Below are 71,807 nucleotides of genomic sequence, written 5' to 3' on the forward strand. Positions count from 1 at the left end.
ACAATGAAACAACTGATACTCAAATTCTAACTATTATTGCATGGACTTCTGAATGAGGTTCATAATATGTACAGGTGCTTCTACGTAGAGTGTGGCTTTGGCTAACAGTTTTTATTTTAATCCACAGTATTTATGACTCATTTCAGTTGTCTTTCTCTAAATAAAAGCCCTTAGACAATAATCTACTCTCCTAAGAAAAATATTCTGATCCTTTCTCTAATTCCTATTTCAACTGAAAAAGCCACAATTATTAATTTTTAATGGTTTCTTCTATATTTTATATTTTTAAAAATGCCAGCAATATTACTTTCCAAAAAACACAAAGCCGCATTAAAAATATTCAGCTAGTACTAGCATTCAGATTTTGAAGATAGACCTTTATGATGAAATGATAGTCATGAAGCAAAATGTTCAGACCTGTCAGAGCAGCCAACCATTTAAAAATCAGATTTATGACCCTTTTTTTTGTTTTGAAATCTATTCTGGTTTATATCAAAGTGCTCCTAGCGAGGAGGAATGATGCACTGTAATGAAAAACTGAGACCTATGAGGAATCTTCTTAAGCTGGCTCTGAACAATTTGAAAAGCCAACAGATCTTCATCATGTGTTGTTCTCAGGGTCAATACTATGGGATGCTTTGAAAAGATCACTAGGTATTATTGATAACTAAAGTACCTTGGATTGGATCCAAGATGGATATGTGTTATAGATGAATTGTTTTACAGTAAAATAAATTTACAGTAAAATTCAACATACTTACCATAAAGCACATATATGTGTAGGTACTCCTTTGAAGCCAAAAATCTGATGCTCCTTCTACTACAGCTTAATGTGGCTATTTTTATATCATTTCCTTAGTCCTGTGGAATCTTCTCGACATCTTAACATCTTACAATAGTGACCTGGTAGTAGTATAGGTCTATAAAAACATAATTGTTACAAGCCACCCCAAAACATGATAACTGCCACAAATGTCTGCACATCTTCAGAAAAGTTTTTGGATGGCAACTACAATGCATAATGCTCCAGGGGATTCCAAGAAGCACTTAAAATGACAGATGTTATTTAGCAATGGAAAGGAGAATTATTTTCTAAAAAGCTGTACCAATGTCAATTTTAGGTAGAACATGACATGAAATTATTTTATAAAATATAGTTTTGTTCTATGCTCTCCTGACAACACTCCCAACAGAAAGCATCCAGTCTGTTTGCTGTTTCTTGGCTGATCAGACATTCATCCTTTAATTCCCTGATTGTCTTCCTCAATGATTTTTGGAAACGTTGTTCTCGCTCTAAAACATTCCGTAGACTTTCCCTGGCATCCTCTAGCTCGTTGATCACATGATCTAATTTATGCTTCAGTTTCTTTGGACTGTCCATTACACTGTAGCTATGTTCCTAAAAACATAAACACCAAGTTATTAAATCAGACAAAACAGGCAGTTAAATAAAAGTTTATAACTGGGCCTCAGCTGTTTCCTCATTTATAATGCTTAGAGAAGATCTTTAAGTGGGTGATGTTTAGAGACCAGGAGTTCAAGGAAATATGGGAAGCAAAGAAGTGAGCCCTATGATTGCCTCAGCTTACTGCCTTGAGAGAGCGTCTAGGCCTCAGGGCAAAGAGAGCAGACCCATGCAGAGCTACGCAGACTGAGTTGAGGAGATAGTGCAAAACATCCAGGGAGACCAAGGCGGCCACAGTTCACAGGACAAGGTACTAGAGAAGAGAGAAGAGCTGCACAGAGGGAAAACTCTTGAGATCTTCAGAGGATCCCCCTAGAGTATTCCACTGAGTAAGATCAGCACATGCATGTGAGGAAACTACTCAAGGCTAAGGAAAACAATCAGGAAAGATTAGGAGTGACCTGCAGTCGTACGGCATAGGCACTATTCCTAAAAGCGAGACTACACATCCTCAAGATTCACGGTGCACTCAGTATACAAAAGGGTCTTGCCTCAGTAGTGGATAATAAATAGCCCTAGACTGAGCACTATCCTAGTCCTGCCAAAGAAAGCAAAATCTGAAAAGCTCAAACTGTTTCTGAATAATTATACACCAGAATAATGCTCAAGAAAGCAGGATACAAAAATATCTAGCATCCAGCAAATTAAAATCCACAATGTGTGGCATGCAAAAATTACCAGGAAGGTAAATAAGCAGGAAAATATTAACCATAATGAGAGAGAAATCAATCAATGGAAACCAAACCAGAACTGACACAAATGTTAGACTTAGCAGACAAAGGAATTAAGAAAGTTATTAAAACAACATTCCATATATTCGAAAGGTTAAGTAGAGGCACGGAATATATAAAAAAAGACTCTAGAGAATCTTTATCTAGAGATAAAAACTAGGGCTGGGCTTGGGGCTCACCTGTGTAAATCATAGTGCTTTGGGAGGCCGAAGTGAGAGAAATGCACATTCTTTGCAAATGTACATAGAACATTTACCAAGATAGGCCATATTCTGAGCTATCAAATAAATCTCAATAAATTTAAAAGGATTCAAGCTATACAATGTATATTCTCTGACCACAACAGACTTAAATCAGAAATTAATAGTAGATATTTAGAAAATCTCTCAATATTTAGAAACTATGTAACACACTTCTGAATTTGTCAGAGAACAAATCAAAATGACATTGGACGATACTTTAAACGGAATGAGGATGAAAACATAACATATTTAATTTGTGGAATGCTGCTAAAGCAACACTTATGAAGGAATTAATACCACTAAATGCCTATACTAGAAAGAAGCCTCAAATGATGACCTCAGCTTCCACCTCAAGAAACTCAAAAAAGATGAGCAAATTTTACCGAAATAAGTAGAAGAAAGGAATTAATAAAGATGAGTGGAAATCAGTGAAGTACAAAACATACAAAAAGTACAAGAAAATCAATGAAAACTAGTTCTTTGACAAAATCAATAAAACTGATAAGTCTCTAGGTAGACTGATCAGTAATAAGAGAGAGCAGAAACAAATTACTAATATCAGAAATGAGAGCTATACCTTGATAAATCTCTAGGTAGACTGATCAGTAATAAGAGAGAGCAGAAACAAATTACCAATATCAGAAATGAGAGCTATACCAATACAGATTCTACAGATATTGAAAGAATAAGGAAATGTTATGAACAACTTCAATAAATTTTGACAACAGCAATGAAATGGACAAATTCCTTGGAAGACACAAACTACCAAAAAACCTTCCCACAAAGAAAACTACAAGTCCAGATAGCTTCACTGGGGAATTCTACCAAATAGTTACAGAAGAAATAATACCATTTCTATACAAACTCTTCCAGAAAATTAAAAAAGTTGGCAATATTTTTCCAACTCATTATTTGAGGTCAGCATTATCCTAATATTGAAACCAGACTGAAAAAGACCCCACAGGCCAAATATTCCTCTTGAACAGAAAAGGAAAGATTGAACAAAAATTTAACAAATCTAATCTAACGACATATAAAAGGGATAATATATAATAAAGAAGTAAGATTTATTCTAGGAATACAAGTTGGTTTAACATTCGAAAATCAATCAATATAACTCATAATGTCAATAAACTAAAAAAGTCACAATCTCTCAAGAGAAACATAAAAATATTCGACAGAACTAACATCCATTTCTGATAAAAATTCTTTTTTTAAACTAGGAACAGAAGGCCACTTTCTAAACCTGATAACGAGCATTTATGAAAAATCTATAGCTAACATATTTAATAGTTAAAGACTGAATGCCTTCCTCCTAAAATCAGGAACAAGGCATGGATGTCAGCTCTCAGTACTTCCATTCAGCATAGCCCTGGGGGTTCAAGGCAGTATAATAAAGCAACAAAAAGAAATGAAGGGTATTCACACTGGAAAGGAAGAATTAAAACCGTTTCTAAAGAACATGATTATCTGCATAGAAAATCTGATAGCTTCTACAAAAAAACTGCTATAATGAATATGAGTTTATCAAGTTTGCCATACAAGGTTAATATACAAAATCAATTATATCTTCATATATTAGCAGCAAACAAAATAATACCATTTACAATAGCATCCAAACATTTGAAATACTAAGGGATAAATCTGACAAAGTGAAAGACCTGTATACTGGAAACTATAAAACAATGCTGAGAAAAGTTAAAGTCAATAATAAATGGAGATATATTGAGCTCATGTGTTGAAAGACTTACTATTATTAAGATGTCAATTTTTCCCAAATGGATCTGTACATTCAACACAAAACCAGCCAAAATTCTGGCAGGTTTTTTTGGGTGGAAATTTATAAAGTGATTCTCAAATTCCCATAAAAATGCAAAGAACCTAGAACAGCTAAAACACCCTTCAAAAAGAACAAAGTTGGAGGACTAACACTGCCTGATTTTAAGAATTATTATAAAACTATAGTAATCAAGATTCTAGGCCTGGCTCTAACATGAACAGGCAATCAGATGAATATTCAACACATTGTATGTATGTATTATATGATTGTTTTTCAAGAAAAACTAATGAAATAGCTATTCTTTAATTAGATATTTCCATATGGAAAATATAGTAAAGGGAAGAATTAATTATTTTCTTGGTAGAAATAAGCTTGCAAATGCATTCGTTGAACTAAATATGTAACCAAAGAATTAACTACCTCTATATTGCTACTGTAACATATAAATTACAATGATATGGGAAGCAATATTATTTGTGGATATTAAATATTAAGAAAAAAACCCTCAAACACCTAAACCCCTAGTTTTTTGCTAAGATTCTAAAAAGTTTGACCCTAACAGAGAGGACAAATTCATCTTAAAACATGAGCTCAGTAAGTAATTTTACTTACAAAAATGAACTGGGATTGGAATTCTTCAATACATGAGGAAGCTCCAACGAGCTGGTGATTGTGGTTTGTGACTGGAATGGTTTTGAGGGTGAAGTTTTTTCTACAGTGAAGCTTTTCTCTTTTCCCCTGTTAAGAATAGTTAACAACAATCACTGAAATACTTCTTAAGTTTTTATACCTTCTTAACTTTGTGTAGTAAAATATCACATTTCTTTTCATGAAAATTATTTTAAAAGACAGTAAATTCCACTCAGATTATTTTAAAAGAACTTCCTGACAACAACTCTAAATTTCACTTGGAAACACAAATTTTCCTAAAAAAGAGTGATAAAGAGGGAGGATATGCCTTACCAACTATTAAAAAATACAATACACAGTAACAATAGTTAAAATAGCATGCTAATTTTTTAGGACTAGACAGAAAAACGTAGGAATAGATCAAGTAGATAAATGCCTTTAGGATAAAAGTGACATTCTAAATAAGTGGAGAAAGGCTATAAATCACATAGTAAAAATCAACTAATTAAAAAAGTGTTATGTCCTTTATGTATAGTAAACCACAACTAAATTCTATAGACTGAAAATTTACATGAAAAAGAAAACCACGAGGAACTAGAAAAAATATAGGGACTATCTATATAATCTTAAGGTGGGTAAGGGTAACGTCATATAACACAAGAGAAAATATAGACAACTATATAAAAATATTTTCTGAATTTCAAAAAATGAAACCAATGCCCTAATTAGAACTACAGAAACAAAAACTGCAATACAGATTGCAGTTTAATGATTCATATTCTCAATATAGACACTCATTAGTATTCAAAGATAAATTATAACAATTAAGATGCCATTTTTGTCTATCAATTTTAGCAAAGATTAAAAACACAACTTATACCAAGGATTAGGGTACACAGATACTCTCATGCATAGCTAGTAGGAGAGTAGATTCGTACAAACTTTTTGGTGAGTCTTTGGGAGATCTGCATCAAATGCAAAGTTTTAAAAATGTATATAATTTTTGATCCAACAATTTTATTTCCAGGAATTTAGTTCAAAGAAATAAGAATTTGAAAGATGTTCAAAGGAACAATTATGGTCATTTTAGTGCTGTTTAAATACTTTAAGATGCTAAATCTAGACACAATAGTGAGGACTGCTTATGTAAACTACTGTTCACACATACGACCAACTACTATACGGTCATGAAAATGTTTTATGAAACTGACACCACAAGTACTGGCAAGGATGTGGAACCAAACAAACTTTTATACGCTGATGGTGCGGTGGGACTATAACTTTGCAAAACCACTTTGGAAAACCATAGCATATATCTACTCAGGCTGAACATACACAGCCCTAGGAGTCAGTAATTCCTAACAGACGCATATATACATTCTACAGAAATGTGTACATAAGTGCACCAAAAGACACTGACAAAAATGTTTATAGCTGCACCATTTATAATAGCCCAAAAGTGAAAACAACCCGAATGTTTGTCAACAGAATGAAAAATTAGTTTATTTATAACAATGGAACAGTATATAGCAAAGAAAAAAAATGGACTACTAGCCCATGTTACAATGTGGATGAACCACCCAACAAATGTTGAGCTAAAGAAGCCAGAGTACATACTCTAGATAAGAATCCATTTATATAATTAATAGTGATAGAAGTTAGTATGGTAGTTACCTTTGGTGGGGGTGTAATAGCTGGGAAAAAGAATAAGGGAGGCTTCTGGGGAACGGCAATGTGTTATATCTTGGTTTGGGGGAGTCACACGAGTGTATTCACTTTGTGAAAATTTATTGATTTGTACAGTTATGACGGGTGCACTTTTCCATATATGTGTTATACTTCAATATAAAGTTTAGCTAAAAAAATTGATAGCATACTTAGGTTTCTCTTAAAACATGTGATCCATAGATCTACAGCCCAATCATGTGAGGTGCTTGCTAAAAAGTACAGATGCCTGGACTACCACCGAAACTTACTGAATCAAATTCTCTGGGAGTGAGGTATAAGATTCTATAGTTTAAACAAACTCCTTGGATAATTTTTAAGTAGATTAAAGTTTGAAAGCAATTGTTGGTTGGGAAAATATTTAATGCCATGGAGAGTAGTAGTTAACAGTAGACTCTGGAGCCAAAATGCCTGGGTTTAAACCTAGCCTCTGCAATTTAATATACTAGCTCTGTGACTCTGGGGAAAGCATTCCGGCTCTCTGGGCCTCAGGTTCCTAGAGAGTACTATTGGTCCTAGAGAGTAAGAACAGTACTTACCTAATATGGTTGTTTCAAGGACTAAATGAGTTAATACGCATGTAAAGTGCTTAGACTAGTGCCTGGCACACAGTAAGCACTATATAAATATATGAAAACAAAAAAGCAAATGAAGGAAAAGATATACAATGTAATTCTATTTTCTTACCTATAAAAGTATATACAAATTTATACAAAACGCAAAAATGGCTGGAAAGATAAACATCAAAGTATTCACATGAGTATCTCTGGATTATGTATTATTAATTTTTATTTTTACTTCTATCATCTAATTTCATATAACAATAAATTTGTTATAAGGAAAAAAGTGTTTGAAAGTAACTTAGTTTGATTTATTATGTTCATACTTCTTAAGGTCTTTTTAACATTACAGTTAGATGATACCTTGCTGGTAGAGCAAAAAAAAACTTTTAGAGGAAATTGCTCATGATATTATACATTTCTTAATATGGAAGAAAGTGAGGCAGTCTCCATGTGCACTTTTGGCTACTTCTTGTTTCCAGATGTCAGGAAGGAGATACCTTTCAACTGAGGCTCTCCCTAAATTTTTCACATTAGAATCAATCAATCAGTCTATAATTTCTGGAAGCAAATTCACTTTCAAGCCAAAGCCAAGAAAGGCAATGAGGGTGAAGCAGCCAACTGATGGCACTATCACTAAGAAAAAACATAGAATTCAGGAAGAATTTATTCAATCCTTCTATTTCCTTTTTCTGACCTCTTCTCTCCTTTCCTTTTCCTGTTCTTATCTCCTTCTTTTGGTTTTCTTCTTTTGGATTCTCCCTAGACTTTAAGCTTTGCACGTATGTGGCTCTCAGAAATATACTTTAATCCTGTTAGTGGTTCTGCTCTTGACTTCTGCTCCAGTGTTGAGGACTGTCAACTTGGAACTTGAGTACAACCTTATGTTAATCTCTGTTTTTTTAGACAAAAATCTTGAGTCATGCCAATTCCTAAAGTCAGTCTACTTCACCAAACCTTACTAATGTACAAATATTTCTGAGTGGCTACTGGTAAAATACTCCCACTACACATTATAAAAGCTGAAGCTGCAGTCTACAAATTTAAAAATGGACTTCAAATAAACAGGCAAACAATAAAAATGTTAGGAAGAGTGGTAAATGTTCTTCAATAGTATCATAAAAAGTGAGTAATGATGGTAGGCAATATCTCATAAACAAACCTGTAAGTGATATGGGGAATCAAAGATAGAAGGTATGACTCCAGGTTTCAGTTTAATATTTGGAGCACTTCTATCAAAATCTGTCTTCTTAAAATGCCTCGAACACAATACATCTCCTTTTTTAGGCTCCCAAATACCTGCCGCATTCACATCAAGTCTTTTCATTGCTAACACCCATTCTCTTTTGATATTTTCATCTGTGGGGAATCTGGGAAAAAGAAAACATAAAACAAAACTTAAAAATTAAACACTATTGATATATACTTGAATTAAAGCTGTCTTATACAACTATGGCTAAATTGATTCCTTTAGTTTGTTATTACTCCTGGGAACTGCAATATTCAGGAAACCACAATTCATGCTTTTGTAACTTTCAGTTTTAATATCAGATTTTTCTGCCAATCATGCTGCAGACATAAGGCCCTCATTTCAATTTTTCTCATATTATAAGGAAGAAAGTTCCAATGGGTATTTAGCACCTTACAGTAAGATTCACAATTGAAAGTTTTCTTCATCTATACATGATAAAGAGTACCACTTGAGCCTGTTCCTATTTGAAGTGATATCCAGAATTTACCCCAATCAATAGGGCCCCTTGTACTTCATTCTTCTGTCAGCGTCAAAAAATTGCTTAGTACAGCGTTTAATACATAGCAGGTCTATAAATGCCTAGTGATTGAGTGCAGAAAACAGCTACAGAGTTTGGAGTTCTGGAGATCAGAACTATTTTGAGAGATTTGAAGGCCAAAAACCACATCTTTCCCAATTTTCAAAGTGGTTCAAATTCTTTCTGGAATAAGGTAGGGTATATTTACTCAGTTCTGACTTCCTTATATCTAACAAACTAGCTAGCAGATCTTTTTGTAACACATAGCACAGTGCCTGGCACAAAGGCAGTAAAATAAACCTTTAGCAAATGGGCAATAATGAAATCTTTTTACTCCTTCTCTCTTATGGCTGTCAGGAGAATGGCTAAAAGAGTAAATTAGGGTCATCCTGATTTACCTGCAACATAGCTAAAGAACCTTTGATCTGAACTTGTAGTTTATATTTTTTCTCTACAACCTATGCTTGACCTATTTCTAAATAGAAAAGACAATATATTTGAACAAAGAGCCTTCATTCAGATTGTAAACTACATTTAAACAACATTGAGTTTATTTGAAGGCATGTTAAATACAATGCAGTAATATTAGCAAAAGTGAGACTGATGGTATTTTTTTGTACCCAGTCCTTAGCAAGTCTCTTAAAACTTTTCAACTAAATTATAAACATGTAAAGGCATCACTGTCACTTCAAATTTAATAAAAAGGTTATTTAAAAAGGACTTGGGAACTAAAGTTCAGAACTGATTTAAGCAGAACTGTCTTTTGCTTTTTATAACACCTAAAAAGTACTTGGCTTAACTACAGCACAATCTTACACGTGAAATGTCAGTCCTTTTAACTTGGAATTTGGCAGACAGCGAGAAGCACATCCAATGGCCGAGCAGCATTTCACCATGATTTTAGCAACTCATAACAGAACTGAAAGAAAATTAAAATGGTAAGAGTTAGTAATTTCAAAGCTGAAGGAGAACGTACTTACCTTTTCCAGTATGTTTTAGGAAACAAGAAATCAGGTTAGAAAGCCAAAGGCAAATATTTTCTTCCAACACCTGCAGCTTTGCTCATAAAATTTTCCAAGGCTTTGGCTCTTTAATAAAGTGAGGCATATTTAGCTATGCAACCTAAGGCGTCTAATTTCAGTTTTGTAGGACTGTACATTTCCCTTCCACCTTTTCACAGGCACCACGGTCTCTCTGCCGCAGAGAGACCTTTTCACACCAACTGATTCTGGCACACTAAGTCTTACTCATCCTTCAGCTCTCAGCGGAAATGAAACTTCCCTAGGGAAACCTACCCTAACACCCAGGTTAACTCAGATCCTCTCTAATATTAGCTCTCATAGGACACACACTTCTCCAAGTTGTAACCTTACATTTATTGCAGTGATTGCGCTGATTAACGTCTTTCTCCTCCACCAGTCTGAGTTCCATGAGGGCACGGGGAGGCGTGTTTTTTTTTCCTCACGGCTTAGCTGGTAACTGGCACGTAGTCAATGTTAACACATACTTTGAATGAACGAAGAACAAGTACAAGGGCAAAGGACGTAAGCAACAAGCAGTTCAGAGAGCTAGCGCGCGCGCTGGGACCGACCCGGAGTCCCGAGGCCGGGCCCAGCTCCGCCCCAGTCTCTAGGCTCCCGCCGCCCGAGGGGGAGAGGGAGGGGCCGCCCTGTCACAGGTGCCGATGCGCCCGGTGAGCGTGTCTTCCTCCGGGGCCAACCAGCATCTCCGCGCCGCTGCAGTTTTCCTCGCTCCAAACCACGCCCCGGGATGTGGGCGGGTAGCGATGAGGGGAAAAGAAGAGGCAACCTAAGAGTTATTACCGTTAGCAACGAAGACGGCGACTAATGTCGACCACGAAAATTGAGCCTTCCTTCGCTTCCGCCCCGTAGCCCTGGAACCGGAAATCCGGCCGCCCCGGGTCACGTGCTCAACCGCCATATTGGCTCCGGTGGCATCCGCAGCTGGGAGAGGGTGTACTAAAGCGGTGTTGTTTCTCTGGGCGTGGTTTTCATCCTGGGGAAATGGTCTGTGGAGTGTGAGGGGAGGTGGAGGAGATGGCGGCGACGGCGCGGGAAGATGGCGACCGCGGCCAAGAGCGAGGGCAGCGGGGCTGCGAGCACTATGACAGAGGCTGTCTCCTGAAGGTGACGATTTCAATGGGCTCTTCTCCGACAAACTTACGTCGGGCAGGGCTGGGGGCGGGGTGGGCAGGTGGTTCGGCTTGGGTTTAAGATTGAGGCCAAGTTGTTTGTCAGGATACCTTCTCCACCTGGAACTGGGTTCCTCCTGTAGAGAACGTTTTTGGCGAGGCGACCGTGGGTCCCAGGATTTTTCCCTGCTTTATACCTCGCAAACAAAGCTGTTCTTGCTTGGGAATAGCTCAGGCTTGCACAACGGTCTCTTTGCCAATGAGTTTATCCGTCTTTTGCTGCTGGAAATAGACTGAGGCAGCCCCAGGCCTATGCAGGGCTTTCCCCCAGGACCACCTTCAGGTGTATGATGAAATAATGGAAGGAGGATAAGCAAATTGAGAACCGGAATAGGATTCAGCTCCTGTAGTAAATAAGTTTTGCAGCCTACCAGCTTCGTTTTAGAGTCCATACGTATGTCCAAACCCAAGAAAAACATGTATGTGTGAAATAGGAAGACAATCATGTAATTGCCATTGAATGGGAAATCACGAATAGGAAAGTACCTTGTTATGCATGTGTTGTTTTCTCTTTGCTTTGAGAAAACTTCCTAGTCAAGCTAGAATTCATAAAATTGGCACCCGTCCAATCGAAGTATCCTGATTTTTCTTGCAAGAAACAGTAGAGCGATTTTGCTTAGAAAAATTGAGCTTTGGATTCTGACAGCCCTATCTCCAAATCTTAGCTCTGCCCGTTAATAACACTGTGATTTTGAGCAAGGTTCTAAGTGTCTTGTATGTAAAATAGGGATGATAGAAGTTCCAGCTTCATAAAAAAGTATGAGGATTGTATACAAAAGTGCATGTATAGTGTTTAGCAGGGCACATTCCTAGGAGTTAGTGAGTAGGAAATGTAGACTAGCATTACCACCACCATCATCATCCTCATTGTTTTTTTTTTTGTCCCACTTCACCAGTCAGCTCTGTTGGTCACTGACTAGATTCATTGGAATCAGGTGGTAGTCTCAGGCTTGTAAGTACAACCTAAACTCTTTTCTGTAGGCTGTGGTTTGGTGAACGTTGCTCCACTGTACTGGATGAAGCTCTCTCAAAGTTGGTCATTCACTAGTGTTGTGTAATGAAATTGAATGCTATCGTTATGATTCCATTCCTACTGAGATATTCTATTATTCTTTCAAACTTGAGGTCTAAAATGTAATTTAACATTTAATCCTCAAAGAAACCATGCAACTAGATCTATGGGTCATAGCACTGAGATAGTTGGCCCTGAATGTCAAACGCTTTTTTGCCTCCCCTCTCCCTCTTTCTTAAATACCAGAGGCCAAGTGAAGAATTTCAAGGAGGAAGTGATCAGTTAGGTCAAATGAGTAAGAGAACTGAGAATGGACCTTTGAATTTGACAAGGTGGAGATTACTGGTGATCGTGACAAGAGGAGTTCCAGGAGATTCGAATAAAGCCTAATTGGAATGGATTCAAGAGAGTATGGGAGGAGTGGAAGTGGAAATGCACTTATACATAATTCTTGGAATTTTCCTGTAAAGGAGAGCAAAAAAATGAGGCATGGTTGCTGGGAGATGTGGAATCGTGAGATTTTTTTTTCCCTTCTAAGATAGGAGGTTTTGCAGCATGTTTGTATATTCTTGGAAATTATCCAAAAGAGAGAGCACATTTTATAATGCAGGAGGGAGGAGGAAAACTGTAGGGGCATTGTCCTTGAGTAGCCAAAGGGGATGAGATCCATTGCACAAGTGGAGAAATTGACGTTAGGTAGAAGCATTGACTGTAGATTCTTTGTAAAAGAAAGGAAAGTAGAGGATGAGGTATATTTGCAAGTAGGTTGTTATAGAGTTTGTAGGTGGATGTTCTCTTTTGATTACTTCTCTTTTTGTAGTGAAATAAGAAGGTCATAAGCAGAGTACAAAGGAGGAGGAAGAGGTGTTAGAGTTTTAAGAGAGGAGAAGACATGAAGTGATCATCTAGACCTTAGGTTTTAGATTCTAGAAGAATGAGAGAATTGACTAGGGAAACATGGTGGTAAAAGCCCACTTTTAATGAGTGGTTATTACTTAAAGGTGAGACCAGGCAGTATGACAGTACTTTTTATCTAGCCATATTCAGTTGCTTCTGATACAGGTTGAGTAGGAGAGAGTTGGATTTAAACACGGTTGGGATTTTGATAGGTGAGTATGTAGAGGAAGAGTGGAGGGAATTAGGGTATATGCAAGGGAAGACTTGTTTAGAGTGAGTTGAAAAGAGAGAAGGTAGTGGTTAGAGAATTTCATGCTTGAAATTGAGATATAAAGAAGGTGCAGTTCTTGTTCTGGAGCAGTGGTTCTCAATGTGTAGTGAATGGACTCCTGGGGATCCCTGAGGCCAAAACTATTTTCTACCAATACTAAGATATTGTTTGTCTTTTTCAGTCTGTTGACATTTGCACTGATACTGGAAAAGCACTATTTAAAACTGCTAACACCTTCAAGATAGCACTAAACTATACTATACCTATAATATTAAAAGTCAATTTTATTTAAAAATGTCATTGATAAAGCAGTAAAATCATTTTTATCAAATCTCAACCCTTGAATGTATACATGTCTTTTTAATACTCTGATGAAATAGTAAGTTTTCTTCAAGCACTTCTGCAAACTGATTAGATGGTTGTCTGAAGGAAAAGCTCTTGTGCAGTTGGATTCAAAGTTAAACCTTTTTCATGGAATGCTCTTTTACTTGAAAGAACGATGGTTATTCAGACTTGAGTATTTGGCAGACATTTTCTCAAAAAGGAGAAAAGCAAGACTCGTTACAGTGAAAACAATTGACAATGTTTGTTGCCAGTGATAAAATTCAAGCTTTCATGCAAAATTAGAATTTTGGAAAGTTTTTATTAGCTTTTGTGAGCATGGAAGCTTTTTCAAAGACTTTTTGGATGAGATTTTCTTCCTGTGATACCTAAAAACTTTAACAAATGTGATTTTTTGATATTACATGTCAAATGTGTGAACATTTGGAAGATCTACGTAACTTAGTAAACTGATATTTTCCGCATGACCAATGCATGGGTAAAAGATCCGTTTGGAGTACAAGATAGATCAGTGGATTTTTACGTAACAGAGGAAGAAAAGTTCATTGATATGATTTCAGATTCTGTGTTACAACCACCCTTGAAGAGTTGAGTTTTGGTGTAGTATCAGAGAATAACATCCATAGTTCTCTGAAAAAGCTGTTAAAATACTCCTCCTTTTTCTATTGTACATATTTGTATGAGGCCATTTTCTTCATGTACTTCAACCACAACTGATTGAATGCAGAAGCAAATGAGAACCTGGCTGTTTTGGGGGGAAAATATAGTTATTTTTCATTAAAATATGTTTATGTTAACATGTAATGAGTTTGTTACTTTTATTTTAAAAAGAAGTAATATTTGAAAAACCTATTGTTTTAGTGCTTGCTTTGGCAGCGTATATACTAAAATTGAAACAATACAGAGATTAGCATGGCCCCTGGGCAAGGATGACATGCAAATTCATGAAGCATTTGATATTTTGTTTTCATTTTCTAATGTTCATGATGGAGAAACTGAGGCTCCAATAAATGAAGTGACTTACCCAGTTGAGGGCTCTTCTGGCATCAAGCCTCGTCTCTAACTCCTCCTATAAAAAAATCCTATTAGTTTTAATTTGTGATGTGGTATATGTCAATAGATAAAATCCACACAAACATAAACTCTTTGGGATCCTCAGTAATTTTGCAGAGTGTAAATGGGTCTTGAGACCAAACTGTTTCAGAACCACTGTTCTGTGGTATGACTGAGTATGTGACTGAGGAAGATTGGAGGACAAGGCCATTGGAAGTGAGAAGATCAAGGAACTGAGAGTTCAGGTTGTTGGAAGGATTATCATTGTGGGTATACAGATCACTAAAATTTAGGATAAGAGTAGTGTTGGAGAGAAAGGAAGCCACTTAAGTGTTAAAATCTTTAAAGAATAAACTGTGTTACGGTAAGTCATGGCATAGAAAGCCTTCACAAATCAGTGGACCTGCAAGGTCACAGTGCACTGGAAAGTACTGGGTTAGGTCACTGGCCTGGAAATCTCTGATATACTAGTAAGGGTAAGGTAAAGTTGCTATGATGAAAAGACCCAACAGTAATGTGGTTTTAAGAAAACAGTGTTTATTTCTTCCTGTTTAAGAGTTCTAAGTTGAGTGATCCAGATTGGTGATGAAGCTTTGTTCCATGTGGTCACTCCAGGGACAAGTTTTTTCTGTTGTATTATTTTGTTACGTTTTTAGGGCATGTGACCATCTGCATGACCCAACTCTGGTGTAGCTGAGCAATCATGTGCCCAGGAAGGAAAGACTAGATTTGGGTGGTTAAGTGGCAGTCTTTGCCATTCTGGAAAACAAGGGCTGTTTCTTAGATTTGTTGCACCCTCTGTAATATTAGGTGTATAGTTGATCAATAAAGACTAGTGAAATAAAAATATAATCTTTATAATATTTGTTTAGGGATTGAAGTATGTAAATAAATTTATTTGGAAATGTCCAAGTAGAGGTTGCCTGTCTGCTGTTTAGAATGAGATTAGGGTGTCGTGGGATTAGTTTTCAGTTCAGGGATTTCCATCCTTCATAATTCTTTTGTATTAAGGTTGTGTTCAACTTCATACAGACATACAGATGCTGAAGGGAAGAGTTAACATAAAATATGCCAAGAAACACTGAAATGTTATGTTTAGGATAAGGTTAGCAACTGATCCATTGGTTGTAATCATTGAGTTCCGGGGGAGGAAGAAGAAATTTTCTTTTTGCATTGCAAACTTGTCTTCTCTTACTTCCTATCATATCTCTTTTTCTCTCCTGGGTGTTAGGCGCCTTGCTGTGACAAGCTTTATCCTTGCCGCTTGTGTCATGATAACAATGAAGATCATCAGCTAGATCGCTTTAAAGTAAAGGAAGTACAATGTATAAACTGTGAAAAAATTCAGCATGTAAGATTTTATGACATATTTCTATTTTCTTTCTTTTTAAAAGCTTTATTAAGGTGGTTTGAAAAAATTTAATTAAAAGTATTGCGAATAAGACTTAACTCTTACAGTAAGCAATATCTTTGATTTAGATGTTTTAAAACTTGTAAAAATAAAACTGCATATACTTTAACATAAATTCTAGATATTCAAATAGTAACTCAAAATGTTATGGTTAATTTATTCCAATTTTTAATTATGTATCTTTTTTAGGCCCAACAGTCTTGTGAAGAATGTAGCACATTGTTTGGAGAATATTATTGTAATATATGCCATCTGTTTGACAAGGATAAGAAGCAGTATCATTGTGAAAACTGTGGAATTTGTAGGTACTGTATGTAAAATGTTGTTTTCTAATTACTTCTGATGTATCTGGCAATAATAGTTTCAAAAATCAACTTTATTGGGATATATTTACATCTTATAAAATGCATTTATTTTAAGTGTCTCATTCAATGAGTTTTGATGAATATATGTATCTATGTTGTTAATACTATCAACACAGTCAAGATGTAGAACATGTCCATTATTCTAAAAAGTGTCTTCATGCCTCTTTTTTTTTTTTTTTTTTTTTTTTTTTTTGAGACAGAGTGTCACTTTGTTGCCCTGGCTAGAGTGAGTGCCGTGGTGTCAGCCTAGCTCACAGCAACCTCAAACTCCTGGGCTTAAGCAATCCTACTGCCTCAGCCTCCCAAGTAGCTGGGACTACAGGCATGCGCCACCATGCCTGGCTAATTTTTTCTATATATATTTTAGTTGGCCAGATAATTTCTTTCTATTTTTAGTAGAGACGGGGGTCTCGCTCTTGCTCAGGCTGGTCTCGAACTCCTGACCTTGAGCGATCCACCCGCCTCGGCCTCCCAGAGTGCTAGGATTACAGGCGTGAGCCACCGCGCCTGACCTCTTCATGCCTCTTTTTGCAATAATGGTTTAATCTGCCAATCAACTATTATGTGGCTATTTTAAATTTTACCTTTGGGATATAAAATATATTTTATATGAAGTGCTTTGTAGGCAGCTAAAGTAGAAATTTAGGGTAGATTTTTCCTTTTTAAAAATAAGTATTTAAAAAATTATCAAGAAATACTGGCAGATTTTATAAAAATTGAAAAGTACAGGAAAGTAGAAATAATAGAAATAAAATAACCTACAGTCTAACCATCCATTGACAAACTACTGTTGACATGTTGGTGGTCTAGGGGCCAAAATGTTCTCCTTGGCCCTTTGAAGATTTCCTGAAAAATCAACTTGCAAAGGGCAGATTAATTGGAGAACAGGCATACAAATTTATTTCGTGTATATACATGGGGGCCTTCAGAATGAAGACCCAACCCACCAGTGGGATGTAGAAGCTTATATGCCATCTTGAGGTTACAGAATGAGTGGGGGCTTGGATCCTGGCAAAACAGGATGGGAGAGGGGAGAAGAGGAGTTCTGTTGAGGGGCAATAAATGATTACGAGGGAGAATTCAGTGGGCTTGGATAACATACAGTGTGGTGTGGGGCGAAATCTGTTGGCCCTGCAGAGGAGGCAGTGGTTTGTGATAAAACTCTGTCCAGGTTTTTTGACAGAATTTAATCTTCCTTTCTGTGATACGGTTTCAGTTAAGGAAAACTTAGGGAAGGGGACCATAGGTAATTATTTTCTTCTTTGTTAGGTCCAGACTTTAGACAAAAAAGGGAATTCAGAGAGTAACTGTATCCCATGCTTTGGAAGAGATGCTGCAGGGTTGTAGCAGAGGGGTCAGAGAGACCTTGAGGTTCCTTTTTCATTTAGTGTGTACAGAGCATTGTATTTTGGGCATTGGTTTCTGAGCCTCAACAGTGTATAAGGAATTTTTTCCTTTCTAAAAATTCTGAAGTATTTGATATATACAAAAGCGTATATGTAATGTGTGTTACAAAGTATAATAATACATGCACAAGCCACCCAGTGTAAGAAATGAATATTACAATACTGTTAAAGCTCAAGGTGTCCCATGTTCAGTCCTTTCTTCTTGCCCCCGTTGGACATAATCACTGTCTTGAATATTTTAAATGACTTCCAGGCTTTGCTTTTATATGGTTTGTTTTTAAGGAAGGCTAACAAACATACCAAAAGATGCAGATATCATAACCAAATAACTTTATTAATTTTAACAAAGTGAACACACTTGTGACCTAGCATCTTTGTAGTCTCCCTTGTGCTCCCCCAAGTTAATACGTTCCCCCAGAGGTAACCACTGTGCTGACTTTCTGAAGTTTTTATAAATGGAATCATGCAATACATGCTTTTTTGTGTTTTATTTATTTTAAGGCCATGTATTAGCTGCTCACATACTTAGAGTTGGTATATTTTCCTCTATGATTGACCTATCTATTATTATTATATAATGTCTTTGTTTAGTAATGTCTCCTGCCTTAAGATCTATATCAACTTTCTTTTGATGAGTTTATATGTATATATATCCTTTTCTATTCTTTTGTTTCTGGATATTTTGTATATTATACTTAACATTTAAAGCATGTGTCTTGTGGGCAACATATAGGTGAGTTTTATTTTTTTATTCAGGTGGATAAAGACTGTCTTTTAATTGGAGTATTAAGTCCATTTATTGTTAACGTAGTTATGATATATTTGTGCTTCTTTTTTTTTTTAATTTTTATTTCTTTATTTTTTTCTTAGAGACCTGGTTTTGCTATGTTGCCCTGGCTGGCCTCAAACTCTACATTTCTTCCTTTTGATTGAAAGTGAGAGATGTGCAACTCTTTCTTTCACTTGAACACTTAGAAGCCATTGTAGGACTATTAATTGGCTTAATTTCAGTGTTTTTGTGTCTTAGGGAATAGTGAGGGCTGAGGAGAGGGAGAGAGAAGGATGTTGGGGAGATGGTGGTTTACCCCATATTCTTCAGTGTGGCTTGTATTTTTTTTTAAATTTTGCGATTAAACTTTATATAATGAGCAAATTATCACTGTAGTAAAAAATAATGCAATCTTTTGGCTTTCATATGTTTTGTTAGAATTGGTCCAAAGGAAGATTTTTTCCACTGTTTGAAATGTAACTTATGCCTAGCTATGAATCTTCAAGGAAGACACAAGGTATGTAATTCAGTTTGCATAATTTTTAAAATATTACAATGTTTTTGAAAACTGGCTTAAATTCTAACATATTTTGGAAGCATGCCAATTTTTAGATATTACCAAGTACAACTATATTGCTTTTTTAGTCAAATACTCTACCACTGAGCTATACTCCCATATATTGCTTTTTTGAAAAGCATTATTAAGAAGTAGATATTCCAAAATGTATGCCTCAGAATATCTGATCTATATAATTCCTTTTGTTCTCTATAGTGTAACAGTTATTAGCATAATGTTGACAACTTCTAAGTTGGTTTATGGATTCATATCACTGGTACTGCTTTTAACATATCTTTAAAACAGAAAAACTAAGCAGTGTAACCTTATTAGCACTGCATTCCAAGAAAATTCAGAAAATATTTTCATATCTTCTTTCATGATTGAGACAAATTATTTTTAATCTGAATGTAGGAATTACATCACAATCCCAGGCTCTTTTTTCATTATTTTAAAAAAATTTAATGAAGTATTACATTTATAGTACTGATTGTACTATAAGAATTTAGAGAATGGGGGATTGGTGTAGAGTGAAGTGTAAATGATATTTGTACAAGTATAGGAAATTCCAGATAAAGAGGAACAGTGTAAGTAGAAACATTGTGTGTGAGTGTTGAGAGAGAGAGGGACCAAGACAGACATTGATTGGAAAGAGATTGTTGGAAATAATTTGCTTAGCAGTATAGTGGGTTCAATAGAAGATAAGGATAAGTTATTAAAGAAATAAATTATTAGAGAGTACTTTGCCTAAATAGTAAGTGGTAAGGAAAATGAGATGAATAATGGACATATAGGATCTGGTAACAGGGTATTATGAAAAAAGAATGTGGCTACATAAGATGACTCTCAAGATTTTCAGCTCTAGCTTACGGTACTTGATTAGTAGTTTGTGAATTTGTTGGAGATAAAAGATTGAGTCTGGTTTTTAAACTTGAATTTGGGGTGATGACAAGACATACAGTAGAGATGGCCACGAGTCAATAGCCTCTTAAAGATTCCATTTCTATGGTATTTTCTAGTTTCCAAAAAACGCATAGTGTGCGCACCTGTGCACATGCACACCAGTTCATTGCGTCCTCACCTCAGCATTTGCAGTTCATCAGCTTGAAGATACCATTGATTATCAGATGTGTTATGATTGCAGAGATGTTAAAATGTGTGTGTGTGTGTGTGTGTGTGTGTGTGTGAAGAGCACGTTAGAATCAAATGAAATGTGTATTTTATTTTATAAATAAGGAAAATGAGACTAAAGAAATGGTGGCTTGCCCAGAATCTTAAGGGTTAATAAATGGAGCTGAGATTACAATCCAGATTTTTAAATTTATTATTAAACTTATTATTTTAGCGTTTTCCTTGCACTATATTCTGTTATCCTTAAACTATATGTATATTTTTTCTTGTGGTATTTTTGTTGTTTCTCAGTTATCTTTCATTGCCTATATTAGTAAATGGTCCTGCCATCTATTAAGTGCTTCCGTTAAAACCTAGGAGTCACCTATGGCATGATGTTTTCCCTTACCCCACCCCACATCGAGTCAGATACTAAATTTTGTCAAATTAAGAACTCAAACTCTGGAGTCAGCCTGCTGGAGCTCAAATTTAATTCTACCTCTTACTTTGTGTAACTTTGGAAATTATTTAGCTTGTCTAGGCCTCAAATACTTAAAATGGGGTAATAATCATAACCTATTTTATCTAGGGTTGTAAAAATTGATCTTAATCAGTACTGAACATGGCATGTAAATCTCAACAATATAAGCTATTATTATCATCAATATTATTAAGTAACTTAGTCTACTTAATTTAGGGAAGTGGCTTTGGAGTAAAACATTTAAGATAGAAAGGTTCAAAACCTTATTATGTTTGAATCATGGGTAAATGTCGTGACTCCCTAAGTCACTTTTCTTTTCTTTTTTTTTTTTTTTCCCTTTTTTATTTCAGCATATTATGGGGGTACAAATGTTTAGGTTATGTACATTGCCCTTGCCCCACCCAAGTCAAAGCTTCAAGCATTTCCATCCCCCAGACGGTGCGCACCGCACCCATTAGGTGTGTATATTCCCATCCCCTCCGCCCTCCTCCCATCTGCCCAACACCCAATGAATGTTATTAATTATATGTGCACTTAAGTGTTGATCAGTTAAAACAAATTTGATGGTGAATACATGTGGTGCTTGTTTTTCCATTCTTGTGATATTTCACTTAGTAGAATGGGTTCCAGCTCTATCCAGGATAATACAAGAGGTGCTAGATCACCATTGTTTTTTGTGGCTGAGTAGAACTCCATGGTATACATATGCCACATTTTATTAATCCACTCATGTATTGATGGGCACTTGGCTTGTTTCCACATCTTTGCAATTGTGAAGTGTGCTGCTGTAAACATTCAAGTGCATGTGTCTTTTTTATAGAATGTCTTTTGTTCCTGTGGGTGGATGCCCAGTAATGGGATTGCTGGATCAAATGGTAGTTCTACTTCTATCTCTTTGAAGTATCTCCATATTGCTTTCCACAGAGGTTGTACTAGTTTGCAGTTCCACCAGCGGTGTGTGAGTGTTCCTGTCTCTCTGCAACCATGCCAACATTTGTTGTTTTGGGACTTTTTGGTAAAGGCCATTCTCACTGGAGATAAGTGACATCTCATTGTGGTTTTGCTTTGCATTTCCCTGATGATTAGAGATGTTGAGCATTTTTTCATGTGTTTGTTAGCCATTAGTCTATCTTCTTTCAAAAAGTTTCTGTTCATATCCTTTGCCCACTTTTTGATAGGGTTGTTTGACTTTTTTCTTGTTGATTTTCCTGAGTTCTATATAGATTCTGATTATCAGCCCTTTATCGGATGTGTAACATTATTATTTTTTCTCATTCTGTAGGTTATCTGTTTGCTCTCGTGATAGTTTCCTTGGCTGTGCAGAAGGTTTTTATTTTTTTATTTTTATTTTTATTTTTTTTTTTTGAGACGGAGTCTCACTCTGTTGCCCAGGCTAGAGTGAGTGCCGTGGTGTCAGCCTAGCTCACAGCAACCTCAAACTCCTGGGCTCAAGCAATCCTCCTGCCTCAGCCTCCCGAGTAGCTGGGACTACAGGCATGCGCCACCATGCCCGGCTAATTTTTTCTACATATATTTTTAGCTGTCCATATAATTTCTTTCTATTTTTAGTAGAGGTGGGGTCTCGCTCTTGCTCAGGCTGGTCTCGAACTCCTGAGCTCAAAGGATCCGCCCACCTCGGCCTCCCAGAGTGCTAGGATTACAGGCGTGAGCCACCACGCCCGGCCAGAAGGTTTTTAAATTGATCAGGTCCCACTTACTTATTTTGTTGTTGCTGTGATTGCCTTTGGGATCTTCTTCATAAATTGTTTGCCTAGACCAATATCTATAAGAGTTTTTCCAACATTTTCTTCTAGAATTCTTATAGTTTCACGCCTTAGGTTTAAGTCTGTTATCTGCCGTAAGTTGATTTTTGTGAGAGGTGAAAGGTGTGGATCCTGTTTCAGTCTTCTACATGTGGCTATCCAGTTTTCCCAGCACCATTTATTGAATAAGGATTCTTTTCCTCAGTGTATGTTTTTGTCTGCTTTGTCAAAGATTAGATGGCTATATGAGGATGGTTTTATATCTGGGTTCTCAGTTCTGATCCATTGGTCTCTGTTCTTGTGCCAGTACCATGCTGTTTAGTTACTGTAGCCTTGTAGTATAGCTTGAAGCCTGGTAAATTGATGCCTCCCAATTTGTTCTTTTTGCTTAAGATTGCTTTTGCTATACAAGGTCTTCTCTGGTTCCACACGAAGTGTAGAATTCTTTTTTCTAGATCTGTGAAAAATATGTTGGTATTTTAACAGGAATTGCATTGAATCTGTAGAACCCTTTGGGCAGTATAGACATTTTAACAATGTCGATTTTGCCGACCCATGAGCATGGTATGGTTTTCCACCTGTTTACATCCTCTGCTATTTCCTTGCTCAGTGTTTCATAGTTCTCCCTATAGAGGTCTTTTACCTCCTTAGTTAAATATATTCCTAAGTACTTTATTTTCTTTGTTGCTATTGTGAAGGGAATTGAGTCTTTGATTTGGTTCTCAGTTCTACTGTTGTTGGCGTATGGGAAAACCTTCTGCTGAACGATTATTTCATTAAGGAGGAAATCAAGATGGAAATCAAAAGATTCTTTCAACTAAATGACAAAGGAGACACAAGTTATCAGAATCTGTGGGACACAGCTAAAGCAGTCCTGAGAGGAAAATTTATATCCATAAATGTCCACATCCAAAAGACAGAAAGATCACAAATAAGCAATCTAATGAATCGTCTCAAAGAACTGGAAAAGGATGAGCAAACCGACCCCAAACCCAGCAGAAGAAAAGAAATAACAAAGATCAGAGCTTCTTGTACCTGGATATCTAGATTTCTAGCAAGGCCTGGGAAATTTTCCTCAGTTACATCCTCACATAGCTTATCCAAACCCTTGTGTATTTTCTTCTTCACCCTCAGAGATGCCTGTGATTCTCACGTTAGGCTTCTTCACATAATCCCACATTTCTTGTAGGCTTTGTTCTTTTCTCTTTTTTCTCTGCTCTATCTCTGTGACTAATTTAATTGAAAGGTGTTATCTTCAATCCCCGAGATTCTTTCTTCTGTTTGTTCTACCCTGTTCTTAAGGCTTTCCACTGTGTTTTGTAACTCCTTGAATAAATTCTTCATTTCCAGGAGTTCGGTTTTTTCTTTAATATTTCAATTTCTTTAGTGAATTTTTCTTCCAAGTCCTGGATTTTTTTTCTGGTTTCTTTGTGTTGGTTATCCATTTTTTTCTTGCATATCATTGAGTTTTCTTACAATCCGTGTTTGAAATTCTTCTTCTGTCATTTTAGTGTTCTCAGTTTGGTTGATGTCCATTGCTAGAGAGCTGATGTTCCGCTTTGGGGGGTGTGCTTTCCGTTTGATTCTTCATACTTCCAGAGTTCTTTCACTGATTCCTTCCCATCTGGATCAGCTGTTGCTTCCTAATCTTTAGATTTTTGTTTGGATAATGACACCCCCTGTTTAGTCCCTGAGCCAGTAGGTGGTGTTTGTGGGTGACATTCGACCACACCCTGTATGCTGAGTCAGTAGATGCAGTAAAAAGGTGTGCAGAATGACCTCCCTGTCAGTAGGAGGCGCTTGCTGGGAGGAGCAGGCTGCAGTGTTGTTTTTGGGTCCTGTGACCAGCTCTTGTTCCTATGGAGAGGCTCTCTAGTGCCTCACGTGGTGGGTGGGGCCCTGGACTTCCAGTTGTGTCCTTATTCGCAGGTAGGGGAGTGTGGCAGAGCAGAGCTGGGCTCGGTGAGCCTGCCCTCAAGCTCCACAAATGCTGTTGGCAGGGTCAAAAGGTCTCTTCTCTGTTTCTGGACAAAGCTGCCAAGGAGGGACTGAAATGGCCCCACTTAGCCAAAAAGTCTACGTGTGGGGGGTGGGCCTGTCTGAGACCCGCAGTCTGGAGCAGGCCTCGCTCCTTTCTCCCCTCCTCTATTCCGAAGTTTCTCCCGGCCCTATGCCAGCAGGCAGGACCTCAAGCCAGTGGATCTCCCCTGGCTGTGATGCGGGCCGGGAGGTTCCCTACCCAGGATCGCAGCCTGAGCTGGGCACACGGCCTTCCCGTGGGAGGGGGTTGCCCCTCAACACTCTGATCTGCCCCTGAAGGCACACACACCTCAGTAGGCTCTCACAAATAGCCCTTCTGTGCCCCCCAGGCAATGCGATCAAGATCTGAGTGTACAGGATCTGATCTGCAGGCCTGTGCCCTGGGCCCTGGAGATCAATCCCTGACCCTGCCAGGGAGAGGAGTGCTGGTCTCAAGTCACCCACGGGTGCCCAAGCTGGATCAGTGTCTCTCCGCCTCGAGGTTTGCCTTGCTCTCCTGGAGTCCAGGCAAGCACTGCCTGGGAAGGCTGGTGGGTAGGGAGCTCACAGTCTGAGTACCCCTCAGTCCGCTGTAGGGTCCTGTTCCCAAAAGGAAAGGTCTTGTTCCCTGCAGATGCCTCTGGGTGGTGGCTAAATTGTCTCTTGGCACCTGCCGAGCAGCTCGGGTCTGTGGGCCGGGAGGTGTCCTGAGGGAGCTGGGAGCCTGGTGCCCTGTCCGCAAGAGGCTTATTGCTCACTTGTGGCAGCCGTCTCTGGGCTGGTGTGGGCAGGTCTTTCCAGCAGCTCAGGAGCCCACCTACAGTCCGAGATGCAAGGGAGGGGAAATTTAAGCGCTCCACCTACCCTTGTTGCTGGTCTCCAAGCCTCTCAGGGGCCTTTCTCCTTCCAGTTCTCCGCCGCAGCTTCTTTCTGTGGAGTCTCCTGTAGTTTCAGGCACGAATCCTTCTGACCCTCGTCTGATCTGTTTGTCTGCCTGTTTATTTTTTTTTTTTTCACTTTCTCCTAAAATCTGTCTTTCTTTCAGAAACACTCTGTCTGGCGGTTTTTCTCGTCTGCCATCTTGTCCCCGCTCCCAAGGCCCCCTAGGTCACTTTCCTTACCCGTAAAATGAAGGTAATCTGAATAATTAAAGTTTTTTGAGCATTTTCATTGTTTCAGGTAATGTGCCAAGCCTGAAATAGTTGTGCTAATTAAAAAACTGATAGACTCTTTTCTGATGTATAGGAAGCATGTATTAATGTTAACTATTATTTTTAGTAAGTTGGTTGTATTGTCTTTATTAATACTACTGTTACAGCTGACGTTTTCACCAAGTTAAACTTTTGTTAATGTGAGTTTCTCTTTTAACCAGTGTATTGAAAATGTTTCCCGGCAGAATTGCCCAATATGTTTGGAGGTGAGTTTAAAATATTTTTTACTTTGGAAATCTCTCTCTAATCTAAAATACTTGGATATTTTATTGTCTTCATGTAAGCACTAACATTTATTTTCTTTACAGGACATTCACACATCTCGTGTTGTTGCTCATGTCTTGCCATGCGGACATCTTCTACATAGGTAAAGTAACTTTTTTTTTTCCTCAAAGATGTTTAAAAATAGTAGAGATAGTTTTTGTTGTACTAAAATAATGTTGTACTTTCTTTCAGAACGTGTTATGAAGAAATGTTGAAAAAGTGAGTATTTGATGGTATTTTAAAATATTACAATTGTAAGATGGCTGGTTTTTTTGTGTGTAGGGGTGGGGAGGTGGGCAAGTATTGCTACTTACACTGTATTGGGCATGGCAGATACTCATACTGAAATGGGTAGGGTAGATGTAGTGTGAAATTGGCAAAGCATCGTAGATACAGAACTACACATTTGTCCCTATATTTCTATTAAGCCTTATCTCCTCCCACAATTAGATATCTCTTGTTTTCTGGCCATACTTACCAGGGAGCACAGTCTCGGCCAGAGGCAGTTACAGTGTTGTAAAAACGCACAGTAATGTTGCTCAAAATTTTGTTAGGTCGTCATATTAGCCTAATACAATGAACTGCAACGAAAGTTGGTAAAAAGATTGTCTGAAGTGGAGACTTTACCGTGGGAAAGGTTGTTAGAAATGAGATGAGAATAGTTAGGAAAGAGGAGATTGTATAAATGTATTGTTGGTTCTGCAAATTGATGAGCAGAAATTATAATTTCATATGAAAGCCAGATAGAGGGGAACTTTTTCAAATGTTTAGAAAGGAAATAATATGATCTGAATAATTTTTAAGGAATACAGTCTCTTCTTTTCATGAATGTATTAGATTAAGGTTGTTTAGATAAGGAGTAGCTTAATTGCTTTTTAAAAATATATGAAGTATATTCTGCAAAGAATATGAACTAATGTCTCTCCATTTTGGAGAACTGTGGAAGAAGACTTAGGTTTGAAAAATACCATAAGATACAGAATTCATTTTAAAACTTTTACCGTGTAAAGGTTCCCAGGTTCCTAAGAGATTGTCTTGAAATAAAGGATAATGCCCTGTCTTGGATGGTTTATGTGCCGTCTTCTTGTATACCTGGGTTGATTTACTCTCCATTTAATGTTTGGAAAATAACCTTTCTGTCTCTTCTAGAGGCTACAGATGTCCATTATGTATGCACTCTGCTTTAGATATGACTAGGTACTGGCGACAGCTGGATGATGAGGTAGCACAGACTCCTATGCCATCAGAATATCAGAACGTGACTGTGGATGTGAGTGGAATCAGTGCTTAAAACTTCTCAGGTTCCTTATTGACATTCTTATTTATTTTTGCTCTTTTGCTCAGATTTTGTCTTAAAAAATGCTACTTTGACATAGATGCCAATGTAATGATTAATGGGAAGGGCAATATGATGTTTAAATTTTAGTTGAGTTCAGACCAGGAAAAAATGGTCCTAAGGATACCTTAGCAGTTTTTCCCAACACTAGATGGCAGGCGAAAACTTGATTCTGAATTATTTACTCATTACTAGTAAGAGTTAGTCAGTAATAATAGTTAAACTGACTAGAGGTAGCTCACTAGTCTGATGTTTTATGTTTTATTTTTAATTATTTTAAATTTTATTTCAAGAGAACATGTTTGCTAGTTTTTGAAGATTACTTTGTGGTTTTTAATGTTTATTACCCTTTTTATTCTATCTTAGACTTTATTTGGTCGTAGTTAGCCTACAACCTAAGGTATATGCCTTTTGTTTTACAGGGAATGATTATCTTCTTTCCATTAATTGAGATACATTGCTGTCTCTTCTCAAAACAGTATTGAGTGATAGATCAGAATTGGGAAAGCTAGCTTTCTGGTGCTTTTTAATAATTTTGGGACATACTATAATTTTCTGAACATCTTCAAATACTTCTACATACAAGTATGAAAACTACATAACAAAGCCAAATAAAATTATTTTGCATTTTATTCACACTGGAGTGTTTCATAATTCATGTGGATAATTGTTAGGGCAATGAAAGATAACTTTTGTAATACTGATAATCGTGATGTTTTACTAGAAGCTGAGTTGTGCTGTGTTCCATGTAGATAATTTTTTGACAAAATAGCTTTATTAAGATAAAATTCACATGCAACTCATTCATTTAAACGTATGTAATTCAGTTCTTTTTAGTACATTCATGTAGTTATGCAAACATCAGCATAATTTTAGAATATGTTCATCACCCCAAAAGGAAACCCCATTCCCATTAGCAGTCACTAATCTTTCTGCATTTAGATCATATTTTGAAAGGAATAATTTCCCAAATAATAATTTAGAGCAAATTTGGAAATTTTCTGCTTATTATGCCGTGACTATTCTAAAGGTAATGCTTTTCTTGCATAGTAATGTATTGGTTTGTTTTCAGGTTAACACCTTTTCATTTTTCAGGATCTCCCTTAGCACTAGGAGAGATTAATTCTTAACTTGCATCTTACTGTCATTTTAGGGATGAGTCAAGCACCTCTCTTTCTCTTTACTCAATTTAAGGAACTGTTCTTTATGGACTTTCATTCATTCCTCAGGCATAGGAGACAGGGAACTTAGTATATATTAAACCTAAAAAATAAGTAAAAATATTATTTATATAAAAATTTAAGTTTTATTTAGTAAGGTAAATTTTTAAGTGTTAATGACAATGAAATCGTGTGTTATTTTGAATTTTAAGTGTTGGATGTTGATCTGATTATGCCTAGGTTAATTTTCTTGTTTGTACTATTTATACTATTTGAGAACTATTAATACCTTAAAATAAGCCTTTTTTACTCAAATCTGCATTTTAGTTTTCTAAATTCAAAACCAACATTAATAGCCTCTTTAGAGTTTTCAGTGAAAAAATAAAAAATATTTCTACTTATGGAAATGTTTAGACATACGTATTTTCACATCTTTAATATGATTTTGAAGGGATTTTTATGAGCAGATAATGCTGCTTATATCTATAAGGTTTAAAATACTTAATTTGAATTTATCACTTCATTTTTCAGATTCACTGCAATGACTGTAACAGACGGTCCACAGTTCAGTTCCATATATTAGGCATGAAGTGTAAGATTTGTGACTCCTACAATACTGCTCAAGCTGGAGGACGTAGAATTTCACCAGATCAGCAATGACCAACCTATATTACACTGGATGAAACAACATTTTCTGATTTAGAAAAAGGCTTTCTTTAGTATCATGTTGTTATAATGCGTTATAATCTATGCATTTGAATTGATATGTTTTGTACTGGTGTCATAGCATAAAATCATATTACAAGTACTTAGGGATTCAGGGTCTCTTATAGAATTATCATAGCTCTATATTGAATGAGAGCCGCTGCACTTGCATTTTGACTGAACATTCCTTTATTGTCAGTTGATTGGAAGCCAATGATGTTTGCCACTGATACTCACATTCATTAGGAGTATGTTACATTTTCATGGAACTTTGCTTTAAGTGACACTGTGCACGCAGAGTTCATTTTTAATTCTTGATAAAACTGCACTTAATTCTCGGTAGGGAATTAAGTATTAACTTTTTAAGGGCTGTGCTATGATGAGAATAGGTTCTATCTTACTGTTAAAATCTAATTACGTATGCTTTAGAATTTTCTGAGACAGTCCTTTGGATCCTCTAAATATGAATTTTGATGTAATAACTGCTAATAAAATTATATTGCAACAGGGTTTTGTAGAAAGTTTTTTCTAAGGTTGTCTACTTTTGGCTCAATTAGGGCATTATAGTTAATTTTATAATGTAAAAGAAATTTTTTTTTCTTTTGAGATATTCTCCCATAAGAGTAGCTGGGAAAAATGTTATTTAAAATAATAGGACACTTCCAAAACCTTAAGAAAAAGTTCAGTGTTGAAAATTATTTTGTTTAGGTTGCCCAAAATTATTTCTTCAAAGAATAATTCATTCATTCTTTCAGCAAGTATTTATTAAGCAACTACTGTGTGCCAGATGTGGTTCTAGATGCTGTAGACTAGAGACAGCAGTAAACAATAAAGACCAAAGTCCCTGCCCTCGTGGCGGTACATTCTAGTCTTCCTCATATTTAATCAGCATACTGTTTTCTTTATGCAAGTAGTTGTAAATGAATGGTTTATTTCTTCCCTAAATGCTTGAAAGTAAGGGATGGATGAGTGGGAGGGGCATGGGATATTCCTGGCAAGATTTCTGATTTCATAATACTCATATAATGGAATTAAACGTACCTCTTAATTCAGGAACAGAGTTAACAACCGTGTTTGATGATCCAGCCAACTTTTACAGTAGTATCTCAGTATTCAGCTTACCATTAGATTAGGAAGTAAAATGTAATACATATCAATTGATAAGTACTTCTTAAGCACCAGTTTGAACTAGTCGAATCTTCTGTGCATAAGGAAGATAGTCTTAACTAGAAATCCTAAGAGTTCTGATATATTTGTTTTTCCTCTTTTGTTGAAATTTCTTTACCTGAGTAATGGCACAGCAGTATTGATTTCCAGTTTGGGGCTCAGATGTTCATTCTATTCTGCCTTCTACTGTCTTCTGTGTTCTACTCTTCTTATGTTCTGTTTCTTTGGCCTGGGCAGAGCAGCAGTGCTGGTCTTGATTTGGGGAAGGAGCAGGACATGTTGCCAGGTATACCAGTCTGTATACAGATAATGAAAGACTAGTTTTCCAGATGTGATACTTATTATTTCTGTTATCTTCCTATACTAATTTAAATCATGTTATTACTTTTAATCATAGAATCGTTGGGTCTTCAAATAATAGTGAGTATATGATAATAACAAGGCCAGGTCATGCATTTGCATTAATCATTACAGTAATTCTGCAGGGTGGATGTTTACTTCATATTATAGATGAGAGAGCTGAGGTTTAGAGGTTAAAATCATATGCTTTGAGTAAATAACAGCTGCTACATGTTGGAGTTGGGAATCGGATCCAAGTCTATTAGTCCAAACCCACTTCACCACATTGCCTTTGACCCAACTTCCATTTTGCTAAAATACCCCTGATAGCTAGTCATCTATAATTGAAGAGCTCATGATTTGATAGATTGACCTTGCATTTCGAACATTGGTTAGAAATGTTGTATTTCAAAATCTGATTGTGTCTGCACTTAAGGATTCAAATTTGTCTAAAATAATGCAGAGTAAGTATGCAATCACTTGTTTATGCTATTCAGTCATGTACTTGAAGCAGTTTTCAAATGCCCTCAAGTTGTTTAGGCTATAAACTTTTGTACCCAGGTTGCTTCAAGGATTTGTCTATAACATGTCAATCCAGTGCTTCAAATTCTTCAACAATTTTCATTCACAATCAGAATAAAATCTAAGTCTCGTAGCATTCATTTAGTGTGTAATACTTAAATACATAGTCTTAGCCTTAATTTTTTTCTTTTTCTGATTTAAACGTATCTGTTACAGGAAAGAGGTAAGAAAAGGTAAAAAAACTCTCAACAATCCCATCTTCCAGAGTTAACCACAGTCAACATTTTAACAGATAACTTCACTCTTTTCCAGTTCATAGAGACTTTTTAAAAGGTTCCAGGAGTGTTAAATGCTTAGCCACATCTTAAGTACAGTAGCGTTGTCTGTCCCTGAAATCAGGTACGTTAGAATTGGCTGTCCCTAAAATAAGTCAGATTGCCCTGTCTGTCACAGGATTTGTTTCTATAGTTTACTTGTATTATTTTAAAGACCAGTAACTCCATGTGTTTATGAATTTTTGGTGCATAGCAGCTCATCAGCCTTCTTTTATCATTAAAGAAGTATGTATCAAGTTGTTTGTTTAAAAAAAATTTTTTTGTTTCTCATGTCTTCTGAACCAGTACATTGAGTTTCCTATGAATTAAACTTTAGCTTATGTTTGAAGTAGTAGTTTATGGTGTCATAGACTTTAAAATCAAATTCATTTTTTATTTCTTCACTAAAATCTGTTTTCATATTGTATACTGGTTTAATTTTCCTTTTATTCTGGTATGAGTCAAAACAAATTTACTAACTGTTAAGTAACCAACTTATAAGTGCCTGGCACTTAATAAGTGTTCAATAGTTGAATAGATTAGTTTGAAATTAATTAGTTTTAAATGGTAAATGTTCAAAATTATACCACTTTATGTTTTCCTTTTTTATTTTTAAAATTTTTAAATGACAATTGTATATATTATATATTTATGGGGTAGAGTGTGATGTTTTAAATATGTTTACATTATGGAATGATTAAATCAAGCTAATTAAGTCCTTCACATTTATTTTTTGGTGAAAACATTAAAAATCTCTTTTAGTAAATTTTGAAATACACAATGCATTATTTATTATAGTCACCATTCTGTGCAATAAATCACTAAAATTCTTCCTAACTGAAATTTTGTGCCGTTTGATCAACATCTTTCCTCATCCACCCCTCCTCCCCCATCTCTAGATTACTTATAATAACTAGTACAATGCCTACACATCACTCATATGGATTCAAAATAGTACTTGGCATGCAGAAAATTCAAGTTTTTCTTTCTGGAACTTTGTGGAATTTTTTTTTTTTTAATATTTTAAATCTGTGGTTGGTTGAATCTATGGATACGAAACCCATGGATACAGAGAACTAACTGTAGTCATCTCTGCTTAAGTTCTAAAATTTTTACTGTTTGCATTATATTCACCTGAATTTATTTCTTACTAAGCCAACTTTTTTCTTGTCATTTTCATGTGCATTTTTTCCTCGTGTTTGTTCAGTTAATTCTTCGGCAGATCTTTTTGACTTTTGTTTGTTTTACATCTCTTTTCGTTCTCACAGTAGTCTCATATCTACCTGGTCTTCTTACATTCAGTTTAACTTTCTGTCTCCCCTAACGTCCACCCTGTCAGCTTACTATTCCTAGGCTCAGACTTGTTGCAATTTTGGTCAAAATAATGTACAGCTGGGTGTAGTGGCTCACGCCTGTAATCCCAGCATTTTGGGAGGCCAAGGCAGAAAGATTGCTTGACGCTAGGAGTTTGAGACCAGCCTGGGCAACATAGCGAGACCCCATCTCTACAAAAAATTTAAAAATTAGCTGGGCTTGCGGGCACATGCCTGTAGTCTTAGCTACTCAGGAGGCAGAAGCGGGATGATTACTTAAGCCCAGGAGTTTGAGGCTGCAGTGAGCTCTGATTGTGCCCTTCATTGCACTCAAGCGTGTGCAACAGAGTGAGACTGTTTGCAAAAAAAAAGTACAGGTTCCCTACTGTGTATTCGATTAAGCCCCAATTTCTCATTTTGAAGTCTTTACAGTATTGTTCCAATTTTATCTTTTCAGTTTTATTTTTTGTTATTCCATTATGTATATTTCTTAAACAAGTCTCTTGGTTTTTGCTACTTGCCTTTGCAAGTATGGTTTCCTCACAGAGCAACCACCCTTAAAAAAAATGTAGTCAGAGACCTGCCTTTTCTTCATGGTCCAGCTCAAGGATTACCTTCTTTACTATTTACTGCTACTAACAATTATATGCCTACAAATTGGGTAACCTAGAAGAAATGGATAAATTCCTACAAACATTTAACTTACCGTGACTGAACTAAGAACAAGTAGAAAATCTGAACAGACCATTAACAAGTAAGGAGATTGAATCAATAATAAAAAATCTCCCATCAAAGAAAAAAGCCCAGGACCAGATGGCTTCACAGTAGAATTCTACAAAGTATTTAAAGTAGAACTAATACTAATTCTCCTCAAACTCTTCCAAAAAATCGAGGAAGAGGGAATACTTCCAGAGTTCATTTTATGAAGCCAGCATTGCCCTGATGGCAAAGCCAGATAAGGACACTGCAAGAAAAGAAAATTACAGGCCAATATCCCTGATTGTGAAAGGAGATTGTGGCTTGGAATGTTAATTAATGAATGTTAATTAATACCCAGATTCTTTTGTAACCTCCGCCTCTTCTAAACTCTGTAGCATTTTTTACCATTCTTAAAGGACTTAACTATTTCCTTTATTATGGTTCAAGTTTTGCCTTGCCTTTCCTCACTTCAACCAGGGTGGGGATAGAGATGCAAGTATGAACAAGATAAAGACACTGAATGCCCTCTGGCACTTGGCTTGTGGAAGACAAACATTGGAGATAACCGTGATGAGAGCTAAGGAAGGTGGGCTGTGGAAGGATCCTGGGTGTGAGAGAAAGAACCTGTTACTTTTTTAATTTTTTTTGAGACAGAGTCTCACTCTGTTGCCCAGGCTAGAGTGAGTGCCGTGGCATCAGCCTAGCTCACAGCAACCTCAAACTCCTGGGCTCAAGCAATCCTTCTGCCTCAGCCTCCCGAGTAGCTGGGACTACAGGCATGCACCACCATGCCCAGCTAATTTTTTCTATATATTGTTAGTTGTCCAGATAATTTCTTTGTATTTTTTTAGTGGAGACGGGAGTCTCACTCTTGCTCAGGCTGGTCTCAAACTCTTGAGTCAAACGATCCTCCCGCCTCGGCCTCCCAGAGTGCTAGGATTACAGGCATGAGCCACCACACTCGGCCGAACCTGTTACTTTTTGAGGACAATGAGGGAGCCTTCATTTCTTAGTACCTTGCTTTATATACTCATAGGAATTTGAATTTCCAGTGAGACGTAAAAACAATTTGTTCCCAAGTTTGCACCATATGTAAGAATGTGATTTGAAGGGTGCATGTATGTACAGGCATGTACAAACATTCCTTAAAAAGGTCCCCCAGGAATGTTTAATGCTAGAACATACTGATTGAAATGTGTATCACACTTTTCTCAAACTAGAAGACACGGGATCAGTTAAACCATGCTGCAATCTGGTTGACAGGTATCTAACATTTATTTGGCACCAGTTATGTACCAGACATGGTATTTTGAGCTGGGTTATAAAAAAATGAATAAAGCTTAGAAATTGCTTTTTCAGGGCAACTTTTGGCTTGGTTCTGTTACATAGGAACCCCAAAGGTGTAGTCTTTGGGAGGTGTGTAAACCTGTGACTTCTATGTTCTCTATTTTAGAATAAGCAGTCAAGCTTAAATTTCTGTAGATGTCAATTAACACAGAGGCCCAGTCTGTAATGTGGTGCGTGGGATCCCTGGTGTAACCCCTGCCATTTCCAGTTCCCTGTGGGTTGTTCTTGCCCAGATTTTGTCCTTTGGGCATGCGAAGCATTTAATCTTGTCAACCTCTGATCAGGATCATGGTGTCAGGCTGCTTGCTCATTTATTTTCCTGAGGCAACAGCATATGTTCAAACTGGAGTCAAAACTTCCTCTAATCACCCACCTGCGTCCAGCTATTCTGTCCCATTTTCACTCTTTGTCCTTTTCCTCATGTTGCATATTCTATTTTTTTTTTCTTCTTAAGACAGAGTCTCACTCTGTTGCCTCGGCTAAAGTGCAGTGGCATCCACATAGCTCAAACTTTTGGACTCCAGCCATCCTCCTTCCTCAGCCTCCTGCGTAGCTGGGACTATAGGCAAATGCCACCATGCCCAGCTAATTTTTTTCTATTTTTAGTAGAGATGGGGTCTTGCTCTTGATCAAGCTGTTCTTGAACGCCTAACCTCAAGCAATCTTCCTGCCTCGGTCTCCCAGAGTGCTAGGATTACAGGCATGAGCCACTGCACCCAGCCATATTCTGTTTTTCTAGACTCAGAGTTCAGAATGAACTAAAAATGGGAAACCATCCTTAAGCCTGTCTGGAGCTGTAATTCAACCATTGCCGGAAGCGTAGGCTGTGTGGGGCTGGCTATCGGCTCCATATCCTCTTGGGTGTGTGGGGACCCCGAGGAGCTGAGCCTACCTGAGCCTGGAGAACCTTGAAAGGAAGGAAATCATCTCCTTGGAGGCTGGAATAAACAGAGGTGTCCTCTTTGAGAAATCCCTACCCAAAACACTCAGATCAAGAGAGAGAGAGAGAGAGAGAGAGAGAGAGATCTGAGATTAGGGAAGGGAAACGAGGAACATGAGAGAATAGAACACTTAGAGGCTTGAATAGGAGGGGGGTCCTTTCTAAGCTGTGCCTCGCAGCGTCATGTTGGTTTCACAGTCTGGGTGTATTTTTATGTCCAAATACCTGGCTTCTAGGCTGGTCGAAAATTTCAGGGGAGGGTCCAGAAACAACTGTCAGAATTGCCCCATGTCACTAATCTTTTGTCATGTGGGCAGCTTGACATAGAAATGGCTTGGACTTGGCCGGGCGCGGTGGCTCACGCCTGTAATCCTAGCACTCTGGGAGGCCGAGGTGGGCGGATCGTTTGAGCTCAGGAGTTCGAGACCAGCCTGAGCAAGAGCGAGACCCCATCTCTACTAAAAATAGAAAGAAATTATATGGACAGCTAAAAATATATATAGAAAAAAAAATTAGCCGGGCATGGTGGTGCATGCCTGTAGTCCCAGCTACTCAGGAGGCTGAGACAGGAGGATCGCTTGAGCTCAGGAGTTTGAGGTTGCTGTGAGCTAGGCTAACTCCACGGCACTCACTCTAGCCTGGGCAACAGAGTGAGACTCTGTCTCAAAAAAAAAAAAAAAAAAAAAAAAAAAAAAGAAATGGCTTGGACTTTGGCAGCAGAGACAGAGGTTCAAATTCTGTCCATATAACACATACTAGTGTGTGACCTTAACTTAGACACTTTACTCTTTGTGAAATAGAGGAAACAGTCACAGCTTCATGGGGTTTGTGTTGTGAGGTCTAACTAAGAGAAAGTCTGAGGTACTAGCGACTATGCCCGGTGTGCACTGGGCCCTCCACAGTCATGAAGGCTTGTGGCCCTTCTGTTTGCAGCATCGAGACTTTCCACTGTGTGTTCCTAGCCAACTGTACCAATGTCCCCAAGTCTTCAGTGACCACAGTCTAGTCTCTACCGTCATTACCTGAGTTCTGAGCAAGGAGGACTTGGCAGTGTGCTCAGGGACGAATGGCCTTGCATGGATTGGGCCTTACTCCTTGCTGTGCCTACAGGGTCTCTGGGAACATGCGGTTCTTCTAGCACCACACCAGGAATTTTGTCCTATTTCATTCAGCCTGCAGCCCAGAGCTCTCCAGCCCCTTGGGCACCCCTCTTATCCTAGCCCGGACCTGTTTGACTCATTTTTCCACCGAGAGGGGCTGAGAACTGATTGCTCTGCCCTTCATGAGGGACAGCTCCACCCTGCCCCTGTGATAGGTTTCACCTGGCAAGTAACCAGTTTTGGGTTTGGAACTGCTCAGTTCACCGGTTGGCTGGTGAATGAATTAGGCGGTGTAAGCCGTAAGGCTGCTATTGGAGGAATCCCTTCTCTGTAAAAGCAGCCGACAGATTTTACTGAGATTGTGATGGGGACATTACTTTTGGAGTTAGTGTAATAAATTTTTATTTCTCAAAAGAACAAATTTGTTCCTAAATTTGGAAGGTAAAATAATCTTAAACTTCAGAATGGCTTCATTGTGGATGGGACACTTGGATTACTCCTTAATTTCTCTGCTTAGTATGAAACAAGAAACTTTCCTGGCAATCAATTTTCTTTTAGGTAAGAACAATAATACCTAATAACTCCTGATATATTTAAGGAAGTTCTCCCTCCAACCCCCCCAGTAGTCATAGCTATTTATGAGGCAGTAGAGCAGAGTGGTTAAAAATACAAGCTCCAGAGATAGATTTTGGGAGTGTATATTTTGGGTGTACCATTTGCATTTATTGCTGTGTGACCCTGGGCTATATTTAACCTTTCTGTGTTTCACAGGCTGTTGGTTAAGATTAACCTGACTTATGTAAAAGGGTTGGACAAGGATAGCTATATTATGTCTTTGACATCTGCTAGCTCTTGAGATCCTTGACGTAGCTCCCTTTTCCCTTCCTTACTGCCATTCAGCTATACTCACTGATTGGACTTTTATCCTTTACCTTTGCCCTTAATGTCTTGCTTTATTAAGCCCCATACCTTTCCTCCCCTCTCTGAATTATTCTTTTATATCTGGGTGAGATCACTGGCAGCCTGGGACAAGGATGCTGGAGAATCCTGCAGGGAACGTTTGTTTCCTGACAGCAGAGGGTGCCATACTGTTTCTGGTGATAGGAATCTTTTATGCAGAATGATTCTTTTTTTTTCCCTACCTGGTATTTAAAAGTAAGAGATTTTCCAGGACACTGACATTAAGGACTTTTATTGTCCCTTATATAATAATGACACAAACCAAACACTAAGAATTCACAGTCATTGAATAGTTTTAAAATTTAAGCATGTCTATTACCACCATGTTTTATATCTGCCTCTGTATGTCTTGGGTCAGGTTTGTAGTGGTAGAGTATTTTCAAGGGGTATATGGCCAATGTTACCTTCTTATGTTATATCCTTATACATTTTGAAATGGGCAAGAGAAGATAGAGGAGAAATAGAGAGGGTTAAGGGGTAAGGGCAAGGAGTCTGGGAGCAAGCAGTACTGGTGCTGGAATGACGTGAATCTTGGTGACGTGGGGAATCTGCAAGCTGAGCAGGATCAGATAGATGACAGTTCTAAGCAGAAAAAGTGCTGTTTGGCTTGCTAGTAATTAGAAACTAGTTAGAGCCAGAGAAGTAAATGTGCACACCAAAGGTGATCCAAGGTATGGCAGATTGAATTTCCTATGATGGCTGCGACAAGATCTCCATTCCACATGCTCATCTTCTAATGTGACATTGACACTCCTTCGCATCAAGAGGTGGGACCTGTGTTTTCTATCCTTAAATGTGGATGAGCTGGTGACTGTGGTTTAAGTGATGTTTCCAAGAGTAGGTCATAAAGGTGATAGACTTGCTACCTGGGATAGTATTGGGATGCTTTTGAGCCTAGCCACCATCCTGTGAGGAAGCCCAGGTCACATGGGAAGTCCATGTATGGGTGGTGTTCCAGCTGACAGCCTCAGCTGGTATCCCAACCACAGCCAGCACTGATTGCCAGACTTGAGTGAGGAAGTTTTCGGATGACTCTAGCCTCAATCAACCCTGATTGTAACCACATGGCAAACTCTGAGTGAGGACAGCCCAGCTCAACCTCGTCATTCCCCAGAACCATGAAAGATGATAACATGATTGTTAGTGTTTCAATCCACCAAGTTTTGGGGTGATTTGTGACCAGCAATAATAACTGATACAGTTAATGTTCATCAGCCAGAGGGTCTGGGGTAAGAAAATTAAGTCAAAGATGCATTTCCAAAGTAAAAGCTCAGTAACAGAAAGGAATTTAAGCACAGAAGGATTTGAGATTAAAGATGGGGTAGCCAACAAGGGAGTCTTCAGTGAAGCACGGCTGGAGAGAGTTCTGCTGACGTGGCAGACTGCTGGCTGTCTCGCTGTTTGTTCTCAAAGGTGCGTCCATAGTTGTAGCCTTACCCACTCCCTTCTAACTTTTTATCATGGAATGCGTCAAACATATGCAAAAGTGGAGAGACCAATAGAGTGAATCCCATATTCATTGCCCAGTTTTAACCTGATCAACTCATGGCCAACCTTATTTAACTATCAACCCTTACCCACCTTTCCCCATCACATTATTTTGAAGCAAATCCCAGTCATATCATTCCATCTCCATGTATTTCAAATGCAACTCTAAAAGGTAAGAACCATTCTGAGAAACATAATCACAATACCATCATCATACCTAAAGTAATAAGCTACTATATATATATAATTTGTGTGTTAAATCAGAATCCAAATAATATCAATAACAGTGCTGTCATAGAAATATAATGTAAGCCACACATGAATTTTTAATTTTAATTAAACAAGTAAAAGTGAAATTAATTTTAATTTGTTTTATTTAATCTAATATATCAAAATATTATCACTATTATGTCAACATTTATCAGTATAATATATTTTAATAAGATATTTTACACCCTTTTATTCATATAGGTCTGTGAAATCTGGTGTGTATTTTATACACCTCAATTTGGAATAGGCACAATTGGTTAGTAGCTACTGAATTGGACAGTGTAGGTCTATTTATTACAATTGATCTATGTGTCTCCTGTGTCTTTTAATCTATAGGGTGCCCCTGCTACCTCCCCACTCTTGTTTTTTTTTTTCCTTGTAATTTTTTGTTAAAGAAACTGGGCTGTTTGTCCTCTAGAGTTTTTCACAGTCTGGATTTTGCATCCTCATGGTATCATTTGTCATGTTCTTCTAGTCCCTGTGTGTATAGTTTGATCCGGAAGCTTGATCAGATTTAAGTTAAATTTTTGGTAGGACTACTTATAGGTTATGTGTGTTCTTCCACTAGGAGACACACAGTGACTGGCAGCCACTGAGGGTCATTGTCTTAGGTCCAGTATTTTATTAGGAGTTGAAAAAATAGTGGCATTCTATTATTCATTTTTTGTTTATTGACTGGAACATTATGAAAAAATTTTTCCTCATCATCTTGGCAACGTAAGTAAGAATTGTGGCTTGCTGTTTTCATTTTGTGAACTATTGTTTTAAAATTGAATAAAAATCAGTGAAAATGTCTATTTCTTTGTTATGGTGAGAGTACTAAGCAGTTGTAGATAGTTTGCCTTAAAATAAAGTCATTTTTGTTTCTTATGATAACAGTAAAACATGTTCATGATAGAAATTTAGAAAACGTGGAAAAGTAGGAAGAAGAAGAAGAAGAAAGAAAACCAGTGACTCTTCATTGTACCACCCAAAGACAACCCTGTCAACATTTTGGTTTATTTCCTCACAATCTCTTCTCTAAACATTTTAAAAATCCTGTTTGTGATTATAATGTAATACAGATTTGTATCCTGATTTTTTCATATACTAAACATATCCCTGTAATTCCACAATCTCTCTGTAAACATCATTTACATGCCTTGCACGATATTACAATTTATAGGTGCCGAGCATTTAGAGTGTCAGGGATGTTTTTTCATTTACAAAGATGCTGTGACGAAGAGTGATGTACATAATGCATGGCCCGCGTTTCAGATGCCGCCCTTAGGAAATGCAGCTTATTTTAAAGAGGTATGAAAAGTCAATGTGTAGTGTAGTGTGACAAAATCAAATAAGAACTCCACGATCTGAGAACTATTCTTTCAATCAGCAAGTGCTTATTGAGCTTCTGCTAGGACTCTGTTCTAGGCATTGGGAACACAGTGGCAAACAAATTGGCAAGGTCTCTCCTCTCATGTGGCTTACATTTTAGTGTGTGTTTGGGAAGACAGATAATGAACAAGTAAGAAAAATTATTTCAGACAGCGATAAATACTATAAAGAAAATAAAACATGGGAGCGTTACTTTTGAAAAAGTAGATCTTTATGGGGTCTCTGGCTAGACACTGTGTTTGGAATATTTGGAAGTATGGGGCAGAGAGATGAAGGAAGCAGGAAACGGGACCGAAGTAGACAAAGATTGTACTTGTAGAAAGGGAGAGAACAGACATTTTAGATTGAAAGAAGGCGTTCAAAGAGAATCCTACAGTGAGAAAGTCTGCTGGTTTAAATCTGGCCACATGAAAAGATTCCCAACATGATTAGCCATCAGAGAAATGAGAATCCAAACCACAAGGAGAGACCACTTCACACCCACTGCGATGGCTAGTACCCAAAAGACACAATAACAAGTGTGGGTGAGGATGTGAAGCAACTGCAAACCTCATACATTGATGGTGGGAATGTAAAATGGAGCTACTGCTCGGGAAAACAGTTGGACAATTCTTAAAAAGGTTAAACATGCAGTTACCACGTGATCCAGCAAATCCACCCCTAGGTATGTACCCAAGAGAAATAAAAATACATGTTCACACAAAAACTTATATATGAATGTTTGTAGCAGCATTACTCACAATAGTGAAAAAGTTGAAACAGCCTAAATATCCATTAACTGAGGAATGGATAAACAAAAGGTGGTATAGCCATACGATGGAATATTCTTCAGCAATAAAAAAAGAACGAAGAAAGAATGCCATACATGGTATGGCATGGATGAACCTTGAAAACATTAGGCTGCTGGAAGAAACCAGCCACTAAGGACCAGATATTACCATATGATTCCATTTATATGAAATGCTCAGAATAGGCAGATCCATAGAGACAAAAAGTAGATTAGTGGTTGCCAGGGGCTGGGAGGAGGAGGAGATGGGGAGAGACTGTTAAGGTTATGGGGTTTTTTATGGGGTGATAAAAATATTCTAAAATGGATTGTAGTAATAATTATGTAACTCTGTAAATACACAAAAATTGAATTATTCACTTAAAATGGGTAAATTTTATGGTATGTGAGTTATATCTCAATAAAGCTGTTATTAAAACAGCACTAGCATTGCACTCAAAAAATGTTTTTAGATAGAATGATATGATGCCTGGGATTTGCTTGAAAATAATCCATTACTGGGGCCAGTGTTCTAGATAAAACAACATTTGCCATGATTTGATAACTGTAGCTGAGATATGAGTACAAGGAGATCTATTACACTATTTTCTCTACTTTTCCATAATAAACGTTAACAATGTATTTGTTTATTTAAAGACTCTGATTCTGGGGTAGTTACGAGCAGAGCATAAGCATGAGAGTTGGAATGGCGCTGGTTAGTAGCCTGGCCTCCAAAATTAGTCTGCATATTTTGAATTGTGGCTGTTCTGTGGGACCCTGGGCAAGCTACATGAAGCTGTGTGCATTTTTTATGCCTCGCTTTCCTTGTCTGTAACGTGGAAGTTTACAGCACCTACATCATAGGGATGTTACAAGGGTCAGTGAGTTCGCATTCACAGAGTGCTTGGAACTTTTCTTTTAAAAAAGAAGGAAGGGAGGGAGGGAGGGAGAGAGGAGAGGAAGGGAGGAATTATTTTCTCCCTATTTTTAAGGAAAGAACTTTATCTTTGCTTTCCTCCCTTTGCTTTTAAATTGAGAGTATGCTCTTGCCTTTTAAACATCTGCACTCACTGCTCGTCTGCAGGGAGGTAAGTGCTGTTGACACGCCAGAGGAAAGTTGCTCGGTGCTGAAGCAGAGCGGGAACTCACGGGCAGCCTGTCCTCATCAGCCTCCTGTTCCCAGACGCTTGACGTTTGTTAGATGCTCCGGGGACACACCTCCATACACTATGTTGAAATAGGTAGGTTCCCTCTGGCTGCTGTTCACGGTCGCCTGACACTTACAGCTGACCCCGGCAGCCATTCTTCTGTTTGCAGGAGAGTGGGAGGACAGAAGAGGTAACTGCGCTTCTCAGCGGTCATTATGTTAAGTGTTTTGTGCACGAACATCGTCTGTCTGCCCTGAAAGCTGCAGCAGCTGCAGAAAGAGGGCCAGGTACAGGTTTCCTTTCCTCCCACACCAGTGGGTGCATTTGTAGGCTCATATCCGCTCTTGTCAGCAAATATTTTCCACTACGTTTTTTTCTGCTGCTGATGCGTAGTTCTTGGTTCTGACCCTGGCCTTGGGATGGATCCTTGGACTTCTTCCACCGAGATAGTCTTGACTTCTTAGAAGGAAGCACCTACTTTTCCTTGCTGCCCTCTACCCGTCTCTCACCCCCTTACTACCTCACGAACCTCAAGGCTCATCCATTCATTTATTTGCTCAGTAAGCATTTGTCGATTTTCCACTGCATGAGAAATGCTAAACTCAAGGCTTTGGGGATTCCACAAGAAGGAAGGAAGGAAAAAGGTAGGAAGGAAAGGTGGGAGAGAGGCAGATTCCTATCTTTGGGGAAAACCAATTATCTAGGTGAATAATTAAAATATGTATGTAAAAGTTCCATAGCAAATTACCAGTGTCTAATAACACTTTCCTTGCTTACGCTTATAACACTTATAACATCTTCTATCTTGTACTGTAACTTTCCATGTGCAATGGGAAGTTCTTTATTCTCATTCTTCCTTTTATTCGAATCCTCCTCTGTGAGAAGTAAGTGCTTTATTTTGAGACTCTGCATCCTTTACCCACCCTGACACACGTCTGGCATTTCCCTCTCTTCCTTCCTTCTTTTCTTATTAGCTGCATTGTGGTAAAGGCCAGAGCAGCAACCTAATGCCATGCAGGAACACAGACTGATGATGCAGAACAGTATTTGTAACTAAAAGAGAAGCTGCTGAGTTTCTGAGGCTGATTCTTATTTGATTTTACTGTTTCAATTCATAATCAGGCAGGATTCTGTGTCTCACATCACTGTTAAACACCGCATGGGATGGAAGAAGCAGAGGTTGGGTAACAGAGTTTGCTAAGTGTTCTGCTGTAAATCTTTTCTGAGCTGTCAAGTGAAACCATTAGGTTCACCACAGCTATCTAATCTTTAAAGAATAAATAATTCCATTGTTTTCTGAATGATTCCAGACTACATAAAAAGAAAGATATCTCTCCAAATGATTTTACATCATTTTTATAACTTTAACACTGAAACATGATAAAGATAAGGAAAAAATGTAGACAAATTTCACTTATGAATATTGATGCAAGAATTATCAGGTATTGGCAAAAATAATCTGGCAATGAATTAAAGAATAATGCATATATTTAATTAATCAAGTTTTTTTTTTCAGACAGTGTCTCATTCTGTCGCCTGGGCTAGAGTGCAGTAGCATCATCATAGCTCACTGCAGCCTCACATTTCTGGGCTCGCATGATCCTCCTCCCTCAGCCTCCTGAGTAGCTGGGACTGTAGGCATGGTCCACCACACCCAGCTAATTTTTCTATTTTTTGTGGAGATGGGGTCTTGCTCTTGCTCAGGCTGTTCTTGAACTCCTGGCCTCAAGCGATCTTCCCTCCCCAGACTCCCAAAGTGTTAGGATTACAGGCGTGAGCCACCGTACCTGGCCAAATTAAGTATTTTTTTTTTATTTACTTAATCCTCAATGTAACAGTATTTTTTTTTTTTTACCAAATCAAGTATTTTTATTTTAGAAATATAAGCATGAATGAATAGCAAGAAATCTAGCAACATACTTTATTATATCAGCAAATCATATGATTATTTTAATAGATATAGAAGAGTATATGATAAAAGTTAATGTTCATTGCCATTTAAACTGTAACTTAGAAACAGAATGAAATTCTTTGTGGTAGTTCATTTTAGCTGACAACCATTATTTGTCTTATTATTTTAAAAATTAAGTTCTCTTACTGCAATAGACCAAATGTTTTTGTTCCCCACCCCCCAATTCATATGTTGAAATCCTAACCCCCAAGGTGATAGTATTAGAAGGTGGGACCTTTGAGAGATGGTTAGGTTATTAGCGTGGCGTCCTCTTGAAAAAGTACCCCTATAAAAAAGACCCCAGAGAGATCTCTCATCCCTTCTACCTTATGAGGACACAGCAAAGAGACTGTTGTGTATGAACTAGGAAACTGGCCTTCACCAGACACAGAATCTGCCAGTGCCTTGATCTTGGACTTCCCATCCTCTAGAACTGTGAGAAATAAATTTCTGTTGTTAATAAGCCACTCAGTTTATGGTAGTTTGTTATAGCAGCCTGAATAGACCAAAACACTTACTTTTATGATAAAATATAAATATTCTTACAAATATTCTGAACTTGCTAACCAGCTGACTGCAAATAGCTAGCCAACTAACCACATAAATTCCCAGAATACTAGTTAGCCAAACAAATTCTCCTTTTTTAAAGTTAACCACCAAACTCCTTTGTGTTACGAAATGCTCATGAGATTTCCCTAATTCCTGTGATATGAGATATTATGAAACCTCAGTTTATCTGACAGCAGAAAACTGTGCATCGTCCAGACTTAAGGTTGAGGGCATGCATGCAGCTTAACTTGACTGACTCTCTCCTATAGTCCTACGTCTTTGTTTACACAGTAATTACCGGCATGGTTGGTTATTTACAGTTTCATTACACAATTAAATAACATAAATGCTGGGTACCAAAACTTGATGGCAAATACTTTCCTAAAATCAAATCATAAAAACTATTTCTATTAAAATTGGGAACTAATAAGGGATGTTCATTATCACCATTGTTATTTACCACTGATTAGGAGATCTTAGGCATGTAGTGAGACAATACAATACAATAATTGTTATAAATATTGGAAAAGAAGAGAAAAACTATCACTTTTTGCTCATGGTATGATTTTATATTTAGAAAACCCAAGACACCAGTAAAGAAAAGCACACAAAAATTAATGAGAAAATTTGGTTAGGTGACTGACACAAGATTCATATACAATAATCAGTTTTTTTCTTTATTTTAATAATAAGCACTGAATAAGAGAATGGAAAAAATAGCATTTACATGACAAAATGACTAAATGACAAAAACTAGAAGGTGCTTAAAAATAAGTTTTAAAAGAAAACCAAAAAAACTGTGAATAAAATTATAAAATCTTATTGTATGACATAAAGAAAGATCTGAACAAATGATAAGATAATTTTTCTTTTTAAGCAAGCTAAACAGCAAGATTTATTGAGCACAGAACGTCCCGGAGAGGGGACAGGTCTATCCCTGGAGTGGAGACGACTAAGGTAATGTTTTTAAATAAGAAGACAATACAATAAAAATGTCAATTTCTCCTAAATTAACATAAATTTGATGAAATTGAGATTAGAATACCAATCAGGTATTTAAAAAATTTCTTTGGGACTGGGTAAATTATCTTAAAGTTTAGGAGTAAGAATAGATGCCTAATAACCGACAGCCAAGAAAAATTTGAAAACATAGACTAGCAAGGGTGAGACTTTCTTATCAGATATTAGAACATACAGTAAGTCCATTCAAATCAAGTCAATATGGCAGCAACCTGGGAATAGACAAATAGACAAATGGATCAAGGTACCTAATACAGAAACAGATCTTAGCATTTAAGAGAATTTAAGATGAAAGAAACTGCCATTTTAATATGTTGGGAGATGTTAGAATTATTTAATGAATATTAAATCTATAAAACAATCTATAAGAAAGTAAAATTTGACCCTTATACTATATACAAATATAATCTCAAGATTGCTTAATAAGGTAAATATAGAAAAGAAATCATAATGGAGATTCTGCAAGAGAATTGCAGGAAAATAATCTACAATCCAGGTATGGAAAATACCTCAAGCAGGACTGAACACCCTGAAATTGTATTGTGTATGTGTGTGTGTGTGTGTGCGCGCACGCGTGTGTGTATTTTATTTCCCAAATGGCAATGATCACATGAAAGATGGCTGAACTCACTAGTAGTCAAGAAATGCAAATGAAAGTAGCAGTGAGATATCACTTAATACCTATCAGACTGGAAGAAATGTAAAGTCAACAACACACTGCTGACAGGGATGCAGAGGAAAAAGCAGTTTTTTATATTGTGTCTTTCCAATAAACAAGGATATTCTCCTATATAATCACAATACAACCACTGAGTTCATGAAAATAACATTAATATATTACTACCATTCAATCTGTAGGCTCCATTTAAGTTTCATAAATTGTGCCAATAATGTCTTCTATAACAAAAGGCTCTGCTGTTACATTCATGAGCTGCACTTAATTGTCACATATCTTTAGTTTAGAACAGTTCCTTAGCTTTTCTTTGACTTTCACATCCTTGGTTACTTTTGAAGGTGACGGGCCAGATAGGGCCAAAAGTAGAATGTGCTTACGTTTGGATTTATCTGATGTTTCTTCATGATTAGAGTCAGGTTACACGCCTTGGGCAGGAGCACCACGGAAGTGGTGCTGTCTTCTTCTTGAGTCCTACCAGGTGACACAAGCATGACATTTGTCTCATTACTAATGATGTAAACTTTGATTGCTTGAGTAATGTGGTGTTCCAGCCTTCTTCACTGTGAAGTTATCCTTTCTCCTGTTGTATTTGATAAATATTTTGTGGGAGGTACTTCCAAACTATGTAAATAGTTCATTGCATATCAAACTTTCAATTTATTTATTTGTTTCTATCAGTATGGACTCATATTGCCTGTTTTATTCAATGGGTTATAATTTGTCTTTATTATTATTTATTTTGATGGTCAAATGACTAATTGGTCGGTGGAAGCCCTCTAGCTAACATAGGTGTTCTTTCACCACGCCCCATCATTCTTTGAGTGCTTCCTTGCTGTCTGGAGTAACAACATGATCTAGGGTCATCTTTGTGTTTACCTTGTCCTGAATCAGCCGTTTCTCCCAGAAGCTCTGGTTCCTTTAGTGGTAATGGCATTATCTGGCTATTAGATGTGCCCACTGATTTTAGGGTGACAGTGCTTCCAGTGTCAGTGGACAGTGTTAAGGAATTTTTGTCTCTCTCTCTCTCTCTCTCTCTCTCTCTCTCAATTTCTCTCGCCCACACATATACCCATATCTATTAATTTCTGCATTTATGAATTGAAAAACCATGATTTTGCACCAATATTTCCAACCCAACATCATAGGTATAATCTAGTTTTCTTCCTTTGCAGAAAAGGAAGAAAACTAGATTTGAAAGTTTATTTAAATTTCCTTCACATTTATTAATTTTTTGTGAATTTCAAATAATACATTTTTTATTTTATCTTTTTGTTTTAGTCAGCATTTGTCATCTTCAGAGAGGCTGAAACAAAAATTTAAAACTAAACATTTATCATTCTAAGCATACAAACCTATATAAATGTAGAAGATATTTAAATACTTAAACACATTTTTCGGTAAGTTTGTAGAATTTATGATTTCAAAGTTATTCAAGCTTAAAATTGCACCAAGACTTTTGGGACACCCTTTACTTACTTATTTGATCAATCCCCTCATATATAATGGATTGGATTTCTCATCCCTGCCACCGGCTCCCTGCTGTGTGGATGCCTCTTCCTCACCCTGCTCAGGCTCTGACTCTGAGGCACGGGGCAGAGGGGACCTTCCACCTCTTGCCCCACGTGGCTAAGCTTGGCCACTGCCCTGCATGTTTGCCCTTCTTACCCTCCACAGACTCTGACCGTATGCTCTGGGTCCCCACGGCTCACACTCTCCCCATTGCTATGGTGGGGATGCCTACTTCTCTTGGGCTCATCTAATACATTTAGGGCTGAATTGTTCGAGAAGGGAAGGAAGGAAGGAGAATGGAAGGGAGAGGAAGAGGAAAGAAGAGAAATAGCTAATTTTTTTTTAATCTTTCTTCAATATATTCGACGATATAAGTTTCCCTTAAAGTACTATTTAGGTGAATTCATAGATTTTAATATATAATACAATTATTGTCATTCAGTTCTAAGTAGCTTATAATTTTCCCCATGATTTTTTTCTCCAACCCAGACGTTATTTATTTAGTTAAATAACACAAGACTTTCCATCAAACTCTATATAAAATAGAAATCTAAAAGTCATTTTACTTGTTTTCATCAGGAATGCCAAGTGTCAATGATCTTTTCCTGGTTTAACAAAAGGAGTCAACAAGTATTTCTATCTTTAAGATGCCAATTTAAATATTATCACCAGGGCAACACATAATAAGACAACCAATCAGCATTATAAGCTTCTTAGACATGAGGAACTATCTCCCCAGGATATAACAACAGTCTCTGAAGTCTGGGTGTTTTGCAAATACTTCTTAGATTAACATTGTCAGGCCAGTTTTAGGATGCAAAATATGCTGTGCTCTTCTGGTAGCTTCAGGGGGAAATGGGAATATTTGCTCCTTATCTTGCAAAGACTTTTCACCAGAGTTAGAAGAGCAGCTAGTTTTTCAAGGCTAAATGTCAAAATGCCTGAAAAGAAAAAGAGGCAGCTCCGAGAAAGCCCAAAATTCACAGTTTGGAATGGGTTATATAATGTCAGCATTTATGTTTAGTAATATGTTTTTTAGTTTCAGACATTAAGTGTTTTGATTACTATCCATGTATAATCAGTGTGATAATATAAGAGTATTTATAATATCTAAATGCCCATCTATATCTTTGTATAGCTTTCCCTGATGGTCTATCATATGGGTAATTTTTGTGTATGTATTCTGAGTGTGAGGTAAGTGTTTATATATATCTCTTGGTTTGAGCTTATTAAATATTAATAGATAAGCTCAAACTGAGATATATATAGAATTTAATATATTAATAAAATTAAGCTAATTTTAAATCTTAATTTGAAATTAAAATATTCTGTGTCTTTTCTTCTTCTCCCCCACCCCCATTACTTGGGCTATGAGTCTCTTAAAGTGGTACTATGGCTTGAATGTTTGTGTACCCCCCAAAATTCATATGTCATAACCTAATCCCCAGTGTGATAGTATTAAGAGGTGGGGCCTTTGGGAGGTGATTGGGTCATGAGGGTGGAGCTCCTGAATGAGATAAGTGCCCTTCTAGAAGAGACGCCAGAGAGATCCCTCATCCCTTACATTATGAATGGGATTAGTGCTCTTGTAAAAGGGGCTTCTGAAAGTTGCCGTGTCCCTGCTACCAGGTGAGGAGGAAGTGAGAAGGTGCATTCTATGAGGAATGGGTCCTCACCAGACACCAAACTTGCTGAGCCACCTTGATCTTGGACTTCCCAGCCTCCAGAACTGGGGGAATAATAGCTATCCTGGATTTTGTATGTATCATTGCCTTGGTTTTAAAAATAGTTTTACACACAGGTATGCGAGTGTGCATATATTCATGCCAAAACAATACATTGTTTATTATTAACTATGTTTAAACTTTAAAAAGAGTATATGTAGTCTTTGAGGACTTGCTCTTAGCACTTAACATTTGTTACTCAGATTTACCCATACTGTGGTACCTGCAGTTCATTCATTTTTTCACTGCTATAAAATATTTCACCATTTGAATGTATCGTCTTATCAAAAGGTGTTAAGTTGTTAAGTTTTTTGCTATTAAAGACAGTGTTGCTGTGAACATTCCTGTGCATGTTTCCTAGTGTTCGTGGGCAAGACTACCTTTGGATAGCTGTCTTCTTGGTGTGACCTCAAGGTGACAGTGACAGAGAGAGCTCTGCTCTCTTCCTCCTCTTATGAGGATACCAATTCCATCATGAAGGCTTCATCCTCATGGCCTTATCCAAATGTAATTACCTCCCCAAGGCCCCATCTCCTAATACCGCCACATTGGGGATTAGGGCTTCAACATATGAATTTTGGGGGACACAAACATTCAGTCCATAACAAAGTCCTGGACATGCTTTGTTTGATTTATACCTATATATTTAATTTTTTGAGTGGTTGCAAGTGGTATTGTATTTTAAATGTTGGTGTTTGTTGCATGTTTGTTGCTTATATGTAGAAATATAATTGATTTTCTATGTTTAATCTGTGATCTTGCTGAAATAACTAATTCTGGGTTTTGGTTTTTGTTTTAGATTCCTTGGAACTTTCTATAATGCATAGATAAATCATCTGCAAGTAGGGACAGTTTTATTTCCTCTTTTCTAATGTATATGCCTTGGAGTTCTTTCTTTTTGCCTTATAGCACTGGTTAGAACTTCCATTGTTATGTTGAATATGAGTGACACTCTTGCTTTGTTACTGATCTTTGGTGAAGTGTTCAGTCTGTCATCATTAAGTATAATATTAACTGTAGGGTCTTTTGTAGATGCTCTTTATGAAGTTGAGGGGAATTTCCCCTCTATCGATATTTTTCAGAGAGTTTTTGTAATGAATAGGTGTTGAATTTTGTCAAATGATTTTTACGCATCAATTGATATGATCATGTGATTTTTCTTCTTTAGCTTGTGAATATGTTAGATTATATTGATTGATTTTTGAATATTGAATCACCCTTATATACCTGGAAGAAAATCCACTTTGCATGGCATACACATATTTTCATATATTCCTGAATTCGATTTGCTGGTGTTTTGTTAAGAATTACTGTGTCTATATTCATGAGGAATATGGGCATCTAATTTTCTTTTTTTTGTGCTGTCTTTGGCTGGCTTTGGTATCCGTATAATACTTGTTTTCTAAAATGAATTGGGAAGTATGTCCTCCTCTTCTATACACTGCAAGAGGTTAGATAGAAATGGTGTTAAGTTTTCTTTAAATTTTTGGTAGGATTCTCCTGTGAAGCCATCTGGGCCTAGAGATTTCTTTTTTGGAAATTTTAAAATTATGAATTCAATCCCAGTTTAACTTTTTTGGCCTGGGTGATTGTTGGGCCATCATATTTTTTGTGATGTTTGGCTGGAGAAAAGTAGTTCCTGTTTAGAAGTTTCCTGCCTTGCTAGGTCAGCCCTTTCCTGGTCCTTTGCCTGGGAGAGGAGGCTTTTGCTGCTGCTGCTCTTGTCTGTGCCCCTTGGTGATTGCAGGTTGCCGGCCTCTTTAGCTCCTAGTCTGGGGTGTTTGAGGCAAAAGGAAAACCCAGGAACTCATCACTGTGTTATCCCTTGAGTCCTCAGGTCCCTAGCGGGCCTGTCTTCTTCTCTCCACTTATCAGAGCTTTCTTACGTTAGCTTTAGGTATAATGGCCAGGATTTTTAGTTATACGGAGTGGGAGAAATAGGGAAATAGGGAAAATTAGGTCTATCCCATCTTCCCAGAAGTGGAAGTCCAGGGCAGGGTTTAAAAAAAAAAAAAAAGAGAATCCATTTCCTTTATTAAGTTTTAACAAAATGGTAGGCATTTCCTCCTAAGCTACGTCAGATCAGATATTATCATCTCCATTTAACAGTTTAAGAGCACACACTCTTGTGTGTATGAGTTGTGCTTTTTCTTTTTTGGTAACTTTTACTTTAATATAATTTCAAACTTACAGAAACGTTTCAAGAATAGTGAAAAGAACCCCTGAATACCCAAATTCAACAGTTGTTAACATTTCCCCACGTTTGATTTATCATTCTATCTGCCCCCCAATAGAGAGACTGATAGATAGATATACCAGAGCAGGTTTTTAATATTTTCACTTTACAAAAGAAAAATCTGATATCAAAAGCTATCAACTTGTCTAAGGTCATGCAGAGAGTGGGGATTAGGGGCGGCTCAAACTCAGGTTGTGAAGTCCTGGATGTCAGGGTTGAGAGGCAGTCCCTTCCAGCATCTTCTTTTCTGTTAACCCGAGTTCTCTTTCCAGTGTCCCCATCAAGTGATCACAATTGAGGTCAGGCCAGAAAGTTGTGCAACTCCTGATTTCCTGCTTCTTGCACCAAAACATGGGTCCCTTGCTGGGTAGCATAAGTCTCAGCTTATTGTCCGGAGCCAATGTGCCCAGTTGCTTGATGTTTCCACAAGTCCCACTCTCGTGCTAGGCACGTTGGCGGTGATCAGCAGCCGCCAGTTGATGCTGCTATTTAAAACCCAGATTGGATAAGTCCAGACAAACACTGTCTGAGATGCGTGAGAAGTACGGTACTGCCGACTTTTACATCCGTCTCTCCACGATTCTCTAGTTTTCTCCGATGTAGTGGATGATGGTGGTGCTCTGCTCAGATCCCCTCGGATATCATTTTACCATTTTGGTGTACCATCTGGCTCTGCTGTGCTTTCCAAAACCAATCCTTGTAGCCTTTCTCTGGAACTCTGGGCCTGATTTTCCAAAGAGGCAGAGGGCTGGAAGTACGTGGGAATAACATCCCTTAGGGGCAGCCCTTAGCTCATGACAGATGGGTACTGGCAATTCTGTGGTGTAACTTATACTTTGATTTCCCCCATGGGGTTAGGCTGAAGCTGTCCTCTGCAGGATTGTGCCCAGGTGGCTTTGCTGCCTGGCTTTCTCCTTTCCAGTCCCACTTTCCCCTTCCTCTCTGGTTTCCCTTGGGAGCCCTTCTTTCATAAATCCCTCACACACAAATCCTCATCTCAGGGTTTGCATCTGGGGAACCTGACCCAAGACATCCATCAAAGGAGTTCAGAGGTGGGCATTTGTCCAGCCGGGAAGCGAAGGGGCCTGGCATTGGCACTGTGGTCCCTGCTGAGGAGGAAGAGGGAAGAATCACAGCCAAGTTGCCACGATCCTGTCATTATGGAGACAGATCTGCTGGGCTCTGTCACAGGCTGCTTTTCTCCAGGTATGATGTTGCTGTGGAAACACAGAGCCCAAAGCCTCAAAAACACTCTGTTCTAATCCCAGCTGCTCTATCCATCTGTTTTGTGTCTCATTAGCAGACAGGGCCTAGTGAGATAGGAGCTGGATCTCTGTTCAGCCCGGCTCTCTAGAGAAGGTCCCCACCCCTGGACTTTTTCCTGGGTGAGTGGGAATCTTGCGCCATTTTTAGGTAGGGTTTGTAAATTAGGTGGGAAGAAAGTCTTCCTGTGCTGTGTGGTTTTTGTCAGCATGACTACTGGGAATTACACTTACCCATGTTCATTTCAATCTAGGATCAAGTACATGCAGCCTTATTTTGAACCTGTAGATTCTTTTAGCACTAGCCTCTCTGTTCCCAGAAATGGAAATGGTCATACTAACCCATGGCTAATGTCTTCACAGTCGAGAAGGAAAGGTTTTGAATAGGGTAGTTATGGGCTATGGCAGGCCTCCATGGTGATGGTGCTGATGCTAGCTCCCCAATGGGTCACAAACTTTCTCAACTGTGTGATAATGGGGCAGATGCAATCTCATGGTTAAGGACATGGACGTTTGTGTTACATGGCTTTAGGTTGACTCTGGAGGTATGGGGAGAGCCATGGAAAAGAGGTGTCCTATTATGGAGTTACTCACTTTGCTACTTAGAAATGCCAGTAACTTCTGCTTTTTATTGTTGTTATTGTATTGAAATTAAACTTTGTCAATGACTTAGAATTTCTAAAATCCATTTCTGACATTTTACTACCTGCATCTCTTAGAGGCATAGGTCAGATTAAGGGGTCCAGGTCAATTTTCAGGGAAAGCAGGAATATCAGAGTGCATCAGGAAAACAGAAATCAACCTAGGAATTTCAAACAGGACACGATTTAATAGGGGCTAAGGTGCCCACAGAAAGCATTGAGGGGTTGGAGGAGCAAAAGTGAGGAGGACAACCACAGCTATGGTTCATTAGGGAGCGAGAGAGAAAATGATACCACCCAGAGGTCAGGGACCAGAAGGAGACTCCTGCTGGCCTCAGCTACTCCGCAGTCCTAAGGGGGTGAATTTCAGGGGAGCTGTTATTAACGCCCCCCCCCATATCTGAAGCCCACATACCTGCTAAGAGTAGCAGAAGAAGAAGAGTAATTCTACCCCTTTTCTACCTTCTGAGTCTTGCATGAGTGTATCTCATTGTCATAAATAAAACCAGACCCAGTATCCAGCTGGCACCTGAGTATGTCAGTTCCCAGGATTCCAGCCCTTGCAATCTAAGGAAGAACGCAGAAGGGGATGGAAGAGTGTGGAGGGCCAGGAGACAGGATGTGGCCATTCATTTTATGTGCCCAGTCCCCAACACCCTAGTTCTATTTCTCAGTGTTTATAATTGTGAATCGGATTGCGATGTTGTGAATTGTATGTTTCTAACTAGTCTGCTGTAATTATGCGTTTGCCCTTGTGTAGCTGTATATTTTGAATAGCTGTATATTTTGAACAGAGACATTCATGATTATATTCAGAACAGATTGTTTGATTTTGGGTCAACTAAAAGTCAGCATGTATTTAGTGAAAGCTGAGAACACGAGACCCAATGATTACAATGCCATTAGCTGTCCATTAGCTGTCTGAGATGGCAGAGTAACAATCACGGTAGCAATAATGATGATGATGATAACGATGGTAATGATGATGACAGCTACAGCTCATCTTTACTGTTGGCCCTGTTCTAAGTGCTTTACATTTACAAACTCATTGGATCCTCACCTCAATCACACAAGGTAGATGCCATTACTCTTTTCATTTTACAGATGAAGGCACTGAAGTGTGAAATGGTTAAATAAATTTCCCAACTTTATACAGCCAGTCAGTGGCAGAATCAGGATTTGAATCTCAAACCAGCTCTTAACTAGTACAAACCACATAGCAATTCTAACAGTCATAATAGGATTTTTCTTCATTGGTTGCTTTATTCTAAATATATTTTTATTGAGTGCCACTGAAGCGTGAGCTGTCCCTGACTGCCCCTTCTGCTTAGCCCTTGTATTTTGTGATAAAATTAGTGGTTACTATTTATTGAGGCAGTATGCTGAAGGGTTTGCAGGTAATATACCATGTGGTACTCAAAACACCTTTTTGAAGCTGAGGGGTTAAGTAATCTATCCAGCATCACATAATGAGAATGTACACAGCAGAGCTTGGATTCAAACTCTCAAGCTACACTGGCTACTGAAATGTGGCTAGTCTGGATTACGATGTGCTGTAAGTGTAAAATACATACTGGATTTCTAAGACTTCTCACCCTGCAGTGCATCTGGGCGAAGCTGTAGTGAAGAATGAAAACCTCATCTGCAGCCTTGATCTCTTCCCAGGAGCTCATCTAGATGTTACTGAAGCCTGTTGGCTGCAGGGATTGGAGAAGATGTTACGGAGTGTAGGAAACTTGGGTTGGGGTAGGTTGAGCTGAGGGGTTGGGACTCTAAAAGGATACAATAACCTTGCATTTCTTAGAAATGCCAGTGGCATTTGGGGGTCAGTGAGCAGATCAGTCTCGCTGGAGGAAGGTGGTATAGTCAGGGATTTTTTATTACATAGCGTCCACCCTGGTTTAAGACAAAAGGGGGGAAATTACTGGATGGACGTCAGGCTGTCTCCAACCACACAGGTAGATAGTACAGTGGGGTCTCAGGTGGGACTAGAACCAGGGCTTTGAAACCTGCCAGGAACAAAGGAGGTCACTTTCTCCGTTTGGGGGCCTGCCTAGTCTGGCCATACAGTTTCTCTCTCTGGTTTACTGTTCTCTATGTTGCCTGGCTTATTTTGCTTCTCCAAGCACATGGTGGAAAGTGGCCCCGCAGTACAAACACTTGCTTAACTGTAATTGCTGGGTCCCCATTCAAAATTCCCTGGAGGCAGAACCTGACTAGGGGGTTAAAATATTCTTTCCCGGTCCAACTAATGAGTCAGAATATGCAAAATGACATAATATGGCAGCTATAGAAATAGCTGCTTTTAAATTTCTTACTTACTCTGGAATCACACATGGATATCTTGCTTGACCGTTTTTTTTTTTTTTTTTTTTTGAGACAGAGTCTCACTCTGTTGTCCAGGCTAGAGTGAGTGCCGTGGCGTCAGCCTAGCTCACAGCAACCTCAAACTCCTGAGCTCAAGCGATCCTCCTGTCTCAGCCTCCCAAGTAGCTGGGACTACAGGCATGCACCACCATGCCCGGCTAATTTTTTCTATATATATTTTTTAGCTGTCCATATAATTTCTTTCTATTTTTAGTAGAGATGGGGTCTCGCTCTTGCTCAGGCTGGTCTCGAACTCCTGAGCTCAAACGATCCGCCCACCTCGGCCTCCCAGAGTGCTAGGATTACCGGCGTGAGCCACCGCACCTGGCCTTGCTTGACCCTTTTGCTTCTCAAAATAATTAAAAAATGTTTTTACAACTCTATAATCATGCCACAGCTCTTAACCTAATAAAGCAATACAGTTTGAGATTTTATTCAAGGATATTAAGATTCAGGTGCTCCGAGAAGCCCTCTGGGGTTTGGCCAATGTATATACCTTTTATTCTTCCCATCTTTTATGTGTAAAAATCAGTTAGACTGACTATGTTCAATGAAAAAAGCCAGGCACAGAGGGACGAATACCACATGATCTTACTTGCATGTGAAATCTAAAAAAGTTGAAGAATAGAGTAGAATGGTGGTTACTAGGGGCTGGGGGTGAAGGGATGGGGGAGGGTATTGGTCAAAGGATACAAAATTTCAGTTAGACAGGAGGAATAACTTCAGATCTATTGTACATCATGGTGACTATAGTTAATAACAATATATTGTATACTTGAAAATTGCTAGAGTGGATTTTAAGTGTTCTTATCACAAAAATGATGTGTGTGAGGTAATGTATATGTTAATTAGCTTGCTTTAGCCATTCCACGATGTATACATATATCAAAGCATCAAGTTGTATACCATAAATATGTACAATTTTTCAATTAAAAAAACCAATTTGATTTGCCAGATTTCTCTTTCTTTCTTTCTCTCTCTCTCTTTCCCCCAATACTCTTGCATTCTGCTCACATATATAGGTAGTCTTATAATTTGTTTATCAGTTTGGTTTTAGATAGAGTTGGACTATGCGGTTCCAGAAGGTAAGGACTGCATCTTGTCTCTACATTGCTATTGCTGGGACATAATATACTTTCCGAGAATGTGCCGAATGAATGAATGAGCAAGTGAATGGCACTGTATTTGCCATACAAAAAAGAGAAAGGTTTTGTATTTTTATTATCACCTGTTGTGTCATCCTTTTTTAATCTACCAGTATTGCTTTTTAGATACCTTGTGCTTTGGACTTTCTTAGATGGGGAAAATATTCATTTAAGATGATTTTTAAATACTCAAAACTCATTCATGTAAGTGACAAGAAGACTTGTCTGTTGAATTGTACCTTTTCTCTGGGAGGACGTTTTCCCAGTAGGGATCAATCCCTACAGAAATGCTCTACAAATGGTTTCTCTGAGGGGAGCCTCTGAACTTGGGAAGACTGATGCAGTTCCCGGTAGATCTCTGTGTTGTGACAGATTTCTGAATGGCTTCATGCAGCTGCTGTAGAACCGATGGTTTTATGCAACCATCTCTCACAATCTGTATCTGGCTGCTCTAAGCTTTCTTTTCAGCCACGTTCCTGGGCATGACTAGTGTCCAGAAAAATGCAAGATGAATTGGCCAATTCAAAGTCTGCTGCCATAGGTTTACCTACAGAAGTGGATATTTTTGGCCTATTTAGCTGTCTATGGTATCAGATTTCCTGAACAGTAGCCAAATCTCTGCTTCACATTATGCTATGGAACTAAAACTTAAGAGTAAAATAATACCACTGCCAGTGTTGAAGCCTTGAAACCTTGACAGTAATTATTAAAAACTGGTAACAGTCTAAATTCTTCAGCAATTTAATGCCATAAAAATTAAGCCAAACCTTCAAAGGTTCCTAATATAATTTCTCTGTACGATCTTTGTTATTAGAGAATGAGTTTAATTGATTCATGTATTATATGTAAATAGACCAGTTGGAACTGCTGTATTACTACTACAATGAGAAATTGGCTTATTTTATCCTCAAAATATAGAAATTTCCATTGAGACCAAGTAAATTGAGTTATTTTCCTGATTTATACCAAACATATATAGTATTGATAATTGCCAATGCTCACTTCATTTTATGTTGAAAGACATGTCAGTTGTTTGCATGGTGAAAATAATAATAATAATAATGTTAATAGTAAAATAGATGCCATGTATTGGATGCTTCCTGTGCGCTAGGACCTTTACATGCTTTATGTCATTTAACTTCCTAACAACTGACAAGGGGACTATCCCCATTCTACTGATAAGGAAATGATATGCTCAAGGCCAAGTCAGTAAGTAGCATGGCTGGTATTTGAACCCTTAACTGTATGATCCTAAAATCCTTGCTCTTTCTAATATATCAAGTTACCCCTTTTTCCACTTCTTCTCCTTTTTGTTCTTTAAGTGTTTTAAAAATTAAAATATATGGATTGAATATTATATATGTAAAATGAAGCCTCAGGATATTTATTTGTGGATATGATGAAGATAATGATATATTTACTATCTATAACTCAAACTGTGATGAAAGGAGCCACCGCTGGCTTTATGGCCAAAGTCACCATGTTCCCAAGCTATTTCTAAGTGTTCTGGGGTGGCCTCCTGTGTCCCCATGAGGAGGGAGGGGGCCACAGATCCTTCTGCCCTGGCCTCCTGCCATGTCTGTGCGCTGGGCGTCTTCCGTGTCTCAGGGTGCCACGCCCTCCATGCCAGGGCTCTGACTTCGGCATAGGAGACCTGCTGAGGCTGTGCATTTAGTTTCCTTTATAGCTCTGCTACCCTCACAGTTAAATCCTGTACCTGTTTTTCAGCACAGATTTAAGGGATTTAAGGGTCGCTTTGAACTTTGCAAAGGAGGCATTCTGACTTTCACAGTTTGCCTTGAATTGCTAGTCAGCTAACCTGAGACTGTCATTTCTTTTATCAAAGTTTCTAAGTCTATTAAGTGAAACCAGACAGCTTCATAGTCATAATAGTTAGGATGGGCCAAATACTATTCCGATGTCCCTGCTAGCACAGATGCCAGGGCTTTGTCTTCCATCTGCTCCTCACCTCACTCCACCACAGGACCATCTGGGTAAGTGCGATGCTACTCGTGCAGGGGTCCTCACCTCCCTGCTTACCAGCAGCCGTGTGGCCCTTGTCTCTGACCGTGAGAGGTCTACCCCAGCATCCCAGCCTGAGGGGCTGCTTTGTGGGGCCACTTTTGCTAACAACTCTGTTGGCCTAGGTTCTCCCAGAAAGCAGCGCCTGAGACAAGTGCTTGCATTCAGGACATTTCTTATCGGGAATCATAAAAGTCGGAAGGGGAGGAAGTGGGTCCAAAGGTGCATTATGGTTTCCAGTGTGGGACACTGGGGCTTGACCCTTCTAGCACCTTTGAGGACCTATGCAATACGCACCTCAGAATCGATGGCCTCTCATTCCCCACTGGCCAAGGGTTACTTTCTGGTGCTAATTCCCTCCCACTTTGATCCATTTGTGTGGTCACAGTGGCTGGTCTGCAGATACCTCATGTGACCTGGCAGTGGCAGAGAAGCTCGGGGGCAGAGGTTAAGGAGCATCTGTCGGGGAGCTGACATAAAGTCCCTTTAGGTTATGTCTGAGCACAACTGAATGCTTTGGTAATGACTGAAGTCGTTACTATCGTTTGATTCTTACACGAGAGTCAAGCAATAGGCTATTTCCTAAAGACTAGGTGAGTGAGTGTCACACCACGTATGGGGCCCTAATGACCCAGACTTGGGTCCTTCTCATGAACACTCACAAATCTTGGGGTACAGTCTCAAGGTCACATTGTTATGCAAATATCTGGTGCTTTATCTAAACTGATGCCTAATTACATTCCCAGGGCCAGTACTCAGCATGACTATGGGTTTGATGTGATACCATGTGGTTGCTGATGCTTTTGAGGACTGTGGTGGTATAAAAGGTTCTCTTCTATGGTTCAGGGAAGGTAGAAGTGGGCTTACTTGGACTCCAGTTCAGAACACAGTCCAGAACAAAGACACATGGCTCCGATGATGAAGATAAATTCAGTCAGATCTATTTGGGGTGCTTTCTCCACTATGCTCTATTTTTAGCAAGGGGCAACAGGAGGCCACAGAAGAGGGGGTGCATGTGCTGTTTGGAGGTGCTCAACAGGTGACTCTGGAACACCTCCGCCCCTTCTCCTTTGAGGATACTGAAGTGAGTTACACTCCAGCCCAGTGGTCAGCTGGAGTTCCATGGTGGTGTTTGCATCTTTCTTATTGTACTCTGTCAGGTTCCTGCCGCAATATTCAAGGCCAGGAGAGGCCATGAGGAATGAGGGGAGCTGTAGACACAGCTCCTGAAACAAAGCAGTGATAGAATTTTGTTAAAAACAGGCAAACTACTTGCACAGACTTCTGTTTTATGTCAGCTTTTGGAAACCCACGGTTGCCCTGTTGGCCTGTCGGCCACATGTCCTAAAGGCGTCCTCTCTCCCTACCACTAAAGGGCCTGAAACCAACTCTGCTTTCCTGAACCTGCGTCTTGAGGCCACAGCAGGCTGTTTCCACACCGCAGGTCATCCGCATGCGCCGGGAGCCCTGCTGCCGCCAACCGGCCTGGGTGGCCTCCCGGGATGTTTCCCTTGGCAGGAGTATCTTACAGCTGGGCTGATTATTAGTGAGTTTCTGAATTATTTATGTCAATGCTTTCTTTCATTAGCGTGAATTGTCATGAGCTGGTGGTAATCAAAGTGATTTAGGTTTGAGAAACAAAAGAGTGAGATACATTTTTTAGTTTAATGTTACGATTTGTTGGGTTTTGTCCATTGCTCTTAAAGCTCCTAACAACCTTGTTAGGAGATGGCAGTCTGGTGTGTCAGAAAGGACCCTGGATGGGCAGTCAGGAGATCTGGGTTCCTGGCTCTGTTCTCCCATCCTGGACTCAGTCCTTCAGTAATCACCTTTTCTAACGTTCTGATACTTCCACTGAGCAGAGGCCAGGAGTGTAGCGGTAGAACCAGAATTAGAAGTCAGGTGGCTGCATTCCCTCTTTGCTCTGAGCCACATGATCTTATTGACCTGTTGTGCATTTATTTAATTTCTTGGGGCTTCATATTCTAAAATAATGAGTGCTATGGATGGAGTTACGTCCACCCAAAAATTCATATGTTGATGCCCTAACCCCCAATGTGACTGTATTTGGAAATAGGGCCTGTAGGAGGTACTTAAGGTTAAATCAGGTCATAAGCATGGGACCCTAATCCATTAGGACTCTGGCCTTATAATAAAAAAAGAGAATAGGGATCTATTGTGCGCTCTCTGCCACGTGAGGACAGAGGGAAGGCCGCCACCTGCAAGCCAGGCAGAGACCCACCCCCCCCCAGAGGCTGACCGTGCTGTATATTGATCTTGGACTTCCAGCCCCCAGAACTGTGAGAAAATACATTTCTGTTGTTTAACACATTAACTGCCATGTGAATTGTATTTAACTCATGCTAGTTTTGAGCCTGGGGCCTTGTGACGCAAAACCTGGGCAAAACCTTGCAGTTGGTTCATGAAAATCTTCCATGTTGATGTTCTTATTGTTACAATTAATATTGGCAAATTAATTCTAAAAGCCTGGCTTAAATGACTAGAAGTCAATACATTTCATTTTTCATTAAATTTTTCATTAAATCAGAAAGGATCAATTTCTTTCAAAGTCTTCATTCTATTTTCATAATAAAACACTGTGGCTCTAGGGCAAATTTTTTTCTCTAGTGTGGCAGTCAATGTGTTCAGCCACCCAATCTATGGTATCTGGTTTTTGTTAAGGCAGCTGAAGCAGACCAATGCAAGGGGCTGGAATAGAGCATAGATTCTCAGAAGTAGAAGGTAACTTGTCTTAGTTTGAGTTCTTCCAAAAGCAGATCCTGAGACCAGGATCAGAGTAAAGGCCGTTGATTTGGGAAGTGGTTCCTAGAAGCGATGCTGAGGCTGTGGGGAAGCGAGACAGAGGAAGATAGGAAAGCCCTGGTGGGTTGTCACCATGGGCAACTGGAGCCCCGTATCTCCGGGAACGCTTTGAAAGACCGTGTGGGATATGCCTCACAGTTTTCCTATTGAAAGCCAAGAAAACCATGATGTTCATACGACAACTCACTGTCCCAGTGAAAGTGTTAACTTCTCAGCAGTTCTGGCCTGCTTGGCATGTGCCAGCCTAGTGGGCATGTTTTCCCGCCATCAGGCAGAGTTGTGCAGCAAGGTGTGCGTGGGAACTGTCTCAAGTGAACCCTGGGGTGGATTTAGGGGGGACATGAACACAGCACAGCTCACATACTTTTGGGTGAACAGCAGGCATCTGGAGGTCTTGTGGAAAATACAGACTCTGATTGGGTAGGTCTAGGGTGGGGCAGAGCTTCTGCTTTTCTAACTAACTCCCAGTGATGCCAACATAGCTGGTGCATGGACTAGACTTTGAGTAGCAGGGAGTTACATATTCTCTCATGATTACAGCTCAGTTCAACAATATTTCTTGAACACCTGCTGAGCTGGAATTGGGGATATGCCATGCTTGACACAGGGAATAGTGAGACCAGAGCAAGGGGGTCAGATGTTACATTCACTTTACAGATGATCTAAGGGTTTATCTTGTTTCAATTGCCCGGGATTGGAAGTGCACATGACATACTTATTTTTTTAAGGAAAAGGAGAAGGCAGGATTTCTGAACTCTGACTATCTCTTGGACAGAATTTCAGCCTGTGAAAATGGTAGAAACCATCAGCACAGATCTACCTCTGGGTACGTGTCCCGATAACTTAGTAGCAGCTTTTCTGGGCCCAGGACAGGGTTTTCATAAAGCTCTTGCTTACTTTAACATTTTAAAATAAAAAAAAAATCTAAAGTCATAATAAAAATAGCAACATTTTTATAGTACTTCACAGCTTACAAAATGCTTTCCACCGCATTATCTCATTATGTCCTTCGCAGGGCTGAGAGAAATAGTCTACAAGCGGCATTTTAAAAGAAATGCATTGCACATTAGGACAGGTACATTACACAGTTGGGTACACGATATTCTAGAACCGATGATAATAAAAAATAACTATGAAGAAGGCTGCATATAAACATAGGCTGTGTTCTAGGGCATTCAGATAAACTCTACATTAGCTTGGAAAAGGCAGTTCAGACTCATTGTGGTTAGTTTCCCACTTAAAAATTTTCCAAGTTAAAAGTTGAGACATTCTACAAGGCTCTTGAGGGCCTTCCAAACAGCCTTTGTTCTCTGTGCAGACCTCCCAGCTTGACCACTTGGCTTTTTGGTCTGTGGAGAGGCTTTGGGTCATCTACATGCCCACTCTCAGGCCAAGAGCCAGGAGTGTGGCTCATGCATTACGGGCACGCCACACAGCTGTCAGTGTCTTTGGCTGGACAGTTAACGGGGTTAGCTAGTCAAATAAGAAAATGTAAATGAGACTGTAAAGGCCTTAGACATTGTAAAATGACCTGGCTGTGGTGACCTTTGTGAAAATTTAGCTTCATATTCCCATGAACTCTAATCGTGTCTATCAAATGTTATCAATTATGTTATGTCTAATTGATAATTATACCTAAAGAAAAGTGCAGATTTTATTTATAATAATATTCAATAATTTTATTTATAACAATTTCAATAACCTCGAAATATTGAATCAAAGGGAAGGAGTAGGTGCCATTCATGAAAGTTTTATCATTTAGGATGCTCTTTGCTCTAAGGAATATTTAGTAGAGCTTAAAAAACAAGAGCTCATTATTTACATAACGTCAATCTGGAAATAAGTGGTTCTGAGGTTTGTTAATTCGGCCGTACAGGTGACGTCTGGGGTCTGGCTCAGCTTTTCTGTGAGCGAATGCCCTTTCCCCTAGTGCCCCCTGACACAGCTGAAGCAGTCTGGAATTTACAAAAAACTCTAGAGAGCAAAGAGGCCCATGAGCCTTTACAGCTTATAAAGCAGCAGTTTCGGATCCTTCCCGTGCTTTGGTCACTGCCCTGCCGCTTCCCCTTCCTTGTCTAGCCGCGTGAATCTGAGTTTGCCCAGAAGGAGGCCCTAAAGCACGGCCCTGTGTTTGCTTTGATGTAGGAGGTTATCCCAGGGAGCAAAGCAGGGGTGGAGAAGTGGGCCAGGCAAGCAGGGAGCCGAGAGTGGCTTCCCACGGTGGGCAGGTGGGGCTTGATCCCACTGGGGCCTCTCCGAGATGGTGTGGAACACACCTCCGGATTGTCCCGCTGGAGGGAGGGGGAGATGGGGTATTTGTCCACTAACTCCCAGCCCTCACTGTGCAGAGCTGGTCCTGGGTGTTCACGCTCCAGCTCTCTGGGCCTGGCCTGCGTGAGTGCTGAGCGCATTCCCAGATGAAGCCTTCGGGCAGAGGGACGGAGGTGCTTGATGAAGAAAGCCATCAGGAGATGCATGTGAACTCTGCCCTGAAGCTGCAGGGGACCTCCAAGGTGGGCCCAGGGGCCCTGGGTGAGGCACCAACAGCATCGGCTACGTGGAGCCCTAGAGGGCTGGGGAAACCCTGGGCTTCTCAGCAAGGCTGTGTACCACCCTGCTCCTGGTCTGTCTCCCAGCCACCTGACTGCTGTATCCTGCAAGAACTGGTCTCTGGCAACTGTTCCCAACGAATGGTGTATACACACACACACACACACACACACTCTTTGCAGAGTTTATGTGACATTCAAGATTTACTTTCTCATAATTTCCCATTTCCCTTCCTGCTAGAAAGTGTCTTTGATATGCCATAATGATGAAGTTTACTTCTGCAAAAACTGCCACAACTGTTTATATTCTTAAGAATTCACTGCAAATGAAATGACATGCTAGAATGCTTGTAAGCACACAAGCGTTTTTGCTTGTAATGTGGTTGCAGATTTTCTCACAATACAGGCACGTGAGTAAAGTACACACATAGTATCTGTTTCCACAAGTCCCCTACCCTACTGGGTAGTGGAAAAAACCTAAATTTTTGGTCCATACGGTAGACTCACTCTGATCCTGTCATTTAAACAGTGTTTTTAGATTCGCTCAGTCTCTATGGCTGATTCAGGCTTTCAGATTTTCTTCACCTACCCTGATCCTCTCCAAGGTGGAGTCCAAGGTGACTTCATGGTGTTGGTGGCTCAGGGAAGTCCTTTGTGATGCTCTGGCTGTTGCCCACTGAGAGTTGGCCGGTCTGATCCTCTCTCTGGGCATCCTGCTAGTTTCTGCCTCTGATGTCATCCATTTTTTAATCTGCTTTTTTGGGACCCAGTACCCAGCCCAGACCACGTGCCCTGCAGCCCTCAGCTCAGGATCACATTGCCTGTGTCACAGTAACCTTGGAGGCTCGCCAGTTGACACCACCAGCACTGTCCTCCATGGAGCCTACGGGAACTATTGCGTACCTTCCATGCCACCCGAGAGCTGCAGGAGACTCTGAATTGCTGAACACAGGCCCTCCCTTTGTGTACCGCACCTTCCTGCCTGTTTTATACTCTCCAAATCCCACCCAAGATGTCACCACGGGGGATAGAGGACAAGGAAGAACAGAATCTGCAAGCAGGTAAAATCAGGGGCATGGAGGATAGCAGGCAAGAGAATTCCTTGCAAAGAGCAGCATCAGGGGCTGCTAGACTAGCTAACCAAGAAAATTACCCCACTGCCAGGGCAGGAAACCCTTTCAATCTTTCCCAGTTGGATACAACAATCATCATCGTCTTCTTCAACACTGTGCATTGGGTACGTTGGGGGCAGCTAACTCGTTCTTTAGTTTGGAGGTTGCCAGACCATAAAGAGCTACTTTTAGGTCTAGTAGAGAGAACTGCACAGCACCTAGGGACCCTGGAGTTTGAGCTGGCTGATAAGTTGATCAGATTTTGTGGTTATCTCCCTTGGGAACGCTCAGGTACTTAAGGATATTCAGGGGGCAGACTGGCAGTATTGCTGGATTACTCCATTGTTATGGTGACTATATAATTTATGGCCTAAATTGGAACACTTGTGGGGTGAAAGAGGGTTCTCAAAACAATTAAAATTATGCAATTATAATTAATTCAAAATAAAAAATCATTGCCAGACACTAAAATTAATAGTTATAGATTTGCCCCAAACATTAAGTGACAAAACCACTGCAGAGAGAGAGAGAGTTCAGGCCGCTCCTTTTGCCCTTCCCGCCAAGACTGCCCAGCCTCCACTTCTTGCATGTGTGACTCCACTGACTGGAGGTCTGGACGCTTCGTGTTTTTCACAGCCTGGGGCACAGGTCACAACACAACTGGCTGATCTACCAAAAAGCTGGCAGGGACAGCAGCATCAAATACTTTGTCCACCCCCCCCCAAAGAGGAAGAGTTGACCGTCAGAGCTGCTTTTGCCTAAGCGCGCCTTGTTCATCCATGAGCTCCATGCATGCTGGGCCCTTACAGGGAGGTAATTAGTGATGTTGAACATTTTTTCATACGTTTGTTGGCCATTTGTCTCTCTTCTTTTGAAAAACTTCTGTTCATGTCTTTTGCCCACTTTTTAAGAGTTTTTGACCCTGGGAAGTGAAAAACCCTGTGTTGGCTCTATCGTGGTGGTGGCAGAGGAGGAGAAGTGTGAAAAAGGGGAAGAATTCACAGGAAGAAGTCTGTCCTCGAGTAGCTGTTTTATCATAGAGGAAGCTGGAAGAGAGCACAGGTAAGTAGAGTGGAGGGTAGAGTGTTGGAAGGGCAGTAAAAGAAATGTAAACAATGTGTAGTCACAGCGATTGGAGAAGTCTTATCCATGGTGGGGACTGGGGGAGAGCACACAAAGGAAGTTCTGGAATGATTCAGCACTTGACTGAGTCTTAAGGTGGTGTTGGGATTTCTACCAGTGGAAGTCAAGAGGGAGAACACTGCCGGTGTTTGTGGAGTCTGGAGGAGAGGGCTGCGAGTTGGTTTAGCTGGAGTCCAGGGCGTGTGTGTGCAGGGAGGAGCTGAAGGAGAGATTCGACAGGCTGCTTGTTCCAGAGCAAAAGGGCTGTGAACGCCAGACTACAGCCCTTGCCCATAATTGTTAAGACAATGAGGAGCCACTGAAAGTTGAGCAGGGAGGGTGTGTTTGGAGTAGTTCTTTAGGAAGATGCATTTGGCAACCAGGGCAGGATGCGTGGTGAGAGCCTGGTGATGGGGAGGACAGTGAAGGGTGCGGGGACAGTGTGAAATCAGATCTTGGTTTAAAGGACAGTCCTTGTGGAACAACAAGCTGCCTAAACCCAACACTAACCACGTGACAGTACTTGCTGGCTGAAGTTGCCACCCTGTTATCGGGAGAGTAGCAAGGCCAGAAGAAAAGATGACAGCAGGTGCAAAGATAGGCAGTGTCCATTGTTGCCACACTCAAAACTAATCAGACATATTCGGTCACATGGGAGCTTAGCAATCAGTGCTGGGGCTTGGGAAGTGCCAGCTGGCAGAGCACGACAGGTGACGGAATACAAAATTGCGTGCAACTGGTCGTGCTGAAACAGACTCACCTCCCTGGAGGACCTTCCCTGGGAAATGGGGGTGAGGCTGGGCTGGAAGATGAAGGGGGAGAGGGAGGGCAGGCAAGGGGCCCTCCTGCCATCTGAACTGCCCCATCATCAAAGCTGTAGCAATGCCAACAACCTGGACCTTTGTGACAGGGCCACAGAGCAGAGCCTTAGCTTCATCACCTGTAAAATGGCAGGCATCTTGAGGTTTCGATTAAGCAATTCATGGGCAGCACTTGCCGGAGGGCCTGGAACATGGCAGACTGGTATGGTTCCCCATGGGTGCTTCTGGAACAGCATGTCCCTGGAGCTATGGAGGACCCTCCATTTTAGAGCCTTTTCTCTGTCCCTGAGAGGTGCGAGGACCCTGGTGGCTTTGCGTTTGAGGTGGTAGTGCGGGGGCCACCATGTGGATTGATTTGAGGCCACTCCTTCATGGTTCTGGCACAACACCATCAGGCAAATGGATTCACCATTGCGAGGCCTTCCCACTTCCTCCCCTCGCTGGCCTGACTCTCCCTACGTGCCTCCGCCCTGTTTCCTGCCTTCCCCACTCCTGGCTGTCAAGGAACTACTGGCCCCATGATGAAGGCTCAGGGATCCGACAGCCTATCCTGGGAATGTTGTGATACTAAAAAGAAGAGCAGAAGAAGGTCAAGAATATAATCGCACAACGTTTGGACAGACATGGAAAGCTGCGGACAGAGGCAGTAACGCAGGAGCTAAGTTTATCAGGGGGGCTGACTGGGGGACTTAGGTGCCAGGTTATGGCAGGTTCCTTCCCTCCTTCTCCTGCTCCCCCACCCTCCCTGCCTTCCACACAACAGAGAGTGGCACGGACGGACTGGACCAGACCGTGCCTTGCAGCAAACTGTAGCAGGAAGACCGACAATGCACACAGATGACTGCAATCGGGAGTGACAAGTAACCTGGAAGAGACTCTAGCAAAATACCTGAGACTGGGTAATTTATAAAAACCAGACATTTATTTTCTCACAGTGGTGGAGGCTGGGAAGGCCAAGACCAAGGTAGGTTCAGTTGTCTGGTGAGGGCTGCTCTCTGCTTCCACGATGGCGCCTTGTTGCTGCTCCGGAGGTCCACTGTGCCCACCCCACTCCCCGGGGCGGAAGGCGGAGGGGGAAGAGGCGGGATGCTGCATGAAAGCTCTTTCATAAGGGCCTTAGTTCCCGTCATGGACTACTCACCTCGTAAAGGTCCCACCTCTCAGTGCTATCACATTGGCAGCACCCGGATTTTGGAGGGGACACATTCGAACCACAGCACAGGTGACGACAAATGTGAGTTCAGAGTGGGGAGCAGTGACTGTCTACTGAAGGGTCAAGGGTTATGGGCGGCTTCAGGAGGAAACGGCGGTGGGCTGAAGGATTGGTAAGCTTTAGACATTTGCATAAAGGGATAAGGCAACAGCCTGAAAAAAGTACAGGAAGGAAAAAGAGGCGGTTGTATAAAGGGATGAATCCTTTGTTTTGATCAGGCTTTATGTGTGTGAAGGGAATCGTGAGCCAGATTAGGGAGGAGCTGGAAGGTAGGGTGGGGATTTGGGAATTGGGGCCACTGCATTTGGAGGGGGTAGGTGACAGAATCAGCAACGTGTCTTAGGAAGGTTAGTCCGCTGGCACTGGCATTGTGTGGAATGGGGGGGACGAGAAGCAGGGAGGGGGTTTGAAATCCTGCAGTGGTCCAGGAAGAGCTGGTGTACGGACTCAGGACCACCAGGGGAAGGCGGAGGTTGACGGGTTGCTGCGGAGTTAAAGTTAGTAGGAATTGGCAACGGATTGCAAACTGGGGCTAAGCAGGAAAGAGGAATCAAGAATGGCTTTTCTGCTTCCCCCGACTGGGCTGTCCAACCCCGCTCATTCCTTAAGGACACCGGCTCCTTTTGGCTGAACAAGTTGTCCCAAGAGTTTCCCCTTCTGTGGGCCTTGCCCTCTTTCCCCTCCCTCCATTCTGATGATGGTGGTGAAATGTTTCCCATTTATCATCATAGCCGTACACAAAGAGGTATTCTGGTTTTATAACGGACCATGGCAATTTTGACTCAGATTTTCCTGAGGATTTCACATTAAGAAAGGTTTTCACGGTGCCTTTACCCTGTAGGAAAGGAATCAAGTTTTCCCCAGAGTCCTTAGGCTGGTGTGCAGATTATTAGGTTGTGCTTTTGTTTTTGGTGAGGTAGGAAGGGGAGGGAAGAGGCTTGCTTGGGAGCATTGCTGACAAAAGGGTTGTAAGTGTGACCATTTTTTACTTGTTTCACTGCGTGTATTCTTCAGAACCGTAATCAATTAGGCCCGGGCAGCAGCTGCTTGTTTGCATGGATCTGCCTGCCCGATTTCCGCTGGAATTCTCCCATTTTCTCACTCCATCTATCATCTAGGTCTGGCTTGAGTCCATTTGGTGACAGATAGTATGCCAAAAATCCCTCTTCCTTGAAAATTTCTCTTGTCATTGGTATCTTAAACATTTTCTTCCTTTCTCCTTCCTTCTCATTCTCTTCTGTTCTTGCTTTTCTCCCACAGATACAAAGATGTATAGATGTATCATGGCAAACTTTCTGGGGGACAGAGGTGCTTAAAACAACAAAGCTCCAGTCCGCAGTCTGGGTCGTGGCTCTGCGGCTCAGCCCCACGTGGCTTCGTGCTGGGATCTAGGCTGACAGGCTGCCTTGATCTCGGCCTCCTGGTATAGGAAGAAGAGCAGGGATGGACCCAGCCAGTGGACTTCAAGTTTCTGCTTGGAGGGGGACATGTCACTTCAAAAAGAGTTTTTTCACCACCGGTCACCCGGACCCAATGTAATCCCAAGTATGTTAAGTTTTTGTTAGATTTTATTTCAGCAGCCAATTTCTGTATTTGTCAGCTTTTCTAGGTTATACTGCGGTGGACACTCCCCCCCCAATATCAGCGGATTACAAGAAAAAAGCTCTAATTCTTGCTAGGTGCTATGCTATGATGATTTGCCGGCTTTGGCCCAAAGCAGCTCTTAGCTTGTAACCCTGCCCGTGTGTCTTCTTCATCCTGGCTGAAGGAATAGCCCTTGGGCTCTTGGCAGAGGGCAAAGAAACTCAAACTTGCTTTTATATTTTTTGGAGTAGAACTCTTTGTCCAAAATGTGTTAGGACATGGTTCTCTTCTTCCTCTATCCTCTTTCCTGATGAGATGGGCTAATGGGAAAGGCTATTTGGCAAAACGTGAAAAGATTTAGAGCTTCGTTGGCTTCATTGGCTTGATGATGCTTTTAGTTTTGCTGCAAGACTCAGTGATGTTAGCAGAACAAGGTCTGCCTTGCGGACATTTTACTTTGAGACTGGAAGCAGAGTTCTTTGGTCTTCA

At 39.6% G+C, this 71,807-nt stretch overlaps 2 protein-coding genes and 1 non-coding gene across 7 annotated transcripts; 2 read left to right on the forward strand and 1 right to left on the reverse strand.

Annotated features, from left to right (window-relative positions):
* Positions 1-275: 275 nt before the first annotated feature.
* THAP6 (THAP domain containing 6) lies at positions 276-10,787 on the reverse strand. Of its 2 annotated transcripts, none has more exons than XM_069457547.1 (5): positions 10,726-10,787; positions 9,719-9,821; positions 8,296-8,503; positions 4,831-4,956; positions 276-1,399 (listed from the first exon to the last, which is right to left on the reverse strand). In XM_069457547.1, the coding sequence occupies exons 2-5, from the start codon at positions 9,796-9,798 to the stop codon at positions 1,145-1,147; spliced, it is 669 nt and encodes a 222-aa protein (XP_069313648.1). In that variant the 5' UTR covers positions 9,799-9,821; positions 10,726-10,787; the 3' UTR covers positions 276-1,144. The 2 variants fall into 2 exon arrangements, with proteins under 2 accessions (XP_069313648.1, XP_069313647.1); XM_069457546.1 differs by having other exon boundaries at positions 10,276-10,777.
* Positions 10,788-10,874: 87 nt separating this feature from the next.
* On the forward strand, positions 10,875-29,653 carry RCHY1 (ring finger and CHY zinc finger domain containing 1). 4 transcript variants are annotated; one of them, XM_069457379.1, is made up of 9 exons: positions 10,875-11,049; positions 15,921-16,040; positions 16,290-16,405; positions 19,079-19,157; positions 25,942-25,986; positions 26,089-26,147; positions 26,237-26,263; positions 27,194-27,314; positions 29,072-29,653. In XM_069457379.1, exons 1-9 carry the CDS (start codon positions 10,960-10,962, stop codon positions 29,198-29,200), a joined length of 786 nt encoding a protein of 261 aa, XP_069313480.1. In that variant the 5' UTR covers positions 10,875-10,959; the 3' UTR covers positions 29,201-29,653. The 4 variants fall into 4 exon arrangements, with proteins under 4 accessions (XP_069313480.1, XP_069313481.1, XP_069313482.1 ...); XM_069457380.1 differs by lacking the exon at positions 26,237-26,263; XM_069457381.1 differs by lacking the exon at positions 15,921-16,040.
* Positions 14,497-14,600, forward strand: LOC138375154 (U6 spliceosomal RNA). The gene has a single exon (XR_011231416.1). It is a non-coding gene; the product is annotated as a U6 spliceosomal RNA (small nuclear RNA).
* Positions 29,654-71,807: the final 42,154 nt, after the last annotated feature.

Source organism: Eulemur rufifrons, chromosome 24 (assembly GCF_041146395.1).
Source record: "Eulemur rufifrons isolate Redbay chromosome 24, OSU_ERuf_1, whole genome shotgun sequence".
Taxonomy (NCBI): domain Eukaryota; kingdom Metazoa; phylum Chordata; class Mammalia; order Primates; family Lemuridae; genus Eulemur; species Eulemur rufifrons.

What these genes read in the sequence shown, in the direction of transcription:
- RCHY1 (XM_069457379.1), top strand. Translation starts at nt 10,960, where the DNA reads ATGGCGGCGACGGCGCGGGAAGATGGCGACCGCGGCCAAGAGCGAGGG. An exon ending in ACAGAGGCTGTCTCCTGAAG is followed by an intron (nt 11,050 to 15,920) that starts GTGACGATTTCA and finishes CCTGGGTGTTAG; the next exon opens with GCGCCTTGCTGTGACAAGCT. An exon ending in ATTGCCCAATATGTTTGGAG is followed by an intron (nt 25,987 to 26,088) that starts GTGAGTTTAAAA and finishes TTTTCTTTACAG; the next exon opens with GACATTCACACATCTCGTGT.
- THAP6 (XM_069457547.1), bottom strand. Translation starts at nt 9,798, where the DNA reads ATGGTGAAATGCTGCTCGGCCATTGGATGTGCTTCTCGCTGTCTGCCA. An exon ending in AAAGGACTGACATTTCACGT is followed by an intron (nt 8,504 to 9,718) that starts GTAAGATTGTGC and finishes TCTTTTTCCCAG; the next exon opens with ATTCCCCACAGATGAAAATA. An exon ending in ATTCCCCATATCACTTACAG is followed by an intron (nt 4,957 to 8,295) that starts GTTTGTTTATGA and finishes TATTCTTAACAG; the next exon opens with GGGAAAAGAGAAAAGCTTCA.